Source organism: Balaenoptera physalus (genome assembly GCF_965194825.1).
Source record: "Balaenoptera physalus genome assembly, chromosome: 13".
NCBI lineage: Eukaryota > Metazoa > Chordata > Mammalia > Artiodactyla > Balaenopteridae > Balaenoptera > Balaenoptera physalus.
The window spans coordinates 101,483,380-101,555,468 of record NC_138892.1 but is presented as its reverse complement, the minus strand read 5'-3'; the positions used below and the strand labels follow the sequence as shown (position 1 = coordinate 101,555,468).

Genomic DNA, 72,089 nt, shown 5'->3' with positions numbered 1-72,089 from the left:
CCGTGTTCCCTGCATTGGCAGGCAGATTCTCAACCACTACGCCACCAGGGAGGCCCCATTTTAAAGGTTTTTAAGGGTATAATTCAGTGGCATTAAGAGCATTCACAGTTTTATGTAACCATCACCACTATCTAGTTCAAAAACTTTTTTATCATTCCAAACAGAAAACTCTGTGCTCTTTAAGCAATGGCTCCCCAGCTCCCCTTTGCCTCAGCTCCTTGTAATCTCTATTCTACTCTCTGTCTCTATAAATTTGCCTAGTCTAGGTCCCTCCCATAAGTAGAATCATACAGTATAGTCCATTTACATCTGGCTTGTATCACTTAGCATGACGTTTTCAAGGTTCATCCGTGTTACAGCCTGTATCACAACTTCATTCATTTTTATGGCTAAATAATATTCCATTGTATTTTTTAAATTAATTAATTTACTTCTTTATTTATTTTGGCTGCATTGGGTCTTCATTGCTGGGCGTGGGCTTTCTCCAGTTGCGGCGAGTGGGGGTCACTCTTCGTTGCGGTGCGCGGGCTTCTCATTGCGGTGGCTTCTATTGTTGCAGAGCACGGGCTCTAGGCACCTGGGCCTCAGTAGTTGCAGTATGTGGGCTCAGTAGTTGTGGCTCATGGGCTCCAGAGTGCAGGCTCAGTAGTTGTGGCGCACAGGCTTAGTTACCCCACAGCATGTGGGATCTTCCCGGACCAGGGCTTGAACCTGTGTGCCCTGCATTGGCAGGCAAACTCCCAACCACTGTGCCACCAGGGAAGCCCTCCATTGTATTTTTACTTTAGTATTTGGTTGAACAAAGTATATATTTGACTTTATTTCTTACTTTCTTAAGTTTTAAATCTATTTGATTTCTATTTTTATTGAGGTAATATTGTTTTATAACACTCCATATGTTTCATGTGTACAACATTATAATTTGACTTTTGTATACACTATAACTTGCTCACTCACCACCAGAAGTCTAGTTTCTATCCATCACTGTGAAATGGCAGCCTTTTTGGCTTGAAGACTATTTTGTCTAATATAAGTATGGTTACACACACTTTCTTTTGGCTGTCATTTGTTTGGAGTATTATCTTCCATCCCTTCACTTTGAGCCTGTGTCCATTTTTAGACTGAGATAAGTCTCTTAGAGATAGTGTATAGTTTTCTTTTTTCTTTGTCTGAAAATATCTTTATTTTGTCCTTCTTTATTTTTTTTTCACACACACACACTGTATTTTATTTTTACAAGAGATAAATAGGCTGACACCAAGCATTGTACATGGATGACCACAACAAAAGCAACGATTGCAATTACCAAACATGAAACACACTCATACTATGTCATAATATTGACATTCAGTCCAGTAATCCTCCACTGTAACAGCTCCTTTACTTTGCAGTGAAAATTGATTTGTATATTCTTTGCCTCTGAGTCCTTGTGGGATTTTTTTTTTTAATTCAAACAGAAAGTCAAAAAATTATACTCATCCTCATCAGTTCACTCAGTCCCATGTAATTAATTTTTTTTATCTTGATCTTTTGTTAGCACTTTTATGAGTTCATCAGTTTTTCATTAGAGTTCTGAAAATGCTTATTCATTCAGTTCAGCAGTATAGTCAGTTACCAGAAACCTGTACTTGTCAGAGTCGTTTCCATGAATTCCCTGAAGATGAAACCCTTTTATAGGAACATTTTTGCAAAAGCATCAGAGTACACCCAGAACTGTCTGTAAATGACAAAAGACTTAAAAATGACCACGGTTAAAGATTTGATGAAAGTTCATAATAATAAAGTTGACAAGAAAATTAGTTATTTCTGAGATATACGTTTTAAAGTAATAACTAGGGTTATGACTTATAACATTATACCAAAACATGTAAGATTTTCAGAAATTTCATGTAATGTCTGAAACATTTATATTAACATATTTCCATACAAATAACCCAATGAAAGTTTAGTATTAGTTGTTTTGTTTGTTGTTTTTTTATACTGCAGGTTCTTATTAGTCATCAATTTTATACACATCAGTGTATACATGTCAATCTCAATCGCTCAATTCAGCACACCACTGCAGTTTTCCCCCCTTGGTGTCCATATGTCTGTTCTCTACATCTGTGTCTCAACTTCTGCCCTGCAAACCGGCTCATCTGTACCATTTTTCTAGGTTCCTCATACATGCGTTAATATACGATATTTGTTTTTCTCTTTCTGACTTACTTCACTCTGTATGACAGTCTCTAGATCCATCCACGTCTCAACAAATGACTCAATTTCGTTCCTTTTTATGGCTGAGTAATATTCCATTGTATATATGTACCACATCTTCTTTATCCATTCGTCTGTTGATGGGCATTTAGGTTGCTTCCATGACCTGGCTATTGTAAATAGTGCTGCAATGAACATTCGGGTGCATGTGTCTTTTTGAATTACGGTTTTCTCTGGGTATATGCCCAGTAGTGGGATTGCTGGATCATATGGTAATTCTATTTTTAGTTTTTTAAGGAACCTCCATACTGTTCTCCATAGTGGCTGTATCAATTTACATTCCCACCAACAGTGCAAGAGGGTTCCCCTTTCTCCACACCCTTTCCAGCATTTGTTGTTTGTAGATTTTCTGATGATGCCCGTTCTAACTGGTGTGAGGTGATACCTCATTGTAGTTTTGATCTGCATTTCTCTAATAATTAGTGATGTTGAGCATCTTTTTATGTGCTTCATGGCCATCTGTATGTCTTCTTTAGAGAAATGTCTATTTAGGTCTTCTGCCCATTTTTGGATTAGGCTCTTTGTTTCTTTAATATTGAGCTGAATGAGCTGTTTATATATTTTGGAGATTAATCCTTTGTCCATTGATTCGTTTGCAAATATTTTCTCCCATTCTGAGGGTTGTCTTTTCGTCTTGTTTATGGTTTCCTTTGCTGTGCAAAAGCTTTGAAGTTTCATTAGGTCCCATTTGTTTATTTTTGTTTTTATTTCCATTACTCTAGGAGGTGGATCAAAAAAGATCTTGCTGTGATTTATGTCAAAGAGTGCTCTTCCTATGTTTTCCTCTAAGAGTTTTATAGTGTCCGGTCTTACATTTAGGTCTCGAATCCATTTTGAGTTTATTTTTGTGTATGGCATTAGGGAGTGTTCTAATTTCATTCTTTTACATGTAGCTGTCCAGTTTTCCCAGCACCACTTATTGAAGAGGCTGTCTTTCTCCACTGTATATTCTTGCCTCCTTTGTCATAGATTAATTGACCATAGGTGCGTGGGTTTATCTCTGGGCTTTCTATCTTGTTCCATTGATCTATGTTTCTGTTTTTGTGCCAGTACCATATTGTCTTGATTACTGTAGCTTTGTAGTACAGTGTGAAGTCAGGGAGCCTGATACCTCCAGCTCCATTTTTCGTTCTCAAGCTTGCTTTGGCTATTCAGGGTCTTTTGTGTTTCCAAACAAATTGTGAAATTTTTTGTTCTCGTTCTGTGAAAAATGCCAGTGGTAGCTTGATAGGGATTGCACTGAATCTGTAGATTGCTTTGGGTAGTATAGTCATTTTCACAATGTTGATTCTTCCAATCCAAGAACATGGTATATCTCTCCATCTGTTGGTATCATCTTTAATTTCTTTCATCAGTGTCTTATAGTTTTCTGCATACAGGTCTTTTGTCTCCCTAGGTAGATTTATTCCTAGGTATTTTATTCTTTTTGTTGCAATGGTAAATGGGAGTGTTTCCATAATTTCTCTTTCAGATTTTTCATCATTAGTGTATAGGAATGCAAGAGATTTCTGTGCATTAATTTTGTATCCTGCAATTTTACCATATTCATTAATTAGCTCTAGCAGTTTTCTGGTGGCAGTTTTAGGATTCTCTATGTATAGTATCATGTCATCTGCAAACAGTGACAGTTTTACTTCTTCTTTTCCAATTTGTATTCCTTTTATTTCTTTTTCTTCTCTGATTGCCGTGGCTAGGACTTCCAGAACTATGTTGAATAATAGTGGTGAGAGTGGACATCCTTGTCTCGTTCCTGATCTTAGAGGAAATGCTTTCAGTTTTTCACCATTGAGAATTATGTTTGCTGTGGGTTTGTCATATATGGCCTTTATTATGTTGAGGTAGGTTTCCTCTATGCCCACTTTCTGGAGAGTTTTTATCATAAATAGGTGTTGAATTTTGTCTAAAGCTTTTTCTGCATCTATTGAGATGATCATATGGTTTTTATTCTTCAATTTGTTAATATGGTGTATCACATTGATTGATTTGCATATTTTGAAGAATCCTTGCATCCCTGGGATAAATCTCACTTGATCGTGGTGTATGATCCTTTTAATGTGTTGTTGGATTCTGTTTGCTAGTATTTTGTTGAGGATTTTTGCATCTATATTCATCAGTGATATTGGTCTGTAATTTTCTTTTTTTGTAGCGTCTTTGTCTGGTTTTGGTATCAGGGTGATGGTGGCCTCATAGAATGAGTTTGGGAGTGTTCCTTCCTCTGCAATTTTTTGGAAGAGTTTGAGGAGGATGGGTGTTAGCTCTTCTCTAAATGTTTGATAGAATTCACCTGTGAAGCCATCTGGTCCTGGACTTTTGTTTGTTGGAAGATTTTTAATCACAGTTTCAATTTCATTACTTGTGATTGGTCTGTTCATATTTTCTGTTTCTTCCTGGTTCAGTCTTGGAAGGTTATACCTTTCTAAGAATTTGTCCATTTCTTCCAGGTTGTCCATTTTATTGGCATAGAGTTGCTTGTAGTAGTCTCTTAGGATGCTTTGTATTTCTGCAGTCTGTTGTAACTTCTCCTTTTTCATTTCTGATTTTACTGATTTGAGTCCTCTCCCTCTTTTTCTTGATGAGTCTGGCTAATGGCTTATCAATTTTGTTTATCTTCTCAAAGAACAAGCTTTTAGTTTTATTGATCTTTGATATTGTTTTCTTTGTTTCTATTTCATTTATTTCTTCTCTGATCTTTATGATTTCTTTCCTTCTGCTAACTTTGGGTTTTGTTTGTTCTTCTTTCTCTAGTTTCTTTAGGTGTAACGTTAGATTGTTTACTTGAGATTTTTCTTGCTTCTTTAGGTAGGCTTGTATAGCTACAAACTTCCCTCTTAGAACTGTTTTTGCTGCATCCCATAGGTTTTGGGTCATCGTGTTTTCATTGTCATTTGTCTCTAGGTATTTTTTGATTTCTTCAGTGATCTCTTGGTTATTTAGTAATGTATTGTTTAGCCTCCGTGTGTTTGTGTTTTTTTTTTTATTAATTAATTAATTTTTTATTTTATGGCTGTGTTGGGTCTTCGCTTCTGTGCGAGGGCTTCCTCTAGTTGTGGCAAGCGGGGGCCACTCTTCATCACGGTGCACGGGCCTCTCACTATTGCGGCCTCTCTTGCTGCGGAGCACAGGCTCCAGACACGCAGGCTCAGCAATTGTGGCTCATGGGCCCAGTTGCTCTGCGGCATGTGGATTCCTCCCAGACCAGGACTCGAACCCATGTTCCCTGCATCGGCAGGCAGACTCTCAACCACTGCGCCACCAGGGAAGCCCTGTTTGTGTTTTTTACGTTTTTTTCCCTGTAATTCATTTCTAATCTCATAGCGTTGTGGTCAGAAAAGATGCTTGATATGATTTCAATTTTCTTAAATTTACTGAGGCTTGATTTGGGACCCAAGATGTGATCTATCCTGGAGAATGTTCCATGCGCACTTGAGAAGAACGTGTAAACTGCTGTTTTTGGATGGAATTTCCTATAAATATCAATTAAATCTATCTGGTCTATTATGTCATTTAAAGCTTCTGTTTCCTTATTTATTTTCATTTTGGATGATCTGTCCATTGGTGTAAGTGAGGTGTTAAAGTCCCCCACTATTATTGTGTTACTGTCAATTTCCTCTTTTATAGCTGTTTGCAGTTGCCTTATGTATTGAGGTGCTCCTATGTTGGGTGCATATGTATTTATAATTGTTATATCTTCTTCTTGGATTGATCCCTTGATCATTATGTAGTGTCCTTCATTGTCTCTTGTAACATTCTTTATTTTAAAGTCTATTTTATCTGATATGAGTATAGCTACTCCAGCTTTCTTTTCATTTCCATTTGCATGGAATATCTTTTTCCATCCCCTCACTTTCAGTCTGTACGTGTCCCTAGGTCTAAACTGGGTCTCTTGTAGACGGCATATATATGGGTCTTGTTTTTGTATCCATTCAGCCAGCCTGTGTCTTTTGGTTGGAGCATTTAATCCATTCATGTTTATGGTAATTATCGATATGTATGTTCCTATGACCATTTTCTTAATTGTTTTGGGTTTGTTTTTGTAGGTCCTTTTCTTCTCTTGTGTTTCCCACTTAGAGAAGTTCCTTTAGCATTTGTTGTAGAGCTGGTTTGGTGGTGCTGAATTCTCTTAGCTTTTGCTTGTCTGTAAAGCTTTTGATTTCTCCATCGAATCTGAATAAGATCCTTGCTGGGTAGAGTAATCTTGGTTGTAGGTTCTTCCCTTTCATCACTTTAAGTATATCATGCCACTCCCTTCTGGCTTGTAGAGTTTCTGCTGAGAAATCAGCTGTTAACCTTATGGGAGTTCCCTTGTATGTTATTTCTTGTTTTTCCCTTGCTGTCTTTAATTTTTGCCACTTTGATTACTATGTGTCTTGGCGTGTTTCTCCTTGGGTTTATCCTGTATGGGACTCTCTGCGCTTCCTGGACTTGGGTGCCTATTTCCTTTCCCATGTTAGGGAAGTTTTCGACTATAATCTCTTCAAATATTTTCTCTGGCCCTTTCTCTCTCTCTTCTCCTTCTGGGACCCCCATAATGCGAATGTTGTTGTGTTTAATGTTTTCCCAGAGGTCTCTTAGGTTGTCTTCATTTCTTTTCATTCTTTTTTCTTTAGTCTGTTCCGCAGCAGTGAATTCCACCATTCTGTCTTCCAGGTCACTTATCCGTTCTTCTGCCTCAGTTATTCTGCTATTGATTCCTTCTAGTGTAGTTTTCATTTCAGTTATTGTATTGGTCATCTCTGTTGTTCTTTAATTCTTCTAGGTCTTTGTTAATCATTCCTTGCATCTTCTCAATCTTTGCCTCCATTCTTATTCCGAGGTCCTGGATCATCTTCAGTATCATTATTCTGAATTCTTTTTCTGGAAGGTTGCCTATCTCCACTTCATTTAGTTGTTTTTCTGGGGTTTTTTCTTGTTCCTTCATCTGGTATATAGCCCTCTGACTTTTCATCTTGTCTATCTTTCTGTAAATGTGGTTTTTGTTCCACAGGCTGCAGGATTGTAGTTTTTCTTGCTTCTGCTGTCTGCCCTCTGGTGGTTGAGGCTATCTAAGAGGCTCGATGGGAGGCTCTGGTGGTGAGTAAAGCTGACTGTTGCTGTGGCGGTCAGAGCTCCGTAAAACTTTAATCCACTTGACTGTTGATGGTTGGGGCTGGGTTCCCTCCCTGTTGATTGTTGTGCCTGAGGCAACCCAACACTGGAGCCTACCTGGGCTCTTTGGTGAGGCTAATGGCAGACTCTGGGAGGGCTCACGCCAAGGAGTACTTCCCAGAACCTCCGCTGCCAGTGTCCTTGTCCCCACGGTGAAACAGAGCCAGCCCCCGCCTCTGCAGGAGACCCTCCAACACTAGCAGGTAGGTCTGGTTCAGTCTCCCCCAGGGTCACTGCTCCTTCCCCTGGGTCCCGATGCACACACTATTCCATGTGCTCCCTCCAAGAGTGGGGTCTCTGTTTCCCCCACTCCTGTCGAAGTCCTGCAATCAATTCCCACTAGGCTTCAAAGTCTGATTCTCTATGAATTCCTCCTCCCGTTGCCAGAACCCCAGGTTGGGAAGCCTGACGTGGGGCTCAGAACCTTCACTCCAGTGGGTGGACTTCTGTGGTATAAGTGTTCGCCAGTCTGTGAGTCACCCACCCAGCAGTTATGGGATTTGATTTTACTCTGATTGCGCCCCTCCTACCGTCTCACTGTGGCTACTCCTTTGTCCTTGGACGTGGGGTATCCTCCTTGGTGAAGTCCAGTGTCTTCCTGTCGATGACTGTCCAGCAGCCAGTTGTGATTCTGGTGCTCTCGCAAGAGGGAGTGAGAGTACGTCCTTCTACACCGCCATCTTGGTTAATTTTTAGCGTATAGTTTTATCTTCTTTTTTAATCTACCTCACCACTGTGTGTCTTTCAACTGATGAATTCAATCCATTTACATTTAGACTGATTGTTGACAAATGAAGACTTTGTACTGCCATTTTATCTTTTGTTTTCTGGTTGTTCTATATCTCCATTGTTTCTTTTTCCTTGTGTTTCCGTTTGTCATTTTAGTTTGGTGGTTTTCTATGATGTGTTTCTCCACTTCCTTTTTTTTTATGTTTTGTGCTTCTGCACTAGGTTTTTTTATAGTTATCATGTGGTTTGTTTAAATGTCTTATAGATAAAATAGCCCTTTTTCTGCTGATAGCATCTTATCTTCATTTGCCTATACAGGTTCTATCCTTTTATTCTTCTCCTTTTATGTTTTTTTCTTGTCACAAGTTAACCTTTTTTATGTTGTCAGTTTGTTACAAATTAAAGTAGTTATTTATTTTTAATGTTCTATTCTCTTTTACCTTTACATATGACTTAGCAATTCTGTTATAACTCCTATTTTTTTACCTGAGATATGAAAACATATGTCCACACAAAAACTTGTACACAAACAATCATAGCAACATGTTTTTATGATAGCCCAGAATGTCTACCAACTGGATGTACAAAATGTGGTATATACATACAATAGAATATGATTTGGCAATAATAATAATAGATGAAGTACTGAATGAAGCACAACATTGATAAACCTTGAAAATATGCTAAGGAAAGAAGTCAGTCACAAAAGATGACATATTGTGTGATTACATTTATAGGAAATGTCCAAAATCAGCACATCCACAGATACAGTAAATAGATTATTGGTTTTATAGGACTGGAGGTGGGGGGGGGTGTATGGAGAGGGGAGACAGAAGGACTGCTAATGGGTATGGTATTTCTTTTGGGAGCAACTGAAATGTTCTGAGATAATGTGTGGTATGCTTGGACAACTCTATGAGTATACTAAAAACCATTGAATCGTATATTTTAAGTGAGTGAATTTTATGTTATATTAATTACATTTCAATAAGACTTTTTAAAAAAAAACAAGAGGAAGGAAAGATGGGGATACAGAAAGGACCATCACTGTTTATTTTTTAAGCTTTCGATGGTTCTACTAATATCTGCAATTACCCCCCTGCCTGCAAATATGGGATTGCTTCTGATTAACTATTTCTGGGTGATGGATGTGGAGATTCAGATGCAGATTCATTGATTTTCACTTGACTTTTTCTTCCATAACTGCTCTTATTCCACAGATCAGTCAACCAATGCAAGAGTTCTGCCTGCAGCTAAATATAGTTCATTTGAAAAAGAATTGAAAGAGCATATTACATATACTTGTGGTCACACTCATGGTCCTTCATCAAAGTACCCAGTCTCTCTTTAATAAATTGGCTCTAGTTATATTGATAGGTTTACATCTGAAAACTGTTCAAAGAATTGAGATTTCCCATCACAGCTTCTGATGTCTATTCTATTTCCCCCCTGGTTTTATAAATAAAGAAACACCTCATTGGATACACATCTATCTCTGCCCTGAGAACCGTATGATCTTTTAACCATTCACCATAAATTCTTGCTGCTAAAATAATTTTTTTTATCAATCAGCATAATTCATTCAATTCCCTCAGACTATTCGGTGATGCACTTTTTTTTTTTTTTAAAGTATTTGTTTATTTATTTATTTATGGCTGTGTTGGGTATTCGTTTCTGTGTGAGGGATTTCTCCAGTTGTGGCAAGCGGGGGCCACCCCTCATCGCGGTGCGCGGGCCTCTCACTATTGTGGCCTCTCTTCTTGCGGAGCACAGGCTCCAGACGCGCAGGCTCAGCAATTGCGGCTCACGGGCCCAAGCCGCTCCGTGGCATGTGGGATCTTCCCAGACCAGGGCACGAACCCGTGTCCCCTGCATTGGCAGGCAGACCCCCAACCACTGCGCCACCAGGGAAGCCCTCGGTGATGCACTTTTTAAATTCCTTCCCCCAAGTGTGGCTTGGACTTAGTGACTTACTTCTAACGTGTTGCATATAGCAAAAGTGATGGAATGTCACTTCCAAGATTAATTACAAAAAGGCTCTGACTTTCATTTTGCTCATACTCTCTTGCTCTCATACTCACTTACTCTAATGGGAATGAGCTGCCATGTTTTAGAGAGCCCTATATGAAGATTCACACGGCACAGAACTGGGAGGGGCATCTGGCCATTAGCCCTAAAGGAACTAAAGCCCTCATTCCAATAATCCACAAGTACTGAATCCCACAAGCAGCCATGTGAGTGAGCCTGGAAGTGGTTCTTTATCCAGTCAATCCTGCAGATGAAGTGACAGCCATAGTTACACCTTCATTGCAGGTTTTTGAGATATCCTGAGCCAGAGGACCCCTCTGAGTAATACTTCTATGTCTGACCCATAGGAAATGTGAGATAATAATGTTTGCTGTTTTAAGTAGCTAAGTTTAGCAATGATTTGTTACAGTACAATAGATAACTAATACAATCTTTTCTTAATTGATGGATGCTTATAAACTAATTATTGTATTAAAATATATTTTCTCTAAAATGTTGTTTCCTGCTTTAAAAGAGCTATTGCTCTTTTAATCAGCTTTTGTATTTATGTTATAGTTAATTTTCCTGAGGCAAATTTTCAATTTCATTTAAATTCTACTTTGGAAAGTTAACAGTCACCATAGTGGGCTAGATACATATGTATACAAGTTTGGCATTCCAAACTTAAACATATATGTTTATTGCATTCTAGGTAATTTAATATGCAAAAGGCACAAGGTTTTTTTGTGTGTTTTTTTTTAACATTTTTATTGAAGTATAATTGCTTTACAGTGGTGTGTTAGTTTCTGCTTTAGTTTCTGCTGTGTTGAATTTTGTCAAAAGCTTTCTCTGCATCTACTGAGATGATCATAAGGTTTTTCTCCTTCAATTTGTTAATATGGTGTATCACATTGATTTGTTTGCGTATATTGAAGAATTCTTGCATTGCTGGGATAAACCACACTTGATCATGGTGTATGATCCTTTTATGTGCTGTTGGATTCTGTTTGCTGGTATTTTGTTGAGGATTTTTGCAACTATGTTCATCAGTGATATTGGTCTGGTGTTTTCTTTTTTTGTGACATCTTTGTCTGGTTCTGATATCAGGGTGATGGTGGTCTTGTAGAATGAGTTTGGGAGTGTTCCTCCCTCTGCTATATTTTGGAAGGGTTTGAGAAGGATAGGTGTTAGCTCTTCTCTAAATGTTTGATAGAATTCGCCTGTGAAGCCTCTGGTCCTGGGCTTTTGTTTGTTGGAAGATTTTTAATCACAGTTTCAATTTCAGTGTTTGTGATTGGTCTGTTCATATTTTCTATTTCTTCCTGGTTCAGTCTCGGAAGGTTTTACCTTTCTAAGAATTTGTCCATTTTTTCCAGGTTGTCCATTTTATTGGCATATAGTTGCTTGTAGTAATCTCTCATGATCCTTTGTATTTCTGCAGTGTCAGTTGTTACTTCTCCTTTTTCATTTCTAATTCTATTGATTTGAGTCTTCTCCCTTTTTTTCTTGTTGAGTCTGGCTAATGATTTATCAATTTTGCTTATCTTCTCAAAGAACCAGCTTTTAGTTTTATTGATCTTTGCTAACGTTTCCTTCATTTCTTTTTCATTTATTTCTGCTCTGATCTTTATGATTTCTTTCCTTCTGCTAACTTTGGGATTTTTTTGTTCTTCTTTCTCTAATTGCTTTAGGTGTAAGGCTAGGTTGTTTATTTGAGATGTTTCTTGTTTCTTAAGGTAGGATTGTATTGCTATAAACTTTCCTCTTAGAACTGCTTTTGCTGCATCCCATTGGTTTTGGGTTGTCGTGTTTTCATTGTCATTTGTTTCTAGGTATTTTTTGATTTCCTCTTTGCTTTCTTCAGTGACCTCTTGGTTATTAAGTAGTGTGTTGTTTAGCCTCCATGTGTTTGTATTTCTTACAGATTTTTTCCTGTAATTGATATCTAGTCTCATAGCATTGTGGTCGGAAAAGATACTTGATACGATTTCAATTTTCTTAAATTTACCAAGGCTTGATTTGTGACCCAAAATATGATCTATCCTGGAGAATGTTCCATGAGCACTTGAGAAGAAAATGTATTCTGTTGTTGCAAAAAGCACAAGTTTTAATCATTATAACTCTTGCTCTTAAAACTGTTATTTTTCTTTCCTTCATCATACTTCCTTTATAACTGCACTGTCCAATATAGTAGTCACCAACCACCTATAGCTATAAGTCCTTGGAATATGGCTAGTCCATACTTATATGCTATATGCTATACGCTATACGCTATATGCTTATATGCTATAAGTATAAAGTACACTTCAGAATTCAAAGAGTTAAAAATTATTGGTTTGAGTGTGAACTGATGTCATCTTTTGAAGTATAAATTGGCAGTACCTATCAAAATTTAACTATGAATACCCTTGCCCAGAAATTCTGCTTCCAAATCTACCGTCAAGAGATACACAAATAAGTAAGCATATATTCATAAGAATACTTACTGCAACATTTATTAAGCAAGATTGTAATGAAAAAATGGAGATTCATGAAGTATTCATCAATAGGTGTCATTGGGGGACAATATAAAATCTCTGAAATTAGGTGTTAAGCTTTCATTCTCTAATATAGTTTGTGAAAAGCTTAAGAAACATAACCAATAGTTTTTTGAACACAGTTGATAAAAATAGAAGAATCAACTCTTCTTGGGTATGCTTGTACCTTTCCTTTTACAAAAAACCCTCTTTGTGCAAACATGCCTATTTTGAGTAAACCCCATTATAGAATGTACAACCATGAATTGTGAAGACCAGAATCTGAAGAGAAGAGGATGTATAAAATTAAGTTATCCCAAGCAAATTAGACTCTATTTTCTGTCCTATTTACTTGGAATAACTTAATCTTATACATATAAATTCTGACGTTTTCATTTTTTCTCTAACTGAGCTTTGTTGATTTCTGCAGCCAGCCTATTGTAGAAATAAGTCTATTAAGTTCGTTACTTAATACTAAGCTTAATTGACTATAGGGGCTTCCCTGGTGGCGCAGTGGTTGAGAGTCTGCCTGCTAATGCAGGGGACACGGGTTCGCGCCCTGGTCTGGGAAAATCCCACATGCCGTGGAGCAACTAGGCCCATGAGCCACAACTACTGAGCCTGTGCGTCTGGAGCCTGTGCTCCGCAGCAAGAGAGGCCGCGATAGTGAGGGGCCCACGCACCACGATGAAGAGTGGCCCCCGCTTGCCGCAACTAGAGAAAGCCCTCGCACAGAAACGAAGACCCAACATAGTAATCAATCAATCAATCAATCAATCTTTTAAAAAAAAATTGCCTATAAATTTTTTCTGTTTCCTGAGAAAATGAAAAAAGATATATATAGTTAGGGTTTTCATTTCTGCTTATTAGTTTATTGAAGAACTTCACCAAACATTTGTGAGTTTAACAGTCTGGGTGTTTGAAATTTACAATCATCTTAAAGAAATAAAGATTCCAGAGACAAATTTAAAGTACACGAAGGAAAAAGAAAAGGGTTTGAGATGAGAGTACAAAGAAACATTGGCTTAGTGATACAAATTCCCAGAATTAGGCAGTGATCAGTAATAGGGAAATTGGGATATAAAATTATCCTGCCAAAGTACAGGGATTGTCTCTTTGTTTTTCATTTGGAAACTTCTGTATAATGTCATTGTGGCAGATAAATATTTCTGGTTCCATTTTAAGATGATAAACTAAGTACACACTAAAGAATCTTCCCTTCTACATCAAGACCTTCAGAATGAAAAGGAAAGTATTTAAAGGAAATCTATAACCATGCTTAAATTCAGTAGGTGGAAACTCAATAGACCCAGATCTGTATACAATTCTTGGACAGAGACAACATATAGAATGATACTGAATAAAAAAATCAACCCCCTAAATGTATATTTAAAACCATATATAGGAACTACCCTGGTTGTGCAGTGGTTAAGAATCTGCCTGCCAATGCAGGGGACATGGGTTTTATCCCTGGTCTAGGAAGATCCCACATGCCGTGGAGCAACTAAGCCCATGCACCACAACTACTGAGCCTGCCCTCTAGAGCCCGTGAGCCACAACTACTGAGCCTGCATGCTGCAACTGCTGAAGCCCGTGTGCCTAGAACCCATGCTCCGCAACAAGAGAAGCCACCGCAATGAGAAGCCTGCACTCTGCAATGAAGAATAGACCCTGCTCACTGCAACCAGAGAAAACCCACACGCAGCAACAAAAATGCAACACAGCCAAAAAAAAAAAAAAGCCACATATATAATACTACTGAAACACAAAAATGGTAGTTCTAAAAGTGCTTCAGGGATTCCCTGGTGGCGCAGTGGTTAAGAATCCGCCTGCCAATGCAGGGGACACGGATTCAAGCCCTGGTCCTGGAAGATCCCACGTGCCGCAGAGCAACTAAGCCCGTGCGCCACAACTACTGAGCCTGCGCTCTAGAGCCCACGAACCACAACTACTGAGACTGTGTGTCACAACTACTGCAGCCCGCGTGCCTACAGCCCGTGCTCCGCAATAAGAGAAGCCACCGTGATGAGAAGCCTGCGCACTGCAACGAAGAGTAACCCCTGCTTGCCACAACTAGGAAAAAGCCCACATGCAGCAACAAAGACCCAACGCAGCCAAAAATAAATAAATTAATTAAATTTAACATTTTTATAAATAAATAAATAAATAAACATGCTTCAAATTTAGTGCAGAAAGAAATCCTAGGGTAATTGGCAGGGTAATTCCATTCCTACACTAAAGTCAGATTCACAACCAGAAAATCTAGGGAGTCAGAAAAAAGATTTCATCTTGAAAAATTCTTGTAGAGTCAAGAAGCACCAAACATCTGAAGAAAATAAACACTTTGAGAAAGAGATGATAAACACAACAAGGAAATATTTTAAGAAAACAGACAAGATACAGAAAATAAGCATAAGTAACATATTCAAAGAGACATTAGGGAATATTAAATTAATTAAAAACCCCATAGGTCATAAAAATGAAATTTTTCCTAGTCAGAACAGGAAAAAAACTCAAAATAATAACTGAAGTGCAGAATGGACACCTTGGAAGAAAAAATTCTTGACCTGGGAGACATAAATAAGTAATTCTCCCAAAATACATTACATGGAGAGATTAAGAAAAAAAGATTGAGCATATAGAAATAAAGGTGAGAGATATGAAGAAATTTCAACATTCATCTAATAGGAGTCATAGAAATATTAAATGAGAAAATAAAGGACAAGCAATAACAGTTATAATGAGAACAAAAGATGGGAAATTTCCAGAATTTAGCTAAAACATGAATTCTTATTTAGCCTTCAGAGCAAGAAAACAGATTATACTCAAAGGAAATAGAATCATGTTGATATCAGATTTCTCATCACCAACATTAGCAAGAAGAAAATTTAGGAAAAAATATTGTTTTAACCTTGAGTATACAGATTTCTTAGACATGACATCAAAAGCACAATTAATAATACTACAAATTGATAAGTTGGACCTTATAGAAATAAAACTTTTAGTTATTCAAAAGACATTGTTAAAAGATAGAAAAGATAAGCCACAGGTTGGAAGAAAATAATTGCACATCATATACCCAATAATAAACTTGTATCCAGAACATAAAGAACTCTCATAGCTCGATTTTAAAAAAGCAATTAAAAAGGGGCAAAAAGATTTTAACAGAAACTTCCCCAAAGAAGATTTACAAATGGAAAATAAGCACCTGAAAACATGTTCAACATTATTAGTCAGAGAAATGCAAACCACAGCTAGGTACCAATATACGCTGACGAGAGCAGCTAAAATAAAAAGACTTGACAATGCTGGGAAGGATGAAGAAAAACTAGAAATCTCATACATTGTTTAAACGCAAAATAGTACCACCATTTGGAAAACAATTTGGAAAACATTGTTTATAAACAATGTTTATAAACTTAAACATAAAAATTCCCCATGACCTAGAGATCCCACTCCTAGATATTTACTTGAATGAAATTAAAACCTATGTTTGCACAAAAAGCTGTACATGGTTGTTTATAGTGGCTTTATATGTAACTACCCCAAACTGGAAGTAACCCAAGTATCCCTCAACCGGCTAATGGACAAAAAAGTCGTGGTACATCCATGCGATGAAATACTATGTAGCAATAAAAAGGAACAACTACTTACATATGCTAAGATATGGATGAATCTCAAATGTATTATGCCAAGAGAAAGAGTGAGACTTAATTAGTTACCTACGGTATGAATCCACTGACATTTTCTGAAAAGACAAAACTATAGAGACAAGTGAGAGAACACAGCAGAGGAGGAGTTGATTGCAAAGGGGCACAGGGAAATTTTTGCTGTGATGAAAGAGCTCTATATATTGATTTTGGTGATGGTTACACAACTGTATGCCCTTATCAACACTTGTAGAACTATACACTAAAAAGGAAATTTTACTGTATTATAACTTAATACAAAATTTTTAAAAAGGAAAAGTAATAAAATTTTCAGAAGAAAACTTTATTACTTTATTACAATTTCTTCATGATATTGGAGTAAGTTGTTCTCCTAACTAAGACACAAAAACCACTAACTTGAAAAGAAATAAACACAAATCTCAACAATATTAAAATTAAGAATTTCTGTTTGTTAAAAGACGCTATTAAGAGAGTGGAAAGACATCCCTCAGAGTGGGAAAAGATATTTGCAATTCACGTGTCTATGGAGGACTCACATCTGGGATACATAAAGGACTCCTGCAATTCAATAAGAAAAAGATAAAAAACTTAGAAAAAAAAAAGGGCAAAGGACTTGAACAAGCACTTCACAAAGGACAATTTTCAAATGACCAATGAACATTTGAAAATTGCTCAACTTCATTTGTCATCAAGGAAATGAAAATTAACTCCATAATACAACAACATACCTACCAGAATAGCTAAAACAAAAAACACCTGACAATGGCAACCGTTGGTGAGGATGTGGAGCAAAGAGGTCTTTCATGCTTGGTGGAGTGTAATTAATATACCAAAAGACATGTACAAAGTACTTATGATGGCACCGTTCATAATAGTCCCAAACTGAAAGTCACCAACAGTAAATGGATAAATTTAATTTGGGTGGTATATTCACCCAATGGAACACTATACAGCAAAGAGAATGGAAGAACCACACTACGTTAAACAATATTATGGATGTACATCACAAACAATATATAAGACAAAAAATCCAAACACAAAAGATTATACACTTTATGATTTATTTATATACATTTCCAAAACAAGCAAACTATATTGTTAGATGTCCAGATATTGTTTACATGATAAAAGAATGGTAACTGAATGCATGTACAAATGGGGCTTTTGGGATGTTGGTAATATTCTTTTCTTGATCTGAATGACAATTAGTTGAGTGTGTTCATCCTATGAAATTTATGGAACTGAACAATGTGACTGTGTATTGTGTATACTTTTTTGTATGCATTTACACTTCAAAACAAAGTTCAGTGTCTTAAAAAAAAATCTGCTCATGAAACTAGAGAAATAATTTTAAGTAGCCTAAACATTTAGGAGGGGAGGCTGGGACTATTTCAGTCTGAAAGCATCCTTTCTCCTCTCCAATTTTAATTTCAGTGCATTCTCCTCTCCTAGGTTGAGCAGCAGCTAAAGTCACCAGTCCAGCAGGTCCTTGGCAGAACAAGTAAGGCTTCAGGCCCTGCAGGAATCTTCATAGAGAAAGTAGATGCAAGTCTGTCACTTCTCTGTGTCAAATGAGAGTTTATTTTCAGAGAGTTCCAAGGCAAAGATTAAGTATAATGTATTCTAGAGGCTTGGCTTTCCAGTAACTGTGACCCCAGGGGTAAAGGGAGAGCCCTTCTCTTCATATGGCTTGTCCCTCAGGCTTCCAAAGATCTGAAGAAGAGTGTTGCTGGTAGGCTTTTCCAGAAGCAGATATTGAGACAGAGTTGAGGTGCAAAATATTTATTAGGAATTAATACCTTTGAAAGGAAGCAGAGGGTCAGGGGTGTGGGAGAACAGGATGGAATAAAGGAAGAAGTTGAACTGTGATGCAGGCACCCAAAAGTCTCAGGCATCTTGGTAGGTAAGGCTTGAACAATTGTTGACCATCAGAGTATCGTAATAATAAATTGTTCCGACAATGTCTTTGTAATTCATAGGAAGGAAAGTGAATTACAGAAACCACAGAGGTCACAATAAATTTATTGGGGAAAAAAAGTACTTCACACCATCAGATCTGTAATTAAAAGCAAGAACTGCCTCATTCATTTTTCTATACTCAAAACCGTATTGATGCTCAAAATATCTGTAAGTCAATGAAAATTTCAAATTAACAATAGAATGTGATGGAAATAAGAAATTTCAGCTGGTCTCCCAGTAGGAGACAATTATGTACTGATCCATCCATCTTGACTGATTAATCAGTAACAGATTTTGAAATGGGTGATGGGCTTTGGAAAAGTTGGCTTCAGGAAGGGCCTAAAATGACATGGGTCAGTTCAGTTAACTCATCTCAGATAGATACATCTCAGAGAGAAGTGATGAAGACTTACCTTTAAGCACTTATATCCAGATTTCCATGGGAGTACTATGACAGTTGGAACTGTACTGTTGGCTGGAGCGGGTTGACGGACACAGGTTCCTATACAGATTATAAAAAGAAGTAAATGACACTGATAGTTTGTGATGAGAGCAAATGGGATAGATAGCTTTGCAGAAGGGTTGATAATAAACTGTAGGAAGAGGTTGGAGAGTGAAATGGGGTGAGGAGGAGAGACTGATAGGGAAAAATTAGAAGAAGGGGTTAGTAAATGAAAAAATAACAAATATTATTAAATGGGTGTATTGCTTTTGGACACTCACCTAAACTTTCTTTGGCACTCTACTCTCATCAAGACCACTGAGTATCCTCACAGCAAACACCTATTAAGAGAACAGCAGAGACTATATAAATGGGATAAAATACAGTTCATTCTTTCCTCCTGATGCCACTTTGCTTTTGTCTTCCTAGATTCCAAGATGGCTGACAATGGTGTATTTGATGCTATGACACCTACCATACTGGAGATGAACAAAGATCCCCCAAACTTCTACATAGGGCCACCACTGTGGTGTGTTACCTTTGTTTATATGTCAGTTGTGTGTGTGTAGTGCAAATAACCTGGCTTGATCTGGTCAAAGACTTCCAGTGCCACGGGAATATCTCTAAAACCTGTGTAGCAGAGTGTTATGAGAATCATTTCACTAGACCTGTCCTAGGAGTTTGGTATTCGGTTGGCTTTGCCTTTTCCTCCATCTCTTTTGGGATGGAGTTTTTTGTTTCGCAGACTGTGCATAAGGAAACCAAGGTGCTTAAGAAGCAGTCTTTAAAAGAGAGCTCCAGCAGCACTGACGACAAAGCAGACCACGTTAATATAAAAGAAGACGAAATTTTTTACTTATCTAGGGAAAAGCCCCTGCTAGCAATGTACCTTTGTCTACTTTTTTGTACGGTTTTCTGTACAGGTGATATTCTTGGTCATTCTTATTCACTATCACCTACCACTGATTAAAAATTCCATTTGGTGCAGTACCCACATGTGTCATGGACCTTATACATGCATGGTGATGGGGACACAGGAAAAGATAATGTCCATCGTACTTCTGGCTACAGTCTCAGTGGTTATGACTTTCTGTATTATGCTCTTCCTATACACCATTAATGCATATGTAACTCTGTCTAAGAAATACAGAGTCTCTATCAAATCCTGACCCTAGCCCTGATGATCATCACTGCTTATGAAATATGGAATGCATGCCAAAGAGGCCTAGAGTGGTCTTAAATTGAAGCAATACATTTTTTATCCTTATTTCATGTTCCCAGAATATGGGAACATAGATAATTTACACCTTAGAAAGATAAAACTTGGAATATGATAAGCCTGTTTTCTTCTCATATGGGTAAACACTTTATTTCCTAAAGAAAAAATTGAAATAGCTTTCAAAATATTTCTAAGGAATCTGAGGGCATTTCACCCTACCAGTTTTGTCATCCCAGCATAATGAAATTTTAAGGTCTATTCTTTTCCATTTAATTGATTGGTAATTTAAGATTAACATTGAGAGAATTTACATAATGAGAATTATAGAGGGAGGGGTACAGTGGAAAATTACAGATAATCAAACATTATAGCTTCTTTAGTGTATTAGTATAGTAGTTGCTACCACTTACATCGTTCTTAAAATAATACCTTCTAAAGTTTCCTTAATACTTACTTAAGTGAACCTCAGTGCAGATGTTTCAAAGAAGGTTAATTCCAAATACTTTGTATAAGTAGAGAAGATAAATGAATTAGAAAAATTGGAAATAGTATGTTCTTAGAGCTTCAGAGGAAATGATTGAGTTTCAGATATGCATTGAGAATAGGGAAATAAAAAAACAAAAGTAGCATATATGTTTCTGTACTTGAACTATATCTATTTCCCTTGGCACTTTTTAAAATTATTATCATCTTAGTTTCAGCAAGTTAAACTAATATTTGTAGAAGTGATTACAATTTGAGAAGCAAATTCTTTATAGAATGATTGAAGATTCTACATTGGTGAAAGACTTGAAATACAGTCACAGCTGCTATTAGTGGGGTATGAATACATTTGAGGGCCAGGGAAATATATCAATATTCAAAGAGCAACAGAAGTGGTTCCTTATGAACAAAGGTGGCTCATCACAAAATAAACAGCAACTTAGAACATGAGATTAGAAGATATTGTATGGATATATGTACTTATAGAGTCAGGCATTGACAAGTAGCACTTGAATGGCAGCCTGAGAATCCCTTTTAACATATGGGGTTGCTTTGAACTGTATCCAGAGTCAACAAAGTGAATTGGCGGATTAACTTCTGGTGATTGGTGTGCCCCTCCTCTTAAACTCCTCCTCTCATGCTAGCTATGGATTATGCTTTAAATGATCCCAGATGTTGTAACCGAGCAGGACCCTATGAGGCCTTTCCAGAATAGATCCCCCGCCCATGTCCTCTGCCTGTCTTTTCTTTGTAGCAAAACTTTAGTCAAGGAATAAATTTAATCAGAGAAGTGAGAAAATGCAAGAAGAAAGGAAATCAGTCAAACAAGCCGAAAATAGTAATACTTTAGCCATTCAACGAAGTCAAGGACCTTTAATTCTACCTTAAGTACTATAGATAACATTCTGAGCCATGTCCTTTGAGCTGTTTTGCAGATACCGAAACCCCTACCGGGTGGAAGAAGTTAACTGTATTCTGCCCACAAGCACATAGACCCCAGACCAGTTGGAACCAGAAGGTTGATGACACTGATTCCCAATTACCTCACCATCAACCAATCAGAAGACTGTCCATGAGTTGATCAGGCCCTGCTCCTTGAACCATTACTATAAAACTCCTCATTACCCCCTCCAGGGTGGGACACCCTGAGGTGCATTAGCCCACTGTGGCCCCCTTTGCCTGGCAAGGCAATAAAGCTATTCCTTTCTACTTCACCCAAAACTCTTTCCCAAAATTCAATTCGGTGTCAGTGCACAGAAGCCAGATTTCGGCATCAATGTCTATAATTTGTGACATAACAATACAAGACACAAACTAAATGATCTTCATTGCCTGTTTTGGAAATACCTAAATCATATCTTCTCCATAGAAATTAAATAACTATCATGTTATGAACTTGCCATGTGTAGGTAAATTCTCCTCAGGTCTAATATCTGTCCAATTTTCTCCATCATCACTCTCACTCCTATTACATGATCATATCTCACTCAGGTGTTGCCTAATATTATATTATATTATTATATCTCACAATATTAGTTGCCTAATATCAGCTCCCTCCCATTCTCCACACTGTGGCCACAGGCTTTCTGTGGCAAACTTTGTTTTTCCACTTCCATACTTTGATTCCTCATTTTTCTAAGAAAAAGCTTAAACTCTTTTAACACTATTTACAAAATCCTACTTTCCTAAGTCCCTGTTTAGCCATCTAATCTAATTTTATTGAAGTATAGTTGATTTACAGTGTTGTGTTAGTTTCTGCTGTACAGCAAAGTGATTCAGTTATACATATACATATTCTTTTGTGTGTGTGTTTTTAATAGGCTTTTTTAAAAGATAACTTTAGACTTATAAAAAAAATTGTGAAAATAGTAGAGTTCTCATATACCCTTGACCCAGCTTCTCCTAATGTTAATATCTTACATAACCATAAAATATTCATCAAAAGTAAGAAATTATGGTATATAACATGGTACTTAATAGTGTTAGTACAATACTATTAAATGAATACAGCACTTATTCCAATTTCACCAGATTTTCCATCGTTTTTCTGCTTCAGGATCCAATCTGAGATTGCACATTGGATGCAGTTTTGTCCTATCTCCTTAGTTTCTTCCAACCTATAACAGTTCCTCAGTTCTTCCTTGTCTTTATCACTTGACACTTTTGAAGTGTGCTTGTCAGTTATTTTGTAGACTGTGCCTCAGTGTGGGCTTCTCTGATGATTTCTCATTATGAGATCAGGACGATGTTCTGTTGGGAAGGATGCCAAAGCTGATGTGCACTTCTCAGTGCACCATATCAAGGAGTACTTGATGTAGGTATATATTACTTGGTGATATTAACCTTGACTGCTCTGCTAAGATCTTGATAGGCTTTTTATCATAATTTTTATAGGTGAGGAAAGAGTCTTAATGAGAAAAACAAGTTAGATTACATAGCCTAAATTCAGGATCTGAGTCCAAACTTTACAGACTTTCCAAAATTCACCATATTTTTTCTCTTTAGTGGAACTATAGTGAAACTCCATCTTTTTTTCTTTTTTTCATTGTACTTCTCTGCTAAGATCCCTAGGTGAGGAGAACAAACTAAAACTGTTGCCCATTATGTATTTCTATGTTCTTTCAGAGCTCTAGAAAAAAATGTGAATATAATTCAAATAAAAATGTTAGAAAATTAAAATTGTGGTCTCCCCATGAGAAAGGGTATTTAAAAACATCAGTCGTCCTACCCTTTCTCCTGAGCCAGATACATGTTTTCTGAAGATCCTGGATAAATGTAATTTTGCATATAGGGCAGCAAAAAAAAAAAAAAATTCTGTGAATGTAGATACTAATATTTTTATCCTGGAGAGATCTGAATATAGTCAGGCTGATAAACAAAATTAAACAGTTTTGAAGGAAATTTTCTCCAGAAAGTCATTAATAATAACCTTGAGAAAATGACTATGTTAGGCTCAAAAGCTGGAAAAATGAGAATAGATTCCACCCCCCCATTTCTATCTCACCCCCATTTCTCTCCCCATCAGTTCTATGCCAGAGATAATCACTGTACACGTCCTTAGAAATGTATCACACATAATAGACTTCATATTCTGTTAAAATAAGTCTAGTCAGTGACATTAAAATGTTATCCAAAAAGTTAACTAAACATTTTCTATAGGAAATATAAAATTGTTTTCAATTTATATCTGTTTTTTATATTTATCCATAGCCAGAAAATAGTTCTTGCATTAGAATAAATTAATGAGTCTATTACGGGTATACCATCACACACTATGCTCCCAGGTTTTTCTCTCATTTGTACAGAACTACCCATGAATCATTGTTATTCCATTCTTTATGGAAAAAAAAAACTGAATAATCTCTCTTTAGAGTGTCCTGATGGAGAGTACTTGAAACTACAGAAGATATCAGAGAGAGTGTGGACAGTTCATTCTTTTTTTTTTTTAATAAATTTATTTATTTACTTATTTTTGGCTGCATTGGGTCTTCGTTGCTGTGTGCGGTCTTTCTCTAGTCGTGGCGAATGGGGGCTACTCTTCATTGCGGTGCGCAGGCTTCTCGTTGCAGTGGCTTCTCTTTTTGTGGAGCACAGGCTCTAGGAGCGTGGGCTTCAGTAGTTGTGGCATGTGGGCTCAGTATTTGTGGCTCACGGGCTCTAGAGCGCAGGCTCAGTAGTTTTGGCTCACGGGCTTAGTTGCTCTGCAGCATGTGGGATCTCCCTGGACCAGGGCTCGAACCCGTGTCCCCTGCATTGACAGGTGATTCTTAACCACTGAGCCACCAGGGAAGCCCGACAGTTCATTCTTTAAGCCACAAATATTTTTCAAGTTAATATACCAGAGTGATCATGACCACTGAGGCCAGACTACCTGGGTTCAAATCCTGACTTTTCAATATACTTGTTGTGTGGCCTTAATTAAATTATTTAATCTTTCTATGCTATGGTTTCCTCATTGGTAAAATAGAGATAACAATGGTATCTATCTCATCTGTAAGATGGGTATAACAACAGTAACAATCTCAAGTGTTGTAATGAAAATTAAATGAGGAAATAATTGTAAAGCACAAATACAGTTTGTGTAGAACAGTTACACACAGAGCTTGCCTACGACACTTGATTATTCCTATTGTCCTTTCATAATTATTAAAAGGGCCTTCCTTTCAGCCTAAAAAGAGTCCCAGTTTGGAATATAAATTACATAGTCATCCTAGTTACAAAGCACATAGTAAATGCTATAAAACCATTAGTTATTATCATAACTTTGTTCTAAGCATTTGGAATACAGCAATAAGCAACAGCAACAAACTGTAACCTCTGTCCTTGTGGAATTTGTATCCTAGCTAGGAGAGATAACCAATAATCAAAATCAATTAGTAAAATATATATTATATTAGATGGTGATAAATATTATATAGAGTACAGATTGAGGAGCTTCAAGATGGCGGAAGAGTAAGACGTGGAGATCACCTTCCTCCCCACAAATACATCAGAAATACATCTACACGTGGAACAGCTCCTACAGAACACTTACTGAACACTGGCAGACCTCAGACTTCCCAAAAGGCAAGAAACTCCCCACGTACCTGGGTAGGGCAAAAGAAAAAAGAAACAACAGAGACAAAAGAATAGGGACGGGACCTGCACCCGTGGGAGGGAGCCGTGAAGGAGGAAAGGTTTCCACACACTAGGAAGCCCCTTCGCGGGCGGAGACTGCGGGTGGCGGAAGGGGGAAGCTTCAGAGCCACGGAGGAGAGCGCAGCCACAGGGGTGCGGAGGGCAAAGCGGAGAGATTCCCGCACAGAGGCTCGGCGCCGAGCAGCACTCACCAGCCCGAGAGGCTTGTCTGCTCCCCCGCCGGGGCGGGCGGGGCTGGGAGCTGAGGCTCCGGCTTCGGTCTGATCCCAGGGAGAGGACTGGGGTTGGCTGCGTGAACACAGCCTGAAGGGGCTAGTGTGCCACGGCTAGCCGGGAGGGAGTCCGGGAAAAAGTCTGGACCTACCAGAGAGGCAAGAGACCATTGTTTCTTGGTGCGCGAGGAGAGGGAATGCAGAGCACCGCCTAAACGAGCTCCAGAGACAGGCGCGAGCCGCGGCTAACAGCGCGGACCCCAGAGACGGGCAGGAGACGCTAAGGCTGCTGCTGCCGCCACCAAGAAGCCTGTGTGCGAGCGCAGGTCACTCTCCACACCGCCCCTCCCGGAGCCTGTGCAGCCTGCCACTGCCAGGGTCCCGTGATGCACGGACAACTTCCCCGGGAGAACACACGGCGCGCCTCAGGCTGGTGCTACGTCACGACGCCTCTGCCGCCGCAGGCTCGCCCCGCCTCCTCCGTACCGCTCCCTCCCCCGGCCTGAGTGAGCCAGAGCCCCCGAAGCAGCTGCTCCTTTAACCCTCTCCTGTCTGGGCGGGGGACAGACGCCCTCAGGTGACCTACACGCAGAGGTAGGGCCAAATCCAAAGCTGAACCCCGGGAGCTGTGCGAACAAAGAAGAGAAATGGAAATCTCTCCCAGCAGCCTCAGGAGCAGTGGATTAAACCTCCACAATCAACTTGATGTACCTGCATCTGTGGAATACCTGAATAGACAATGAATCATCCCAAATTGAGGCGGTGGACTTTGGGAGCAACGATATATTTTTTCTTTCCTTTTTCCCTTTTTGTGAGTGTGTATGTATATGCTTCTGTGTGTGATTTTGTCTGTATAGCTTTGCTTTTACCATTTGTCCTAGGGTTCTGTCTGTCCGTTGTTGTTGTGTGTTTTTTTTTTAGTATAGTTTTTAGCACTTGTTATCATTGGTGGATTCGTTGTTTTGTTTGGTTGCTCTCTTCTTTCTTCCTTTCTTTTTTTTATTACTTTTTAAATTTTTTTAATTTTTAATAATTTTTTAAATAACTATTTTACTTTATTTATTTATTTTTCTTTCTTTCTTTCTTTCTCCCTTTTATTCTGAGCCATGTGGATGACAGGGTCTTGACAGATAGATATTGATTAGAATAATCTTGTTTCAGAAATTTTTAAGGAGGAAAAAAATCCCTTCATAAAGACCTGTCAAGCTGAAGGATAGATCACAAATAAAATTTGTACATCTGGGAGAAATTGCAGCCTGTTGTTTTGGGTAATGTTTACCTTTGAGATTATATTTCTTAAATGATTTTGGATTTTCTAGATGTTTTGTGCAAACTGGAAGTTGGGTAATAAAATGGTAAAACAAACAAACAAAAACAACAACACAGTGGATTGGAAATTTTTTCCACATAAAACATTGAATTGTTGGGTGGAAGTTTGTTGGAACAAAAGATTGAAGCATTCAGGTTTTAGTTAAAGAACAAAAGTAGATATTTTGGTTTTGTATTAGAATTCTAAATAAGGGTTCTAGCTACCAGTATAATGATTCTTAACTATTTCTCAGCAATTTATCTTGCTTTGCTGAAACAAGCTTTTATTTCTCCCCTATCCTCTGTGCATCGTTTCTTTTTACACAATCTGTACCCATGAATGCATTGAAGACCATTTCAACTATTTCCAAGGGAGTTATTGGGTGTGCCAGAAATTTAAATTCATTACTAAGGTTGTAATTTTACTACTCAATGAAATATAAAAACTGAAAATAAGTAAAGTACCTTCTCGAGAGAATCAAGATGGCGGAGGAGCAGGTGGATGTGGAGTTCATCTCTCTCCATGGATGCATCAGGAATACATCTGTAGATGGAACAATTCTCACAGAACACCAGCTGAAAACTAGCAGAAGACCCTGGACACTGGAAAGGACTATAAAGATCCCTACATAACTGGGTAGGATGGAAAAAAGAAGAGAAAAAGAGAAGGAGAGGAAGTGGGATGGGACCGGCACCCCTGGGTGGGGGAGCTGAAGCAGAGGAGAGATACCCGAATTCAGGGAAACCCCTCTCTGATGCGGAAATCAACTGGGACAGAAGAGAAGCATTTGAGGCTGTTGGAAGAGGGTGAAGCATCCAATCTGTGGCAGACGGGACAGAGTGAGAAATACACAGATGGTCCATACCGTGGTCCTACGTGCCCCAGATTGGGACGTGTGTTCGCTGGTGTGCAAGGGGGCTGGGAGCTGGTGTGTGGGCACTGGAGAACAGGCCCAGAGCAAGAACTTCTGTTGACTGTGGGGAGATGGACTGAGGGGACAGGAGGGAGGAAATCCACAGCAGGGATGCCTATGGAGGAAGCCTGGACTGCCATGGAAGCAGGGTGCTATTGCTGAGTCACACACAGGGGGAGGAGCCACTATTGTAAGCTCTCTCTCCCCACATGCCAGCACCTGCTGATGACAGTAAAAGAAGCCCACTCAGGGCTGGCTCTTGTGCGCTGGCTGATGGGTGCCAGAAAAAGCCCAGCCAGGGCTGACCCTCATGTGCTTTACTCCAGGCGCCAGAAAAGGCCCTCACTAGGGCCATATCTCTTACACCCATGGCCTCCGGCTTCCCTGCACATTTGGCACTGCCGGGGGTCCCGCGATTCAAGCAGTCATACCACCTCTGTGCCTGGTCCTCACAGGGGCAGACCCAAGAGCTCCAAGGCAGCCTCAGGACCAGACTCCTGTGGGTGAACCACACACAGAAGTGGGGATAAAACCAAAGCTGAACCCCAGGGACAGGGTGACTAAGGAAGACGATTGAAAATCTTTCCATCAGCTGTACAAGCTGCTGATTAAATCCCTGAGATCAACTAGGTAGACCATGTGTCTATGGAATATCTGAGTAGACAGTGAGCCTTCCCACAAATGAAAATGGTCTAGCTCTGGCAACTATGGACTATGGGGGCAAACAAACACAGAAATTAGGCCAGATCAGAGTCTGAGTGGCCCGCACAGGGCCCACAGCAGGTCCAGAGACCAACCCAGAGGCAGAGGAGAGCCTCTTGGGGAGGTGGAGGTGAGCTGTGGCTCACAGTGTATGCAAGGACACTTAAAGAGGAGACTCCAGGGAAACATAATTTTTACTATTAATTTTATTATGTTTTGATTCTTTCTGTTATTGGTTCTGGCTTGCTTTTTTTGGTTTCTTTTTCTTCCCTTCTTTCTTTCTTTTTTTTTTTTGTTTGTTGTTTTATTTTATTTTATTTTAGTCTTTTGGGATTGCCATTTTTATGACTTTTTTTTAATATATATTTCTTTTTAACTTTGCTTTTCTGTTGTTCTGTGTTCTTTCCCCTTATTTTTTGTTCTTCTTTTTCTTTAATATATTTCTCTTTTTATATATATATTTCCATATTTCTACTTTGCTTTCCTGTTGTTCTGTTTTTTCCCTTTTTATTTTTATTATTATTTTTAAATCACTTTTATCAGTTTATTCTGTTTCCTTGCTGTATTCTTCAGTTGGCACACTGCTTTGGTTTTGCTTTTAGGTTATGTGTTTCTGTTAGTTTTAATCCTAATTGATTTTGTTTTTGAGTTCTTCTATTTGTCTGGTTGTTCTCTTGCTTTTTGTTTTATTTTGCTCTGTTTTTGTTTCTTTTATGTATGTGTGTGTTTCCTTGCTAATGTTTTTCTTTGTTTGATTGTACTTTTTACCATTTGTTGGGGTTTTGTTAGTCTTTTTTTTTTTTTAATCCCCTTTATTGCTGGGATGAGTGACTTGTGGGGTCTTGGTCCCTCGACCAGAAGTCGGGCCTGAGGCTCTGGGGTGAGAGCACTGAGTCCAGAAGCCTGGACCACTAGAGAATTCCTGGCCTCAGGGAAGCTTAATCGCTGAGAGCTCTCACAGAGCCCTCTATCTGAATCAAAGACCCGGCTCCACCCAACTGCCAGCAGCTCCCAGTGCTGGATGCCTCACAACAAAGAAGACAGGAACACAAACTCAGCCATAGGCACACAGAATACCTAAAGTCATACTATGCTCACAGACACCCCAAAACACACCACCTGACACGGCCCTGCTCATCAGAGGGAAAAGACTCAGCTCCACCCACCAGAATGCAGGCACCAGTCCCTCCCACCAGGAACCCTACACAAGCCACTGGACCAACCTCACCACTGGGGGCAGAGATCAGAAGCAAGAGGAAATACGACCCTGTGGAAAGGAGACCTCAAATACTGTAAATTAGACAAAATGAGAAGACAGAAAAATATCTTGCAGGCAAAGGAGCAAGATAAGAACCCACAAGACCAAATAAATGAAGAGGAAATAGGCAAACTACCTGAAAAAGAATTCAGAGTGATGATAGTAAAGGTGATCCAAAATCTTGGAACTAGAATGGAGAAAATACAAGAAACATTTAACAAGGACCTAGAAGAACTAAAGAGCAAACAAACAGTAATGAGCAACACAATAACTGAAATTTAAAACACTCGAGAAGGAATCAATGGCAGAATAACTGAGGCAGAAGAACAGATAAGTGAGCTGGAAGATAGAATGGTGGAAATAACTGCACAGAGCAGAGTAAAGAAAAAAGAATGAAAAGAACAGAGGACAGTCTCAGGGAGTTCTGGGACAATATTAAGCACACCAACATTCGAATTACAGGCGTCCCAGAAGAAGAAGAAGAAAAAAAGAACAGGTCTGAGAAAATATTTGAAGAGACTACAGTCAAAAACTTCCCCAACATGGGAAAGGAAATAGTCAATCAAGTCCAGGAAGCACAGAGAGTCTCATACAGGATAAACCCATGGAGAAACACATCAAGACACATGTTAATCACACTAACAAAAATTAAACACAAAGAAAAAATATTAAAAGCAGCAAGGGAAAAACAATAAATAATATCCAAGGGAATCCCCATAAGGTTAACAGCTGATCTTTCAGCAGAAGCTCTACAGGCCAGAAGAGAGTTGCAAGATATATTTAAAGTGACGAAAGGGAAAAACCTACAACCAAGATCACTCTACCCAGTAAGGATCTTATTCAGATTCAATGGAGAAATCAAAAGTTTTACAGACAAGCAAAAGTTGAGAGAATTCAGCACCACCAAACCAGCTTTACAAAAAATTCCTAAGGAACTTTTCTAGGCAGGACACACAAGAGAAGGAAAAGACTTACAAAAACAAACCCAAAACAATTAAGAAAATGGTAAAAAAACATAAATATCAATAATTACCTAAAATGTAAATGGATTAAATGCCCCAAACAAAAGACACAGACTGGCTGAATGGATATAAAAACAAGACCTGTATATATGCTGTCTACAAGAGCCCCACTTCAGACCTCGGGACACATACAGGCTGAAAGTGAGGGGATGGAAAAAAATATTCCATGCAAATGGAAATCAAAAGAAACCTGGAGTAGCAATACTCATATCAGACGAAATAGACTTTAAAATAAAGACTATTACAAGAGACAAGAAAGGACACTATATAATGATCAAAGGATCAATCCAAGAAGATATAACAATTGTAAATATCGATGCACCCAACATAGGAGCACCTCAATACATAGGCAAATGCTAACAGCCATAAAAGGGGAAATTGACACTAAAACAATAATAGTAGGTGACCTTAACACCCCACTTACACAAATGGACAGATCATCCAAACAGAAAATAAATAAGGAAACACAAGCTTAAATGACACATTAGACCAGATGGTGTTAATTGATATTTATAGGATATTCCATCCAAGAACAACAGAATACACTTTCTTCGAAAGTGCACATGGAACATTCTCCAGGATATATCACATCTTGGGTCACAAATCAAGCCTCAGTAAATTTAAGAAACGTGAAATTGTATCAAGCATCTTTTCTGACAGCAATGCTATAAGACTAAATATCAATTACAGGAAAAAAAACTGTAAAAAATACAAACACATGGAAGCTAAACAATACACTACTAAACAACAAAAAGATCACTGAAGAAAACAAAGAGGAAATCAAAAATTACCTAGAAATAAATGACAATGAAAACACAATGACCTCAATCCTATGGGATTCACCAAAAGCAGTTCTAAGCAGGAAGTTTACAGCAATACAGTCCTACCTCAAGAAACAAGAAAAATCTCAAATAAACAACCTAACCTTACACCTAAAGCAGTCAGAGAAAGAACAACAACAACAAAAAAAAACACCCCAAAGTTAGCAGAAGGAAAGAAATCATAAAGATCAGATCAGAAATAAATGAAAGAGAAATGAAGGAAATGATAGCAAAGATCAACAAAACTAAAAGCTGGTTTTTTGAGAAGATAAACATAATTGATAAACCATTAGCCAGACTCATCAGCAAAAAAAGGGAGAAGACTGAAATCAACCTCATTAGAATTGAAAAAAGAGAAGTAACAACTGACACTGCAGAAATACAAATGATCGTGAGAGACTACTAGAAGCAACTATATGCCAATAAAATGGACAACCTGGAAGAAATGGACAAATTCTTAGAAAAGTACAACCTTCCAAGACTGAACCAGAAAAAATAGAATACATGAACAGACCAATCACAAGCACTGAAATTGAGACTGTGATTAAAAATCTTCCGACAAACAAAAGCCCAGGGCCTGATGGCTTCACAGGCGAAGTTTATCAAAAATTTAGAGAAGAGCTAACACCTATCCTTCTCAAACTCTTCCAAAATATAGCAGAGGGAGGAACACTCCAGAGCTCATTCTATGAGGCCACCATCACCCTGATACCAAAACCAGACAAAGATACTACAAAAAAAAACTATTACAGGCCAATATCACTGATGAACATAGATGCAAAATTCCTCAACAAAATACTGGCAAACAGAATCCAACCACACATTAAAAGGATCATACACCATGATCAAGTGGGGTTTATCCCAGGAATGCAAGGATTCTTCAATATACACAAATCAATAAATGTGATACACCATATTAACAAATTGAAGGATAAAAACCATATGCTAATCTCAATATATGCAGAAAAAGATTTTAACAAAATTCAACACCCATTTATGATAAAAACTCTCCAGAAAGTGGGCATAGAGGGAACCTACCTCAACATAATAAAAGCCATATATGACAAACCCACAGCCAACATCATTCTCAATGTGAAAAACTGAAAGCATTTCCTCCAAGATCAGCAACAAGACAAGGTTGCCCACTCTCACCACTATTATTCAACATAGTTTTGGAAGTTTTAGCCACAGCAATCAGAGAAGAAAAAGAAATAAAAGGAATCCAAATTGGAAAAGAAGTAAAGCTGTCACTGTTGCAGATGACATGATACTATACACAGAGAACTGTAAAGATGCTACCAGAAAACTACTAGAGCTAATCAATGAATTTGGTAAAGTAGCAGGATACAAAATTAATGGACAGAAATATCTCGCCTTCCTATACAGTAACAATGAAAAATCAGAAAGAGAAGTTAAGGAAACACTTCCATTTACCATTGCAACAAAAGGAATAAAATACCTAGGAATAAACCTACCTAAGGAGGCAAAAGACCTGTATGCAGAAAACTATAAGACACTGATGAAAGAAATCAAAGACTATACAAACAGATGGAAAGATCTACCATGTTCTTGGATTGGAAGAATCAACATTGTGAAAATGACTATACTACCCAAAGCAATCTACAGATTCAGTGCAATCCCTATCAAATTATCAATGGCATTTTTCACAGAACTAGAACAAAAAAAGTTACAATTTGTATGGAAACACAAAGGACCCCGAATAGCCAAAGCAATCTTGAGAAAGAAAAACGGAACTGGAGGAATCAGGCTCCTGGACTTCAGACTATACTACAAAGCTACAGTAATCAAGACAGTATGGTACTGGCACAAAAACAGAAATATAAATCAATGGAACAGGATAAAAAGCCCAGAGATAAACCCACACACATATGGTCATCTTATCTTTGACAAAGGAGGCAAGAATATACAATGGAGAAAAGACAGACTCTTCAGTAAGTGGTGCTGGGAAAACTGGACGGCTACATGTAAAAGAATGAAGTTAGAACACTTCTCTATACACAAAAATAAACTTAAAATGGATCAAAGACCTAAATGTAAGGCAGACACTATAAAATTCTTAGAGGAAAACATAGGCAGAACACTTTATGACATAAATCACAGCAAGATCCTTTTGACCCACCTCCTAGAGTAATGGAAATAAAATTTAAAAAAACAAATTGGACCTAATGAAACTTAAAAGCTTTTGCACAGCAAAGGAAACCATAAACAAGACCAAAAGACAACCGTCAGAATGGAAGAAAATATTTGACAATGAAGCAACTGACAAAGCATTATTCTCCAATATATACAAACAGCTCATGGAGCACAGTATCAAAAAAACAAACAGTTCAATTTTAAAATGGGTGGAAGACCTAAATAAACATTTCACCAAACAAGACATACAGATGGCCAAGAGGCACATGAAAAGATGCTCAACATCACTAATCATTAGAGAAATGCAAATCAAAACTACAATGAGGTATCACCTCACACCAGTCAGAATGGCCATCATCAAAAAATCTACAAACAATATATACTAGAGAGGGTGTGGAGAAAAGGGAACCCTCCTGCACTGCTGGTGGGGATGTAAATTGATACAGCCACTATGGAAAACAGTATGGAGGTTCCTTAAAAAACTAAAAATAGAACTACCATATGACCCAACAATCCCACTACTGGGCATATACCCTGAGAAAACCATAATTCAAAAAGAGTCATGTACCACAATGTTCACTGCAGCTCTATGTACAATAGCCAGGACATGGAAGCAACCTAAGTGTCCATCAATAGATGAATGGATAAAGAAGATGTGGCACATTTATATATAATGGAATATTACTGAGCCATAAAAAAAGAATGAAATAATGCCATTTGCAGCAACATGGATGGACCTAGAGATTCTGATGCTAAGTGAAGTAAGTCAGACAGAGAAAGACAAACATCATGTGATATCACTCATATGTGGAATTTAATTTTAAAAAAGAGATACAAATGAACTTATTTATAAAACAGAAACAGACTTACAGGTATCCAAAACAAACTTATGGTTACCAAAGGGGTAACAGCGTTGGGGGGGGGGTGGATAATTCAGGCGCTTGGGATGAACACACACATATTACTATATATAAGATAGATAACCAGGATTCCCTGGTGGCGCAGCGGTTGAGAATCTGCCTGCCAATGCAGGAGACACGGGTTCGAGCCCTGGTCTGGGAGGATCCCACATGCCGCGGAGCAACTGGGCCCGTGAGCCACAATTACTGAGCCTGTGCATCTGGAACCTGTGCCCCGCAACAAGAGAGGCCACGACAGTGAGAGGCCCGCGCACCACGATGAAGAGTGGTCCCCACCTGCCACAACTAGAGAAAGCCCTCGCACAGAAATGAAGATCCAACACAGCCAAAAATAAATAAATTAATTAATTAATTAATTAAAAAAAAAAAAAAGTAAGATAGATAACCAACAAGGGCCTACTGTATAGCACAGGGAACTCTACTCAGTATTCTGTGATAACCTATATGAGAAAATAATCTTAAAAAAAATGAATATATGCATACATATAACTGAATCACTTTGCTATACACCTGAAACTAACACAACATTGTAAATTAAATCTACTCCAATAAAATTTAAAAATTTTAAATGTGCTGTTGCTTCTCATTCTTATTCTTATTTCTCCTTGTCTCCCTCCAGACTATTTTGAGTGACGTTTCTTGAAACTTAAGTCAGATTGTATCAGTCTTTTGCTCAAAACCATGTAATTGTTCTCCATTTCAGTCTGACAAAAAGCCAGTCTTTACAATGGCCTCAGTCTCCACATGATGTAGCCACCTAATTTCCCCCTCCTCCTCTCCCCCTTTCCCCCACTGTACTCCTCCTCTATGACCCTCTTTGGCATTATCCACGTCCTGCTTACTTCTGCCTAATTTTAACCACTTGTTAGCCCCTCTGCCTGCAATGCTGTTCCCAGTATATTCACATGGCTAACTCCCCAGCAACTTTCTCCCAATTACTGCAAAATCCACTGATGATTCCTGCCTGTAGCAATTATTAAAACTGGAGATTGATGCAAAACCACAATTTTCTAATTCTGTCATTCCTTGCATATTTATTATCTGGCATTCTTCCAAAAGGAAGAGCCCCCCTGCCCTTTTCCTCCTCTCCCTATACTCTGAGTAACATTATGGACTCATAGATTCTTTTTTAATTTAATATTTCATAATCCATTATGGGTTTTTTTATGCTTAACTTTTTTTTTTTTTTTGGCCGCACATCTTGGCAGATCTTAGTTCCCCAACCAGGGACTGAACCCACGCCCTCCACAGTGAAAGTGTGGAATCCTAACCACTGGACTGCCAGGGAATTCCCTTTATGCTTAAAATTTTCCAAATTTGGCCAACACACATCCCTTCAAGTTGGTTCTCTTGTCCTTTTAACGTCTCCATTGGTCTTTAAACACAATCTTGCTTTCTGGCACACACACACACAAAAGATGGACCAGGCACACCTTGTACCTTCCCTGTCTCAGGCCTAGACTCATCCATTTCTCCAAGAACATCTAGTTCATTTTAGTGAGAAATGATGCGTCTAAGGATTAAGTGTCCTTGCCATCTAGGGAAACACTATCTAGAGACTAAGTATCCTCACCATCAGGGTATCACTGGACTTATTTTCTTTAAGAACTCTTTATACTAGTTCTCTATGTATGGTATATTTTGCAAATATTTTTCTCTCATTTAGTTATTTGCCATTTATCACTAGTTATAGTGTTTTAATATGTGTTATGTAGTATATATTTTAAGTTGGAATTAGTCATAGCTAAGTTCTGACTTGGGATATATAAAACTTCACTTATGTTTTCTTCTTGTACTTGTATGGTTTTATTTTTTGTATTTCGATTTCTTACCTATTTGGAATTTATTCTGGTGTTTGACTTATGGATCCAATTTTACTATCTTTCCAAATGGCTACTTAGTTCTTCCAATTTCATTTATTGAAAACTCAATTTTGAGTTGGTGCTTTTATGTTTTTATGTACTTGTATTAATTTCTGAATTTTTGTTTATTCCATTCGTCTGTGTGTCTACTTTCGTGTCAGTATCACAGTGTTTAAAATACAAAGGTTTTATAATATGCTTTAATATCTGGAAGGACTATTTCCCATTCATGGCTCTTTTCTAAGTGTTCTTATGTATTCTAGCAAGTTTTTTACAATATAGACTGTAGAATCAATCTGTTTTGTTCAAGGGAAAAAAGTATGCTATTTGTGTTGAGATTGTGCTGAATTTCTACATTAATTTAAGGAGAATTGACATTCACAAACAAGGGATATCTTTCCATTTGTTCATGTCAACTTCCAAGAAAGTGCTAAAGTTTTTCTCATATTGGTTTTTCACGTATCTTGTTATTTTATTCTTAGGAATTACATCTTATTTATTGCTGTCATAAATAGTGCTTTCTCTTTCATTGTACTTCTAACTGGTTACTTGTATATGTATTGCTTTTGTATATTAATTTTCTATTCTACTATCTTACTAAACATTTTTATTATTTGCATCATTGGTTTTCTTAGATATTCCTGGTATATTACCACATTATCCACCAATAGAGATAGTTCTATACCTTCTTTTCCCAGTGTCATGTTTCTAGTTATTTTCTTTTTTAAAAAGTTGTGTTGGCCCATATTTCCAATACAGTGTTAAGTAGTAATGGAAATAGTGAGCATTCTTGACTTGTTCTTGACTTCAGTGGGAATTTCATAGCATTTCCCCTTTAAATTAGACGCTGGTTTCAGGAATTACCAATTCATATTTACTAAGGTTTTTATTAGGAATGAATATTGAATTTTGTCAAGAACTTTGAATGCTGAAGACATTTATGGAGATAAATATAATTTTTCCTTTTGATGAAAAACAGAAAATAGAGTTTGAGACATCAGATATATATAAAATAGAGTTTAAGAGGCATAGAATAAGACTATCTATTTTACAACCCCAAAAAGGGGAGATAGAGACTAAGGGGCAAAATATTTGAAACAATAATGTTTGAGAATTTTCCTGAAATAGTAAAACTTAATTCACATATTTAGGAAGGCCAGAATATCCTAGGCAGGATTTAAAAAAAAAGAAAAGAAAAGGAGATCCACATTTAGTCATATTGTTGTGAAATCACTGAACCAGAGAAAAAGAGAAGTAAAAATAGCAATTTCATTACAAATCAGGTAATTGCAAGTTAAAAAAAAATAATACCATTTCATAATCTCAAAGTGACAAAATTAAGAGCGTGACAATGACCAACTTTTGATAAAGATGTGGTGCAATGCAAAATTTTATAAATAACTATTGATAGTTCAAATTCTTACAAAAAGAATTTAGAAAACAAATTGATATTTCCTGGCAAAGAAATACCTTATGATACAGAAATTCCACCTCTAGAGAAATGATATATGTATGCACCAGGGGATTTATACAAGAATGGAAGAAACAGCAATCTTTGCAATAGGAAAAAAAAGAAACAGTCCAAATATCTGTTGCGAGGAGAATTCACTAGTTACTGCTATATTCTTACATAGTGAGATACAATATGTAACAATGAAAAAGGATGAAATACAACTATACTGTATCCAACTACATGTATAAATCCTTAAAATAGGCTTAGGAAATACAAGTCACATAAGAACACATACCATATAATACGTTTATATAAAATTGATAAACAGTCAAAATTTCAACGACATATTATTTGGGGATGGAGAACTACTTTAAAAACGAAATGATTAACACAAAATTTAGAGTAGAGCTTCCATCTAGAGAACTGCAGGGAGCAGAATGTTCATGGGAGAGAGCGTACAGGGAACTTCAAATCTATTGATATTTCTTAAGCGAAGTGGTCATATAAAGGTGTTTATATAATAAAAAGCTATATGGTATATGGACATTATTTATACTTTTATTATAATATGCTACAAAATAACAAATTAAGATGCTGTGTAAAGGATCACTGGATGATGGGTTATTCCCCATGAACCATGCATCAATTGCCATACAGCATACCCATTTACAATCCATTTCAACTTGCGAACAATTGGTTTGAAACATCTCTTTGATGAACATTCACTTAAACACTTGGTTGAGCTCCTGCAGGAAGGTTAAATTCATGTCATTTATTGGAAATATTTCTGAAAATATTCTATTCCTTCTGTCGATTCCATACATTACTACTATGTTGATATACAACCCCAACACAGAAAGATTTGCCCTAGAAAACATGACCTTACATTCATATACTAGTGCTGATCTTCCTCCCAGTTTTTTAAAACTAAGCTTCTCTCCCTTTTTAAGTGGTATGTTCTCGTGAACAAGTGAACAATATAGTTGTAGAAACTTTCCAACACAACTTCTACAACACAGTCATTTCCATTATCTTCAGGTCATAAACTGTGACTATAATTAATTTAGCTTATTTACATCAGAGCAGATTCCAGTGGAATATTTGCTCCTTTTTCTACCAATTTTATGGCCAAATAGAAGCAACTAAGTCCAACATAACCAAAGAGGTGAACTATATCTTATTTTTTAGTTAGAAATCTACTTTGCTAGGAAAAGAAAAACGATGGGTGATCACTGAGAATTGAGATAGGCTAAGAATATCTTTGATTCACTGTTCCCTAGTCTTGCAGTTGCACTGTGTTCGATATTATATGCAAACACAATTCCTCTCAAGATCCAGAAGTCTGAATGACATATAACTCCTGCCAGAATAAACAAACCAAAAATCAAGCAAACAGAAACATTTACCTAAAGGAGGGGGGAAGGGATAAATGGGGAACATGTGATTAACAGATGCACACTACCATATATAAAAGATAACAAGGATTTACTGTGTAGAGCAGGGAACTATATTCAATATCTTGTAATAAACTATAATGGAAAAGAATCAAAATAGAGAATATAGATATATACCTATATATGTATAAGCAAATCACTTTGTTGTACACCTGAAACTAACATAATATTGTAAATCAATGATACTTCAATTAAAAAAAAAAAAAAACATTTACCTGGTGTAGCAATTTCTGAACATCCGTTATTTCCAATGCCTCTATTATTTGGGGTATGGCCGCCATACCTCTGCAGGGACCATTACCACCGTGGCAAACTCCAATTTAAGCTCCAGAAATCAAGTTGGAGACACTTGCCCATGTGCACACTCAAATGATGAGCTGGCACTTGAGAAGAGCCAACAGAAAGGGCAGCCCGGTCTCTTCCTAGTATTCCCTTCCCAGTCCACCTGCCTTCTGCTTTTAAAGATTTATATGAGGGATTGGTTTATTGTTGGAAAATAAGAAATAACCTGTGCAAAGGAATTTACTGGCCAAAAAAAATAAATAAGTAACTGAAAAACTACATCTCCCAGAAGGAATCATTCTACAGTTACAGGTCCTTTAAATTACAACCGTTATCTTACTTTACTGGATTTAAACCTCATCTCCTGATTCACATCTAACCACGGTCACATTTCAATGCCATTGTAAGTGATATCAGATATCAGTGGGGAAGAGATGAAAGAGAAGATATTTGAATGTTATGACTATATTCAAAAGCAACCCTCTTCATGAAGGACGGTTCCTCTCTCTCAGTAGGTCAAGTTTCTCCAATTAGATGTTACCAGGATCTTTGATAAAGCATTGTCTTTTTCCCTGAATAGTTCCTTCTGTTTCCCTCTGGGTTTTGTTTAAGCTTTGATCCATGTTTCACTTGGGCCTATGGAAGCATAAAGAACGCTATTTAAATCATCCAAAGCTCCAATTTCATATTGGTTTGTGTCTACGAGTAGTGTAATGATGGACAATTAGACATCACTAGCTTTCTACTACCAGAACTTATAATTCCTTAAAATTCAATTTTTATTTAAATAAGAAGGGAAAAGACAGCTAGAGTAAGACTAACAGAAGGGAAGCATGTTCTTGAGCACCCACTATAGTTTCACATAAATGACTTAATTCTCACTCTAGCCCTTTCTAACTTGTTAACCTGCTACATGTTGTTTAAAGATGAGAAAACTGTGATTCAAAGAAATGTTAATTGGTTACACTGACAGAGTCAGTCAGTAGGGGTGTTGAATTTGAACATTGGTCTACCTGACCCCAGTGCTTTCTTCACTGTGACTTGCTGCCACAATGATAGTGCCACTTGATTAAGGAGCAATTGTTATTGTTTAAATGAAATGCATTTATTTCATACCACCCTTTGGAATATTTCCAAATAATATTTCCATAGTATTGTTCATTTCATATCAATGATGCCACTTTAACACTAATTCCTTTATCTTTTGCGAGGAATTTGTTGAGGTAATTTTTCCCTTGAATTCCTGTCTGATCTTAGTCGGATCACATAGCACTTGGGGAGAAATATACAACCCAATAAACCAGCACTGGAAGCCAAGATGGAAAATGTTTCCAAAGCCATGGTGGCCTTGCCTTTGGTGCTTATATATCTGGGTATGAAAGAAATCCACACACTACAGAAAACCAGCATGCTGAATGTGATTATTTTTGCCTCATTGAAATTGTCTGGTAGCTGTCTGGCCAGAAAAGCAATAGTCAAGCTCAGAAATGCTAGAAAGACCAAGTAACCCAGAACACAGTAGAAGGCAGTAGCGGATCCCTCGTTACATTGAAGGATGATTAGGTCCAACTCTGATTGTGTGTCAATGTCAGGGAAAGGGGGAGAAGTTCCCAACCAGATTGTGCAGATACATACTTGAATGAGGGAACCACTGTAGATGATAGTATTTGAGAATTGGGTCACCATCCATATTTGCAGCATGTTTCCTGGTTTCATGGCTTTGAAGGCTACAAGCACAATGAAGGTCTTTGCTAAAATAGCAGAAATAACCACAGGAAATATAACTCCAAAGAACGTTCGTCCTAGGATGCAGGTAACTAGGCTAGGACAACCAAGTAAAGTCAAAAAGCAGAGGAAGCAAAGTATTAAGGAAACGAGGAAGATATAACCGACATTTTGATTTTTGCTCTGACAGTGGGTATGTCTCAATACTGGATAAATAGTCCTAAAGTCAGAGCAGTAAGGACAGAGGAACTAATGGCCATAGAATCCAAAACAGCTCCTAGAAGATATTCACGGGACAAAAAAAGTTATAATTTGGAGGAGGCACTGATTGCTTATATGAATATTGGTCTTCAGGATATTAATACATTGATCCATATCTGAAAGGGATACAGCTTGATTTATTATAGTCCATCAGTCATTTCCCAAATATATGTATAAAGCAAATATATCTTGGACAGAAACATATTTGAATTCTGAGGTAAATGTACCTAATTACATTCATTAGATCATAACATTGAAAAATAAATAACCACCTCCATTCATGGGAGAGAAATCACCTATTATACATTTAAATCCAAAAATATACAGAAATAGTGAGTTGAATTGGACAATAAGAGAGCCAAGAATTTAGAAAGTAACAATGAAGGAAAAACACAGACTATATAAAATCGTATTTGATAATGTATGAAAGGAAGAGAGAAGACCTTCTGAGGCTTCTGGGCTTTAATTTAATTAACCTAGAAAATAGATAGTCCTAATGTTTATTGAGTATCTATGTTATAGTAAGTGCTTTCTTTACGGTTATAACTTGATTTTTTTTTTTTTAATTAATTTATTTATTTATGGCTGTGTTGGGTCTTCGTTTCTGTGCGAGGGCTTTCTCTAGTTGCGGCAAGTGGGGGCCGCTCTTCATCGCGGTGCGCGGGCCTCTCACTGTCGCGGCCTCTCCCGTTGCGGAGCACAGGCTCCAGACGCGCAGGCTCAGTAGTTGTGGCTCACGGGCTTAGTTGCTCCGCGGCATGTGGGATCTTCCCAGACCAGGGCTCGAACCCGTGTGCCCTGCATTGGCAGGCAGATTCTTAACCACTGCGCCACCAGGGAAGCCCTATAACTTGATTTTGATAGCAGTTTTACAAGGGATTTACCATTATTTAGTGCTTAAAGAATAACAATGAAAGGAAGAAATTTTAGAGGTAAATATTTTGAAGAAATTTCAAAACAAACAGTGAAGTGTTAAGTTTTGTGCATTAAGATCTGACCTCATTCAATCTGAAGGACAATTACATATGGTACATTTTAAATTAGAAAGACAATTACATATGCAAATGTGGGTTTACATTCTACAAAAATTTTACCAAAAATATTGAAAAAATATTGATCATTTCTATGCTGTTAATCTCCCTTCCAAAAGAGTGATATAAGTCAGTTTCTTTTAGGAACAATGACTTCTTCATAATCATTATCAAAACTTACTAGGTTTGGTGTCACTTCCACTCATTCTCCCTCTTGCTTTCTTATGTTTTCCTTTAACGTGAACCTCTAGGGACTGGAGAGTCCAAGAAGAAGAACACAGGAAACCTAACTTCAGGATAGGGGGATAGAGAAGCAGTATCGTTAAACAGACTACTACAATAGTATGTGGAAATGTTTTAATAAGTATATTGAGGATGATAAGCAGCTAATGAAAAGCCAATGGGCCATAATAACAAGATTGAAATTTATCTTAAAAGACTTTTTTACATATGCCTGTATTCTGCCTGGAACCATTTTCACTTTGCTCTTTAAAAGCTGGTTCCATTTCATCACTGAGATCGTAGCTTAAATATCAACCACATAGGGCTTCCCTGGTGGCGCAGTGGTTGAGAATCTGCCTGCTAATGCAGGGGACACGGGTTCGAGCCCTGGTCTGGGAGGATCCCACATGCCGCAGAGCAACTGGGCCCGTGAGCCACAACTACTGAGCCTGCGCGTCTGGAGCCTGTGCTCCGCAACAAGAGAGGCCGCGATAGTGAAGAGGCCCGCGCACCACGATGATGAGTGGCCCCCGCTTGCCGCAACTGGAGAAAGCCCTCGCACAGAAACGAGGACCCAACACAGCCAAAAATAAATATAAAAATAAATAAGTAAAAAAGACCCGGTGCAACCAAATAAATAAATAAATATTAAAAAAAAGAAATATCAACCACATAGAAACATCTTCCCTGACTACCCTGTCTACATCAGCTATCCCATGCTAATTCTCTATCATAAGACTCCATTTTTTCTTTTATACCACATAACACAATTTACAATAACATGTTTACTTTTTTGTTCATGTGTTAAATACGTACTCCCTTCAATAGGCCATAACCTACATGAAAGCAGAGGCATGCCTTTTGACAACCACTGTGTCCCCAGCACTCAGTAGAGTTACTGCAACTAGGAAATGCATAACAAATATTTGTAAATAAATAACTAGGCATATGTTATGGATTCAGTATCCACTGGGTCCCTGGGCTGGTAGGATTGCTAGTGGACTGTGGCTAGGACAGGCTGGAACCAAATATAAGTCTATTTCAGGATCTCTGGAGGCACAGACGGGCATGTCTGCCTCCAGATTGCTGGGCCCACAGGACTGCTTGGGGTCTATGGCTAGCAGGGTTTATGGCCCAGTTACAGGGCCATTTCAGAATCTACAGTTGGACTAAGTTTGGCAGACTTGTCTCCAGGGGCTCCCAGACCATGGCTGAGAGGGGCTGGAGCCAGGTCATGGGCCACTTCAGGGCCCATAGCCGTTACCGTCGTGTGGGCACAGATAGGTGTGACTCATCCCAAGCCCTTTAGTATATGGTGCCGGGGGAAGGACCAATGCCAAGTGATGCTATAGCCAAGTCCACAGGGATACAGAGCCCTTCTGGGTCATCCCACCTGGGCATGGGCCTGCATACTCAAAATGGCCCTCATCAGTCTTGACCAAGAAAACTGGGGCATCACAGTCTCCTACCTGGATACCAAAACATCCACAAAGGCACTTTTGTCTGTGGATGGCTGCCCAGTTATTGTTGCTGAGGGGGGGAAGGGGGTTCAAGAAGAAGAGCTCTTGTTCTGCCATCATGCTGACCTCACCTGCTTGCAGTACTATGTTAAATAGAAGTGATAGTGGGCAACCTAGCCTTGTTCTGGATCTCAGAGGGAAATCTTTCAGTTTTTCACTATGTTCACTTTTCATAAATGGCCTTTATAGTGTTGTGGTAAGTTCCTTCTATACATAATTGGCTGACAGTTTTTATCATGAAACAATGTTGTATTGTGTCAAATGCTTTTTCTACATCTATTGAAATGATCAGGTGATTTCTCTCCTTCATTCTGTTAATGTGGTGTATCACATTTATTGATTTGCGTTTGTTGAACCATCCTTGCATTCCAGGCATAAATTCTGCTTGATCATAGTGCATGATTCCTTTAATGTGATCTTAGAGGGAAAGCTTTCAGTTTTTAATCATTGAGTATGATGTTAGATATAGGCTTTCCATATATGACTTTTGTAAGAGTGAACTTGTCGATATGTAATTATATCTCAATAAAGCTGTGATTTAAATTTTAAATAAATAGCTTTCTGTAAGCATTAAAGAATCAATATTAAAGAATAAGATTAAAGAAGAATACTACCCCCAGGAAAAGATTTAAGAATACCGTATAATGGGGGAGTTCTCTAAGCCATATGTTTCTGCAATAATAAATCTGAAATACAAATGGGGCTATTTATTGTTGGAGGAAAGGATTAGAAATTTCAACTAAGATGCTTTAGAGTGAATCCGCTCTAAGAAAATGAAATGAGTCTTTGCATGCTATTGATGAGGCTTCAGATTTATTGCATGTCCATATTTCTTTTGCTCAGTTTATAATGAAAGATTATTTATGAAGTTTATGAACAAGAGTATAGTTAACATCAGAGTCATAGTTAAGTCTTCTGCATAAAAACTTATCCCAACAATCTAAGGACTAACTTGCCATAGTGTCATTTTATTCACATTGAAAAGCCCTCTGGGAAAAAGTTTAAAATGCCTATTTTAAACGTTTCATTTAACAATCAAACATCCATATTGTCTGTAAAAAATGTCCTGAAAAAACTGAGGTGATTCAAAAATTGAGAGACGTCTTTAAAAACAGGAATTTGTCTAGAAAACTGAAAATGACAATGCATCTTTTAAATAATTCAGTTTTGTTAGTTGAATAATTTGTTTTTTATAATTAAATAATTAATATATTAATCCAAGGTTTCTCAACTTTGACACTATTGGCATTTTGAATTGGATAATTCTTTGATTTGCTCCTTTGCATCATAAAATGTTTAGCATCATGCCTGGTCTCTACCCATTGGATGCCAGTAGCACCCCTCTCTGAGTTGTAATAACCAAAAATGTCTCCAGACATTACCAAATAACCTCAGTGGGAAGGGAGCCAAATGACCACCAGTTTAGAACCACAAGACTATAGGTTATTTGGTTAATTGAAACCTGATGTCATCCAACCTGTATTAAAGATTTTAAAAACAAATAAAATCTTGATACAATTTTATTTTTTTATTCTTTCAATAAAAAAATATTGAACACCTATGATGTCTGAACTGTTCTATGCTCTAGGAATACAGTGATGAACAACTAACTAGTTCTATGTCCTTGTGGAGCTTATATTCTAATGGAGGGTGGTGAAGTTGTTCTTGGGAAAGCTTGACACATTCTCTACAATTTGGTGATAACTTATAAAGAGAGCTTGTACCTTTTGAAGACAGGAAGCTGCTGGAACTGTCTATACCAGCAAGGGAAAGTGTTTCATTATGTAGCATGCCTGGAAAGAAGAGGAAGAAGAAGATTCCTGGTTTCCTTGACTCCATATGAAGGTCCTCAAGAGTGTAAACAAGAAGAAAGGAGCCACATGGCTGCTCAGACAGCTTCCCAGTGAGGAAATTTCTCACCTTGAGCTATGGGTGTAAAATTCATTTCTTTGAGGCAGTATTAGGTGACAGAGACAAAAACTGAAACATGCTTCCAAGAAAATTAGGTGCCAAAACTACACATTATACCACTAGGGTGCAGTGGAACCAAAATAAGCCTAAGCAAATGTTTCCTCACCAGGAATCATTGGCCAAAAGCATAAAAAGACCACTTTCCTCTCTGTTTCTCCTCCGTGTGCCCTAAATGCAGAAGCTGGAAGGAGGGGGCTACATATGCAAAGCTACAAGGATCACAAAGAATCAGAGAAACATGACACTACTAAAGAAACACAATAGGGGCTTCCCTGGTTGAGAATCCACTTGCCAATGCAGGGGACATGGGTTCAACCACTGGTCTGGGAAGATCCCACATGCTGCGGAGCAACCAAGCCCATGAACCACAACTATTGAGCCCGTGTGCCACAATTACTGAAACCCACACGCCTAGAGCCTATGCTCTGCAATAAGAGAAGCCACTGCAATGAGAAGCCCGCACACCACAACGAAGAGTAACCCCCTCTCACCGCAACTAGAGAAAGCCCACGTGCAGCAAAGAAGACCCAACACAGCCAAAAATAAATAAATAAAATAAATAAATTTATTAAATAAAAAGAAACACAATAAACTTCCAGTAACTGACCCCCAAAAATGAAGATACAGAAATAGCTCAACAAAGAATTCAAGATAATCCTTCTAAAGAAGCTCTGAAAGCTACAAGAGAGCACAGAAAAACAGTTTAGTGAAATCAGGAAAGCAACAAGAACAAAATAAGAAGCTCAACAAAGAGATAGAAGACATAAAAAAGAATTAAACAGAAATTTTGGAGCTGAAGAATACAATCACTGAACTGAAAATTCAATAGAGAGTTTCAACAGCAGACTGGACCAAGCAGAAGAAAGAATAAGTGAAGACAGATCATGTGAAATTATCCAGTCAGAGTTGCAAAAACAAAAAAGATGAAATGGAATAAATGAAGCCTATGGGACTGATAGGACAACAATAAGGGAAACAATATATGCAAAATTGGAGTCCCAGAAAGAGAAGAGAAAAAAGGGTAAAAAGCTATGTAAAGAAGTAATGGCTATGTAAAGAAGAACTTGCCAAACCTGGGGAGAGATTTGGACACGTAAATTCATGAGATTAATAGGTCATCCCAAAATTTCAATCTGAAATGATCTTCTCCAAAACACATTGTAATAAAATTGTCTAAAACCAAAGACAAAGAGAGAATTTTAAAAACAGCAAGAGAAAAAAAATTGGAAAATTTAGGAAAAGAATTCTCTCATACAAAGGAACCTTGATAAGGCTATCATGATATTTCAGAAGAAACTTTGCAGGCCAGGAGAGAATGGAATGATCTATTCAAAGTGTTGGGAAAAACCTGCCAACCAAGTATACTTTACCCAATAAGGTAGTCCTTAGGAAAAGAAGGTGAGGTAGACTTTGCATAAGAAACAAGAGCCGAGGGAGTTTATCACCACTAGACATGCCTTAAAAGAAACACTGACAGATGTTTTTCAAGATGAAATGAGAGTATGAAAATATACAAACACACCGATAAAGGTAAGTTTAGAGATTCATTCAGAATGCTCTAATTGTAATATGGTAGTGTGTTAACTACTTAACTCTACTATAAAGGTTAAGGGACAAGTGTATTTTAAAACAGTTATAGCTACAATAGCTTTTTAATGGATAGAAATATGTAAATTGTGACATCACAAAAATAAAATGTAGGTGAGAGAGTAAAAGGGTAGTTTTTGTATGCAATCAAAATTAAGTTGTTATCAATGTAAAGTACTGTTATATCTATAAGATATTTCAAATAAATCTCAGGTAACACACAACAAAAACCTATAATAGTACACACAAAATAAAGAGAAGGTAATCAAATTATACTACTATCTAAAACCATTCAATTCACAAAGGAAGACAGCAAGAGAAGAAGAAAGTAACAAAGGAACTACAAAACAGCCAGAAAACAATTAACAAGATAGCAATAGTAAGACCTTACATATTGATAATTACTTTAAATGTAATGGATTAAATTATCCAATTAAAAGGTGCAGAGTGGCTGATGGGGTTAAAAAAAAAACAAGACCCAACTACATGCTACTTAAAAAAACTCACTTCAGCTTTTAGGACACACATAAGCTCAAAGTGAAATAATAGAAAAACACATTCCATGTAAATAGAAACTAAAAAACATGTATTCTTATATCAAACAAAATAGACTTTCAGTCAAAAACTTCAATAGGAGACAAAGAAGGTCATAATATAATGATAAAGTGGTCGGTTTATCAAGAAGATAAAACAGTTATAAATATGTGTGCATCCAATATGCCTCATTTCCACAATACAAACCAACAGGTGCTCTCATAGGACTCGGAAATATAACTCACTGGCAAAAATCTAGCAAGCTTGCATTCATCCTGTCTATATTTGCCCAGCAAATTTAAAGTATTTTCTAATATTAGTTTCAAATTCAATCTCGTCATAGTTCAGTAGTGACTTCTGATACTCCACCTCATGCCTGCTTACCAGTTTTCTCATGGATTCTGGCTATCATCTTAAAATGACTTGTACTCAGTTCTCATCCAGGTTTTATAATCAGTCTCTGTTACAGAATGAGCTGTATGAAGAGTTCTTGAAATCCCAAATGTACTTGTGTCCATCAGAGTTCCTGCAGAAAGAGATGACATATTCAAAGGGGGTCAGTGACAAGAGTTTAATGAGAGGACTGTTTACAAGGTGTGGGCAGGGTTAAGGAAGCCGACAATGATGATGAAGCATCCGGGAGCTAGCAACAGCTAGAGAGGGATTATCCACACACCCTATGACCTGAAGAGCAAGGGCTGCCATCACTACTAAATCTGGAGAGAGGATTCAGAGCTATAGGCAAGAGACTTGGATAGGCTCTGTACCCTTCAGCAGAAGACTACAGCCCCCCTCCCATGCCCTGAAGGTGCTTCCCATGGTCAATCCTAACCAGGAAGCCAGAGAACAAGGGAACCCACTGATGTCCTCCACAACGGTCAGCCTCTCAGGGCACAGAACAAGGTGCAGAGGGTAGAGATTGGATCTGGAAGCAAATGGGCAATATTCACCACAGTTAGAATTGTATACTGTGAAAGTGTCATTTATTCCTAAATTAGTTTACAAATTCAATGTATTTCTATGTTAAAATATTATTTTTTGAAACATGACTTTAAATTTTTCTCATAAACCTGTGATGCAGAACAAAAGTGTGGAAACTAAAAGCACTGAAGGTGTATATGTCTTAGCAAATAGTTAAACACATTAACACACTACAATAATAACATAATTTTGAATCTAGTGAAGGAATAGTCCTGTAGTAATGTAAATATGTAAAAAGGGAATTTGATGTACAAAACAGATGTGTATTTCAGTTATATGTGTAAAAATAAATAACCACTTATAAAATATTAAAGCTGGATTCCTATGTCAATTCTTACATAAAATAAATTTCAATATTATTTTATAATACTGGTGAATAATTTATCATCTTGAAGTGCAGAAATCTTTTCTAAGCATAGCACAACATAAAGGAGTCATAAAGGAGATCTTAATAAATTTTACTATCTGAAAATGTAAAAGCTTCTATACCACCACTAAATAAATAAATAGATAGATAAAAAAATAAAGTCAAAGACAATAAACTGGGGGAAATATTTGCCACACATGTGAATAATATATGGATAATTCCTAAATATGTAAAGTACTTTTACAAATCAATAAGAAACAGATGAAATATACCCTCCCCAAAATTATCTATAGTTATGAAGAGTTTCTAAGAAAATAAAGACAAACAAATTGAACTAAAAGATTATTAACTTCATTTGTAATTAATGAAATGCAAAAAAAGATTGAGATAACATTTTCTGCCTCTCAGATTGGATATTTTAAAGTTTGATAGTGTCCAATGTTGGTAAGTGTTTAGAGAAACTTGTAAGTTATATACTATGAGGTAAGCATGTAATTTGGTACAGAATTTTTAGATGGAAATGTATTGTTGTCTATTATAAATTTTAAACATGTATACTTTTTAATAAGACAATTCTACCACTAGCAATTTATCCTGTGACTATAATCAAACAAGTATACAAAGGTAGGAGATGTGCCGTTGCCTCTAGGCTGCCTTATCAGCCAGAATCTGCATTTTCACGGAGGCCTTACCCTCTATCTTTGGAAGGCCAAACAGCTGAATGTCTACCTGTAGGTCATTTCTGGAGCCCCATGATTTGTGTGTCATCATTGTTCATGTAATCACATAGGTAATCATCTTATTTAACCAATGTCAATAATATAAACTTAGCATTTGTTTGGATTTATTGTTAATATTTGTACATTTGTTTAAATATAATCAAGCATTTGACCTGTAAATTGAATCAAAAAACTCTTTACATGATTTATATGTTGAAACTCTTTTCAGTGTGATGAAATATAAATCTATGTGTATTACCAATAATAAAATGCTACAGTAACGGTTTTGAAAAACCTGCTAAATTTATATACAAAGTTAAATATCAAGAACTTCATTTAATAATTAACTAATATTAAATAGAAACTTTTATTATAAAAGTTATTTTAAAATTATAAAGTTAATAAGGACATTGATAGTAGATACACTATTTAAAAAGTGAAATATCTTTAATAAAATCATTCATAAAAATTTAAATAATATACTAAACACACATTTATAAAATTTGAGAAAGTAATACAAATGTAATAGAAATTAATTGTATCATAATTCTAATCTTTGCAGAATACCTCTGTTAGACATAATAATCTTTAAAAATGAAAAAAATGATTTTTGACACTTAATTTCCATTTAGGTCTTTTAAGATGAATTCTGTTGGGGAATTTTTCACATTTTACAAAGATAAATTAGCAGCAGAATATCAATTTTGCCACCTCAAAATATCATAAGGGAGAAAAATTCATGAAAAATCATATTTAATAAGGAAGAATGTTTCACTATTGTTAAAGAATATGAATAAGAAGGGATTAAAGAAAAGTGAAGTATCCAAAAATATCTTGTTCTCTACTCCTCCACAAGGAAGAGGAAGTGTTTGTCTCGTACAGAAAATTTGCGGCATTATGGTCACAAGAGTAATATACCACCTGCCCTGTTGAGTAATTAATGTTCCTACACTATAATGTCCTTGTGTTATATTTACATAATAAGGTTTCAATATTAAATTATAATGAAAAGAATTGCCTTCAGACAAAATATAAGATTTATTTTTATATCCCAGAATGTTATTCTGTGAAAGCTCAAGCCAAGTATTGATTTTAACACTTGGCCATGAATCACTGAGCAGAAAATTGTGCACCTGCAAATATGTGTACAGTTGTTGTCGTCTCATTTGTTAGAGTGACAAAAAACTGGACATGATTTAAATGTCCTTCAAAAGTTCCTGGTCTATAAATTCTGGAAAAATTTAAACATTAGAAATAAGAAGATAAACTCCAAATACATTGATGAATATAAAAGTAATTTTCAAAGCATAAAAGCATGCATGGTATGATCTTATCTGCATAAAAATGAATAAATGAATAAATGAATACTGCATAAAAATGAATATACAATATATAGAAACTGCACTTATATATAAACTTAAAAAAATCTCTCAAAGTAGATACAAGAAATTGTTGACTGTGATTGACTTTACAAGCATGTACTAAGGATAGATGGGAGGTCTTTTACCTGTCATATTTTTCTCATATTATTAACCATAAAAATATTATTTTTATAATTTGGGGAAAAGTGATAAAACAAAGGATAAAATCATATACATATTTTGGCTGGTTAAAACATGATTATTAATTATTAATATCTAGTTAATTATATATTCATTAAATTATTAATGCATAATTGTTTATTAATATTGATTCCTGCTGATTGATAATAATTAATAAATAATGGACTGTGGTCAGTGTGATTTATCATTTAATAATTCATATAACTCACCCACTAGATAATTTCTCTCTTTTTACCAGTCAAAAGCCATTTGCTGATAGTACACATTAAATTGCATATGTTTACAATATAGCCGTGTATAATTTTAAAACATTCTCTAATTAATCTATGTAACTGTTAAATGGAGAATGCAGAGGGAATTGACCAATACACTGAAACAATAAAAAGTCCCTTTGAAAACAGGGATATTTTCAAACACATAGGAAATCTGTGAGTCATCGGGTGTGGGGATTACCAGGTTTTATATATTTTTATATATATATAAAACTAATGTGAATTTAAATATTATATAAATATGTATATATGAAACTAACATGAATTTAAATCAACTGAGACCAGTTGATCTTATTCTTAAGTATTTTATAGTAATGGGACATTACTATATCCAGCTAATCTTCCAGAAAGGCACTATATTCTAATATCTAATGGAAATTGCTTCTTCTGACATTCAAATTCATTTTTCCCATTAGGAAAAATAGGCTACAGTATAAAACAAAACCCCCCAAATAATCCAGAACAATAGAATTAAACTTCCTACTGAGCCTCCAAAGCCTCAGAAGCTGTGTTATGATGTAAGAAATTGAGCTGAGTTTCAAAGTATGTAGTCATGCTACATGAGGCTGTTCAACTGAGTTGGACCTGTAAAATAGCCTAGTGGTCATCACTTGATAAAAAGACATATAAATCCACAATAATAGACTGTTTAAGACCTGCAAATGAAAGAGGAAGGAAAAACATGACAGATGAAAAGAAATTCACCTCGCTAAGGTATAAATACATATACTATGTGCCCAGCTCTGTGCCAAATGGTGTGTCTCCTTCTCAGTTAATGAATGTGTAAAAGTAAAGATCAAAGTGAATAAAAAACTAAAAACAGAACTACCATATGACCCAGCAATCCCACTCCTGGGCATATACCCTGAGAAAACCATAATTCAAAAAGATACATGCACCCCAATGTTCATTGCAGCACTAATTACAATAGTCAGGACATGGAAGCAACCTAAATGTCCATCAGCAGAGGAATAGGTAAAGAGGATGTGGTACATATATACAATGGAGTATTACTCAGACATAAAAAAGAACAAAATAATACCATTTGCAGCAACCTGGATAGACGTAGAGATTGTTATACCGAGTGAAGTAAGTCAGACACAGAAAGACAAATATCATATGATATCACTTATATGCGGAATCTAAAAAAAAGGGTACAAACGAACTTATTTACAAAGCAGAAGTAGAGTCACAAATGTAGAAAACAAAGTTATGGTTATCAGGGGATAAGTGGGAAGAGAGATAAATTGGGAGATTGGGATTGACATATACACACTGTTATATATAAAATAGATAACGAATAAGAACCTGCTGTATAGCACAGGGAACTCTACTCAATACTCTGTAATGGCCTATATGGGAAAAGAATCTTAAAAAAAAAAAGAGTGGATATATGTATATGTATAACTGATTCACTTTGCCGTACACCTGAAATTAACACAACATTGTAAATCAACTAGACTCCAATAAAAATTAAAAAAAAAAAGATCAAAGTGAAATTGGGAGTGCAGAGGCAAGCTCCACAGGTGTCAAGGAAAAATTTAGGGATGAGTTAAGTCTGGAAGAAAGCAGAAAAATTTTATCAACCAAAATAAAACAATAGTTTTTAAGCCCCTCATATCTCCCCAAGGTCAGTCTGTTTTGTTGGTACTTAAAATGTTATCATTTCCCCATTTTGTTGTTTCCTGGAATGAGGAGACTGACTTGCTGCCCAATAAACTCCCTTGTCCTCCTTATGCAATAAAGGAAATCCTGACTTAAACACACAGCCACAGAGCAAGTTAATTTTCTTAAGTCTTAGGGTTGAGCTTCTTAAAACACAGTTAAAGTAATCATCCTTAAAGATTCTTTTTCTTTGAATCTTATCAACAAAACACTCTTATACTTAGAAACTGAGGCGAGAGACGGAGAGGAGGAGGGAGAGACAGAAAGAGAAAGAATGGATTCATCCAAATCATCTGCATCACAAAGCACAGGTAAAATTTGCAACTATCCCATTTCTTTCATAGATCTTTTTGTGGAAGAGATGTTAAATATGTTGGGGATAGGACAATAGAAAATATCCAGTAGAGTAAAAGAGGAGAGACAGAGAATGAAAGAAAGTAAAAGAGGATGGTTAGAAGACTAGACATTACATTGGATTGCTGGAGATTGAGTTTAGGGAGAGCTGCCCTTTCCATAGTTCATTGTGTCCCATTGGGCAAGTCACTTCACATCTCTGCAACTCCCTCTCCTTGTAGGTAAAATGTGTGTTGGGAGGGAGGAGGAGAGGAACTACTAGATCATCAATGTTTTATCTGACTGACTTACAAAGGACTTGGAAAAGGAGACACTGAAAAGAGGACAGCAGGAGAGAGACAAGAAAATCAGGGAAGAGTGAGAGGGAGAAAGAGAGAGAGAAAGATAGGGAAAGAAGAGGAGAAATCTGGGAGAGTTAGAAAGGAAAAATTGCACATCTATCCAAGTCTATGAGTCAGAGTCTTAAAGTTAGTAATGAATTACTCCAGTGGTTGTATAAGTGTGGTCCCCAGGCCAGCAGCATCCTCAGCTCCTGGGAACTTGTTGGTTCCATACCAGCTCTACTAAATTTTTAGCTCTGGAGGTGAAGCCCCACAATCTGTGTTTTAACAAGCCCTCCCAATGATTCTGATGCATGCTGAAGTTTGAGAATTACTCAATATAGACAATGCAATTGGAAGGAGATAAGCAGGGTAATAGGAATTTCTTATATCTCTTTTGTAGATTTTAAGGGAAGATTGACCATGTCTATGTCTTTCTCCAGAAAGAGAATGCTTCTCTTCCCAAGTGTTCTTATGGACTGTTGCTGGGCTCTGCATACTGCTACTGAGTGCCTGTTTTATCACCAGATGTGTTGGTGAGTTCTGAAGGTCAAATTCAAGCTCCCTGGTGCATATTAGGAGTGAATTCTTCCTTGCTGCCTGTGAGTTCTCTTCTCCCACAAAGGGTATCTCTATTCCAATTTTCCCCCTATTTATCTCAAGCCAGAAACCCCACCCAGTATAAAACTGTTACCAAAGTTCAGTGACCTGTGACACATTTTTCATGGTACACATATTTTATCTCCTTAGTGGCCCTGAGTCCCCCACCCACACCCCTGTACCCTTGTCATTAGTGTAACCCTGCTCTGAGCTCCTAGCCAGAGGCACAACAAATCAGTTCTTGGAAGGAAGGTTTGAGAGGTTAGACTTGGCATAAGAGAGAGGGCAAACACATTTGTTTTCTTTGGGTCTTTGGGCCTGAAAAAAATTACGTTTATTTTCATAAATCAGGAAAACCATGAAATGTGAATTCTCCCTTCTTTCTTTGAGTAAGTAAACCTCGGTTCCTCTCCATGCTGAAGGAAAAGTAGATAGTAAGGAAATATCATAATTATTGGTACTTTTATAACTACAGAGATGATAAAATATATTTTTATCAAGAGTAATGAACATTAACTGTGCCCCTTTCGTTACAGTGACATACCACACCTTTCAGCTCTGTGATGAGAAAAAGTTCCAGCCACCTGAGAATTTCACGGAGTTCTCCTGCTATAATGATGGATTAGGTATAATAGTCCTCAAATTTGAACAGCTAAATTTACACATCAACATTTTCTGGCTTCTAGATTGATTTGGGGATAAACAAAGTAGTCGAGTTAGGTCTGTTTTTTAAAAGTAAAACGCAAAATCTTGCCTGTACTCAGAGAAAAATGAGGAGTTGGTAAGAGGACAGGAATAAAACTTTGGAAGTGCAATTAGCATTGGGGCAGGACACTTTGCAGAGATTATAACAAACTTTTAGAATAAATTTGAGGTATACGTCTGAAGAGTCAATCTAGAAGTGGAAGGTGTTATTCTCAGAAGTGCACTTTTTGTTTTCATTCATCACCTGCTTCCAAAATGAGGTGAAGGAGAAAAAAATGCATGGAGTAGGAAATCTGGAAATATCCCAGAAGTATGCTGCCTATACTCTTCCATATATTCCTGATCCAAGTCTTAGCAAAATGCTACATGACAATAGAAAATGACTTCCTTCTCTGGGCTGTAATTTCCTCACCATTAAATTGAGAGAGACACTGTACTGTTTATTTATTTATTTATTTATTTATTTATTTTTAATTTTTTTTTACTAGATCTTTATTGGAGTATAATTACTTCACAATACTGTGTTAGTTTCTGTTGTACACCAAAGTGAATCAGCCAATGCATACGTATGTCTCCATATCCCCTCCCTCTTGAGAATCCCTCCCACCCTCCCTATCCCACCGCTCTAGGTCATCGGAAAGCACCTAGCTGATCTCCCTGTGCTATGCTGCTGCTTCCCCCTAGCTAACTAGTTTACATTCAGTAGTGTATATATGTCGATGTTACTCTCACTTCGCCCAGCTTCCCCCTCCCACCCCGTGTCCTCATAGGCCATTCTCCATGTCTACATCTTTATTCCTGCCCTGCAACTAGGTTCATCAGTACCTTTTTTTTTTTTTAGATTCCATATATATGCATTAGAATACAGTATTTGTTTTTCTCCTTCTGACTTACTTCACTCTGTATGACAGACTCTAGGTCCATCCATCTCACTACAAATAACTCAATTTCGTTTCCTTTTATGGCTGAGTAATATTCCATTGTATATATGTGCCACATCTTCTTTATTCATTCATCTGTCGATGGACACTTAGGTTGCTTCCATGTCCTGGCTATTGTAAATAGAGCTGCCATGAACATTGTGGTACATGACTCTTTTTGATTTATGGTTTTTTCAGGGTATATGCCCAGTAGTGGGATTGCTGGGTCATATGGTAGTTCTATTTTTAGCTTTTTAAGGAACCTCCATACTGTTTTCCATAGTGATTGTATCAATTTACATTCTCACCAACAGTGCAGGAGGGTTCCCTTAAACTTCAAAGACTTAAATTCTGTAAGTCTAAGAACTGTAGCCCATCTGGACAACCAGTTTGGAGATTCTGTGGAGGGTACATTGTTTGGGCAACATGAGAGGTGGTTGCTTAGAGGTCACTCAGATAAAATGCATAATTTTTCTCTGAACTTGAAAGTCTAAGAACAGATAACAGGGTTCCATGTCAGTAGCATAACTGAGGGGTTCCAAGGCTTCGGACAATAAATGAGGAACTTTATGGGCCCAGAGGAAGGTTTCTGTTATCTTACCCAGTTCTGTAACTTACCCAGTTCTGAGAGGACTCTCACAGAAACTTCTCTCCTTCTAGGTTCAGTCAAGAATTGCTGTCCATTGAACTGGGTACATTTTCAATCCAGCTGCTATTTCTTTTCTACTAACACCATGACCTGGTCAGCAAGCTCAAAAAACTGCTCGAGCATGGGAGCTCATCTGGTGGTTATCAACACGCAGGAGGAGCAGGTAGGTGGAATACACTTCCTCCAGTGCCAGTGAAACACCCTTCACGGGACACATCCCTTTTTCCATACCTGTGTACTGTATTTGGCCCACAGTTACTATTTGTTAAGTGAATTTACTGAAATATATGCTGTTCTTACCATTTCTGTAAGTCAATACCAACTTTATTTTCATTACTAGAAGAAACTAGAAAAAAAGGAACTTCCATGTTCAGTTCCTTGATTAGTAAGGCAGGAAAAAAGAGGGTTGGGACTTCATTTTAGAATGACCAGTATGTTTATAAACATGTGAAAGAGGGCAAGCAAAATATCCATTATCTTTAAGCTATGATTTGTAATGTTTTGTGCTACCAATAACAGTAGATAAATTTTGACTGTGTTACTGAGAACCTCCTTCTCTGTTGAAGGTTCTTTTTCATTGGTTTAATTTTATGTTATGTATGTTTTACCACAATAAACAAATCAGGAGGTAATCCTCTATGATCTTACCATTTCAGGCCCATGTTTCTGTCATCTCTAGTCTAGATCCTACTTTATTTCTTTTAATAACAATTATGTTCAACATTTGTTCAGAATTAGAATAATTGATCTCCTCATATTTTGTGTGTATCTTCCATAGGAATTCCTTTACAATATGAAACCTAAAAGCAAAGAGTTTTATATTGGACTGACGGACCAGGTGACTGAGGGTCAGTGGCAATGGGTAGATGGTACACCTTTCACAAAGTCTCTGAGGTAATTTCCTTCCTGTAGTAGAATTATAACACTAGCCCAAATTGTAAAGTTAGACCACCGTGGAGGAGAGTCTTCAGAACTTCCTTTTGGTCCAGAAGGTATATTCAAGTCCATTCTTGGTGATATTAGATGCAAGAAGGGAAAGAGCTGATGTAGAAGACAGAAAAGAGAAGTACAAGGATCTGAGTCTTATGCCCACAAACTGCAGTCAATGAGACAAAAACAGTGATTTGAGAAAGACAACAGATTCTTATGGAGTAAAAGTAGGATGCTCTGATCCTTTAAAACATTGTTTCACTATAGCACTGTAACATGACCGAAGTATGCCCCTCAGTTAATACAAACTCTGTAGAATAAAGGGAACAAACATGATATGAGATATGAGTATGAAGGAAATAAATCCATCAGGATATCAATCCTTCCCATAACATTTCATTCTGGGTCTAAAGCCATGAGAGATCATAGCAGAACAGAAAGTCAGAAAGATCCAGTTTAACTTCACTGTTCACAAACTCTGTGACTTAGAGAAATGGTTTAGCTTTTCTGAGATCCCTTTTCTTTATCAATAAGAGATTATAATCCCTGCCTCACAAAATTGTTGTGAAGTTAAATAACACAAATGTAATTTGCCTAGTTTACAGGTCACTTTACCTCTTGTAAATCTCCCATGTCTCTCTCTTTCAGCTTCTGGGATAAAGGAGAGCCCAACAACATAGTTACAGTGGAGGACTGTGCCACCATAAGAGACTCTTCAAATCCAAGGCAAAATTGGAATGATATGCCCTGTTTCTTCAATATGTTTCGGATTTGTGAAATGCCAGAAAGAAATAGTTGAATAGAGAAAAATCTCCAAGACAGAAGGCACAACGTAAACGTATAAATGAGAAGGAACAAGCGATAATCACAGCCGCACAACTCTAACATAAGAAAAGTGTGCATTGCACTTTATAAGGACTTCATAAGTGTTTGTTGCTTTGATGTAAATAAAAATACATCGTTTTGAATGTTATAATTCATGATATTGACAGAAGTGCATTTTTCTCTACATCAGTCTCGGGATTTCTCAGAATTTACCAAGCTTCTCTAGCAGTGTTGTGGGGGGGAAAAAAAAGGAGTATTCCTTTCTCCTTTTGGTACATTTGCTTCAGTTATGAGTATTTGTTAGAAAATACAGGGACACAGAACAAGCACTAAATCCAGCAAAGAAGAGGATTTTGGAAAGTGCCTTGAACAATTCGAAATCAGGCTTTGTGTCATGTCTTCTTTTTAGTTCCTGAAAAGTCTGTCTTCTCTTCTCAGTTTCATCCTGTTTTTCACTCCCTACCTAAGCATATCTCCTCCCTATGTTCTCCTATATAATAAGTAGGAAACTTCTTCAAGTCATGAAACGTATTCCTGCTTAAAAGACTGGTGTGGACTTTCCGGCCAAAGGCATTAGTGCACCTTCTTAGAAAGATCATGCTAACCTTCAGCTCCAAAGAGACTGTCATCCAGTCTACTCATCCCAGGAACTCCATTTCCTCTCTATTCTCTTCCATTGACTAACTGGATCGCACCCAAATTTGTATCTATTGCTCAGCCAGAACCAGAGTCCAATAGTCATATTATTCTAAGAGAACAGTCAACTTGACACTTTCCTGTCTCAAGCCTATCCATTTATTGCATAATATTCTATCAATACTGACAAGATTATTCAAGAATACATAAATAACATGGCAACTTTTATAACCATGTTTCTTGCACACAGCACCATAAAGAGACCCTTGAAATCATTGGAATTAATGCGTAATCATTGAATGGGAAAATTCAACTGAACAAGTGAATATAATATATTAGCTTTCTTTACAAACATTTATTTCTCTTAGGCATAAGTGACAATCTGTGGTTTTGAAATCAATATGCCTTTAAAACAAAAGTCATTCAACCTGAAAGTAATCCAATAAAAATATCTTCAACTTTCTAATTTCTTTTTTTCATCTCATAAACATCAATGAGGAAACACTGAAAAACATATGGAAATTTTTTTGTTCATTGTTGTACTTCAGGTGGCTATAATTATCTTACCTTTAATATCAATATTGAAAGACATATAAAAATATTAATATATATTATTTCACCATTTATAATTTAAGTTATACAACTAACTCTGTCTTCAAAGCTTGGCAAGAAAAGAAACCATTGTTAAGGGTTTATTTGCTAAAGTAAAGATCATTAGAACCTAAATTATATATAGGAAAATTCTTCTTTGAGAAGGAAATCATCCAATTGAAACTGTTTTTAAATATCGTACTTTATAGGACTACATAAATACTTAGGCACCAGAAAACCCAAAAAGTTGCAAAAAATAAAGAGTAATTAATCATTCATATTCCCAAGACCATATTCCCCAAATAAACAACTGTTACGACTTAAATACTATTGCCATTGGGGTCCCTAATTTTTTAAAAAAGAAAAATCACTGTACTACATCTTATAAAAATGATACATATTTATTATTAAAAATTCCTACAGAGCACAATTGTATAAAGTTGAAAGTGAAAAAAATTCAAATCCCAAGTTGATATAGATAGTTAGAAATCATACAACAGATGAGTCTTATAAAACATTAAATTTAATTTTACTTGAATTTAACGAATAAAAAAATTGAGGTGAAATTTAAGAATTCTTGAACTTAAAGAATTTTATAGGCCTTATAGATTACCACAAAAAATTTTTTCCTGAAGGATCCCTAAAAGAAAAATGATAAGGAATCAAGTAAAATGTTCTTCTTGCTCTCCTATTTCTTCCTCTTCCCACCCCCCTTTTCCTTTCTCAACAATACAGCCCTAAAATCATTCATTGGATGGGGCATAGCTAGGTAGCTTATGCATGTGCCTGTGTGGATGCATGGGTGGAGATATAAACATATGTAGATATACATATAATAAACTGATAATCATAGTTACTTTGAAGAGACATTTAGGGGTTCAGGGTGGAAGAGAGATTCACCTTATACTTTTATTAATGTTTTTTACTGTTTGCCTTTTTAATGCACACATACATTACATTTTCAAAGATAAAAAGTGTTTAGATTTTTTAAATGTTTCAAAGTTCTAGGACTATTGCAATGTCCTAAAGAAATAGGCAATTATTTTTATAAAATTACTATCAGCTGTCTTAAAGAAATTGTGAAGACTAGGAGAGGTGCCATGAGAGTTGAGAATAGACTGAAAGGGGCCAAGTGTGGAAACAGGGAGAATAATCAGAAGGCCATTGCAATAATCCAGGTAAGAGAGATGGTAACTTGGTCTGTGATGTTAGCCATGAAGGGAATGAAAAATGATCAGCATCGGGAGAAATAGATTAGAGGTACAGATGCAGACACAGATGTATAAAACCACAACCAGGTCATATTTTATTGACAACTGAATCTTTAAAAACAATTTTATACGAATGAAAAATGGATAATATTAACTATACAAGCCTATTATCATTTACATAAATTTACTTCAACAAGTTTTGTAGATTTGTGCTATGTAATTTATGGCTAACACAGTTAAAGTCACTTGGTGCTATTTCAGTTAAAAGTATCAGCTTTAAACACAGACGCACACAAACACACACACAATCAATCAATCAAACACTAATATTCCAAACTTACAAAATCACTAATTTACAGAATAAATACTGTTTTTAAAAATAGTGGTAAGGAAGTTAGGTTAAAAAGCTGTCGCTTGAAATTTTTTAGCTCGGATGCAGGAAACATCAGCAAAATGAAATTATGTAAGAAGACAGCCCTATTTTGTTGATGTTGGATATGACTGCTTCACAATTAAAACTACACACATCGTAAACGCATAACTTCAGGTGTTAAAGCCATGATTTCCTTGCTAGTTTGAACTGCAGATTTATAGCTCTAAAGAAGCATGCTAACAATTTACATAAATGGATTGAAAATATAATTTTTTTCTGATTCAAATTAAAAATACAGAAACACTAATGCAATGTTGCAAGAATAATTAAGAACTATTACCTTTTAGCCAAGAGGCCACAGAACCTCCAGTAACTCTCCCATAATACCAAAGGGAACACATTTCACTTGCTATGAAAGGTAGATCTGGGCCATAGTCCTGTTTCTGTCATACACTAGACATGTGAAGGTGAGCTCTTTGGCTTCCCAAGGGTTTTGTGTCCACAGCTATAGAAATAAAGGAGTTTGGTAAAGGTGGCCTGTAAGGGACTTTTCCACTCAAAAAGAAATTAAATCAGCTTGAGACTCCCCACTATGGGAAGACTTTTAAAGTGGAGTAAGAAGTAAATTTTTGAAGTGGTAAATAGACTTTTTTTCTACCTGGGTAATACCATAATTCTAACTATTCTATTCTGTTATTCAGAAAATATTTTGCTCATGGAATTTCAATCTAATGACATACTATTAAGAAGTCTGAAAATGAAGCATCAGACCATAAAAATGTTGCTTAAAAACTTTAAGGAGTTTGTGATATTTGGGTTAAAAACAATGATACACCACTACTGGTAGTAATATCCCACCTTTGAACTTTAAGAGCTAAGAATTGGAGCAGAGGAAACAATGACTTATAGATTTCACCATTCAAGCCACTCTTAGATATGTTAATCAATACACACTGACTGAAAAGTAAATACCTTGAAATACTATCAAGAAAGCAAAGTTAATGAAAATTGATTCTCACAGAAAAATATGATTTTTCCACCAAAACACTACACAAAAACACATTATCTTGAATGAATTAAACAAAAATAAGTAAGGCCATCATGACTGAAAATGTTCTATGACTGAGAGTGTTTTCTCTGTTCCCACGATGCATGTACATTCTTCCCTAGTCTAATTGGTTCTTCTTTTCTGTCCTCACAACAGGGACCCCTTCCTAGGCTTCTTGTTGAAGGTATCTTACAAATGTAAGATACCTTCAACAAGAATGTATCTTACAAATGTATCTTACAAATACAAAGGTATCTTATTAAGTAGTTAATCTTACCTTCTTGTTGAAGGTATCCAGGTATCTTACAAATCCTACTTGTCTTAAAGTCACAAGGAAAATCATTCCAGGACCATTTGTCTTTGTCATTAACAAAGACAACACATTTTTCTTTCTGATAATTGTTGGGTTCACCCTCGTGCCAGAATCTGAAATATGTGTGTGTGTGTGTGTGTGTGTGTGTGTGTGTGTGTGTGTGTGTGTCTATACATGTTGGGTGTGTATGGTAGAGGTCAGAGGACAAGGCAGAGAAAATGCTCCTAGTGAAACATTTACAGCTGCACTGTCCAACACAAGCATAGTAGTCTAGTAGTATAGAGGTTACTCAGCACACAATGCTCTATTCCGAGTAAGTTTTTTACATTGGTATACTCCACCCCAAAGTGAATTCTGCTTGCTGTCTTCTCACCTTTGCCTATAAAGCTCTTTTGCCCCAGTCAGTATACTCACACCATCTGTGGGTTAAATGGTGTCTTGTCCACCCAATGCCACTGGCCTTCAAGGTTCTCATCTGTAAGTCCCAGGAAATATGAAAATCGTCTATCCAAAAATTGAGGGATAACGTTCTGCATAAAAATGTGAATTTTTATAAGTATATTTGCCTTTATCAGGTGATAGCTGTTATGTTAGGAACAGAGGAAAGAAATCAAATAAATTACTAGTTAAGCACAAAAGCATTGGCATCAGATCTGTTTTCACCTCCTGCCTCTGGCATTTATTCCATAATGTTAGCAAGTGCATTAATTTCACCAAATCCCAGTTTTCTCAACTCCAAAAGGGACGACTCCACTATTTCATAGAGTCACTGTGAAGATTAAGTGAGATCAACTTGCAAATCACTTAGCACAGTGCTTAATAGGATTAGATTTCTAGGAACTTTTATTTTTAAAATTGCCTTCATTAATTGTTTGTGTATTTCATTAAACTCCATTTTATTCAGGAGTTGGTGAACCTATAGTTGCAAAGCCATGGAAACAGAATCCTCCAGGAAACCCTGCTAACCAAGAATAGAATCTGAGTCATGGTATCGCACATATATGGAAATATATCACGTGAGGAAATAAATTTCAGTTCAAATTGAATTTACCTTGAGATTTTTTTTTTTTTGGAATGACAATCATACTTCTGAATTATTTTTCCTGTGCTCTATTCTGAGAAGCTATTTCAATCCTGATTAACCCTTCATTTATTTACTTACTCATGCAATATTTATCAGGACCTATCTAGGTGTGCCTAGCACTGCACAGGCCATTGGAGATGCAAAGATGCTTAAGGTATGGCTCCAGCCCTCTACGAAGTAGGACTCATTGGAACACTGAAGTTAAGTGCCATGGTCACACGATGACAAAGTACCACGGAAGTATCTCCAAACTAGAATAGGAAGGATGGAGCAGAGAAGGTGGTCAGGGTAGTTTTCTGTAGAAAATAACACATGAATCAAATCTGGGAAGACCAGAAGAAGTTGGCCATGTGAAGAAAAATGAGAGAGGAAGAAAAGTCTTTCCAGGCAGTTGGAAAAGATGACGCAAAGGCACACAGGTATAGCAGAGCATAGAAATTCCTCTTTCTCTGCAAAGAGATTCAGACCAGCAGAGAAACTTACGTAAGCTTCTCAACATACCTGCTCAGCTTCTGTGCTGATGGTGGCCAGATGAGCCCCCATCCCCATACAGTGGCTTTCACTCTGAGCCCACGTCTTGTCGTCATTAAAAGGAAAATAGCAATTGGACTGGAACGCTCTCCAGCCCACAAGACAGCAATTCCAGGTGCCCCCTCGTGGGAAGATTAAAAGGAAAATTAGTTACAACATGCATGCCATCTGTAACAGATTGCATAACTATTTCACTACCTAATATCCAACTAACATTTATGAGAATAATACCAGGATTACCAAAGTCATTCTGTCCCTCCCTTTTTAAAAATCCTGAAAATTACATTTCTAATTACCTTCTAAACAAAAATATCTGAATTACATAATGACTATGAGAAAATTACAAGGTCTTCTCTTAGAAGACATGATCGTCTTTCAATATCCCTACATCTATTTACGACCATATTTAGAGTGTTTTCATAACAAAGGTTTTTGTAGGACATTTAATCTGAAGGAGGCAAAGAACCTGCTAAAACGCTCATGTATTTCCTCACTTTCACCCAAATGAGCCTTTACAAATTCCAGAATAAAAGAGACAAAGACCCTTTGGCAAAGCTATATATTCTAGGAGGAAACAGTCCTTATATGTCTGAATCAAAAGAAAATGTTAAGTTTTGAATGCCAAAAATGGCTCATAAATGTGTTGTTCATATTCTCTGGTTAGTTATTCAGTGGATTACAGTCATGAGAAATAATTCTATCTCAATTTACTGATGTTCACTCTTGTGCCAGATCCTCATCTTATGCTCTTTTAATCTCTCTATATCATAACGTATAAATGATATGCTTTAAATCAGGTTATGAATTTGAATGGAAATAAGAAGGAAATTGTCTTATGCTCTCTGCTATCCATACCTTTCCATTCTGGTTTCTCTCTGAAGCATGTCAGCTTTGGGTGGTGCTTTGGGAACCCTAACACCCCCATTCCTTTCTTACAGCATAGAAATTTGTGTTGAGTCACTGTGAAGGAGGAAAAACACTTAAGTTTCCTTTTCCTATATGACTACTTACTTACAGAAGTGGGAGCTGACTGCTCTAACCTTTCTCTTACCCTAATGGTTAAGAGCCCCACCTTCTCTATTCTTCCTATGCAGTTCCAGCTCCAGGTGAATTCGTTGAAAGGAATTGTTGAAAATTAATATTTTTATTATCATAGTGTCCATTTTGTGCTTTTGGGGGGTAGTTTTGCAAACCTTTATGTGCATGTGCTTTTAAGCATATTTTTCTATCAAGATTTGTGTTAGAGTGGAGATTTTTGGTGAATACTGGGATAGTTCTGCAAAATCCTATGAGCCTTACACATTAATCTTTTCAATATTTTCACTTTGAAATATAACCAAATCTAAAGAAGTGAAAAACATAAATGTGCAGTTTATCAAATTATTGTAAAGTGAACATTCCAGGACAGCTACCCAGCTCAAGAGACACAACATTACCAACACCCCAGGTGGCCTTCACATCCCAAACGCAGCTCCCTCCGTTTTTCCTAAAGGTAATCATGCAATGGTTTTTTCATACAATGGTTTTCTTTTTTTTTCACAGCTAAACTTCAAATACTTTTATTCTAGTTCATGTTTAAATTAAAATCTTCAAAAGGTATATTTCAGTTACCCCCTTCCAACATCTGTGTTCTTATTGTTATACATTTTTCATCTACGCATGTTATAAACCCTGAAATACATTTTTATTGTTTTTGTTTTAAATTGTCAATTAATTTTTAAAATTTTTAAATGAATAAAAATATCTTCTATGTTTGCCCACATATTTACCGTTTCTGACAATCTTTATTCCTTTCTTTAAAAGAATCAATTTTCCATCTGGTATTAATTTCCTTCCACATGAAGAGCTTTCTTTAATAGAACGCAGTTTTGCTGGTGAAGTCTCTCAGCTTTTTTTGGCCCGAAAATTATTTTGCTTACATTTTTGAAGGATATTTTCACTGGATATAGAATTGTAGACTTTCTTTCTTCGTACTTAAAAGTGTAATGCCTTTGTTATCTGGCTTGTTTTTGTTTGTTTGCCTGCTTTTTAAAAAAAATATCCAGACTAAAAATCTCCGTCTTATGACTGGATGTTTAATCTATTCACATTTAATGTTATTTTTATAGTTGGATTTATGTTTTTAAAGAAGGACACCAGGCACACAGAACACAAAAAGTAAAATGCCATGGCTTTTAAAGTAATCACTTTGTGCTTTGTTTCACAATTTTACCACTTAACAACATATCCCTAAACCATACAGGTCAGATTTGCCTGCTTTTGAACTTTATATAAATGAAACCATACAAAACGTATTGTTTTGGTTCTGTCTTCTGTTCAACATTGTTTCTGAAATTTACCTATGTTGTTTCATGCAACCATGATTCATCAGTTTTCATTGCTGTAAAGTGATCTATTATCTTAATGAACTAAAATGTATTTATCTATTCTTCTTCTGGTAGATATTTGCCTTGTTTCCAGTGTTTGACTAGCGTGAACTATGTTGCTCTGAGCATTTTTGACCATGCATCCTAGAGCACATAAGCATGCATTTCTGTTGGGTATACACCTAGGAGTGCAGTCGCTGGTAATAGGGTATATGTATTGCCAACTATGATAGCGGCAACCTTTTCCAAAGCAGTTATACTGCTGTACACTCCCACCGGCAGCAATTCATTGAAGGTCTAGGTCATCAATAATTGCTATTGCCAGACTTTATTTATTGCCATCCTCAAATGTTTGCAATGGTATCTCATTGTGAGTTGAATTTGCATTTCCCTGAAAACTAATGAAGTGAAACATATTTTTATATGTTTATTAGGCATTTCATTTTTTTCTTTTTTATAATGCCTATTTAAGACTTTGCCCATTTTTCTGTTGTATTGTCAGTATTCTCCTATTGATTGGAAAGAATTGTTTTTATATTCTGTACACTAATCCTTTATTAATTATAGGCATTACAAATATCATCCTGTGGCTTTGTTTTCACTCTTAGTGGTATTTTTGTTGTACGGTAATTCTTACTTTAATGTAGTATACTTTGTTGATACTCTGTTTAATGGCTAGCACATTTGGTGACTTGTTTAAGAAATCATTCCCTGTCTCAGAGACATGAATATAGTCTCCATGTATTTTCTAAAAAGTGTTTTTAATTTGCTTTTTACATTTTGGCCGATAATCCAACTTACATTGGTTTTTGTACGATATAAGGCAGGAGACCAATTTCGTTTTTAAAGTATGGATAATCAATGTTCTCTACCACATTAATTGAACAAAACTGTCCTTTCCCTACAACTCTGCACTATCCCCTCTGTTTTATATAAAAAGTTCATGGAAGATCTGTAACAAAGCTCTCTATTCTTTTCCTCTGGTCTATTTGTTTACACTTGTATCTATACTATATTACTTTAACTATAATAACTTTATACAATGTCTTGATATCAGAAAGAACAAGTCTTCCAGCTGTTCTTCTTTTCAAAGTCAGACTACAGTCCATCTGAAAATTGTTTTTTGCTGATTACTCTTTACTAGTAAGATGCAGTCCTTTGAAATCCTGGTCCAAAATGGGGAATGATTTACTACAGTCACCAACCTTCACATGTATAGAAATGGTCTAAATTCCATCTTTCATTCCCTGACACAAGGCAGCAGCATCAAAGAATATAAGGTCAAGTATGTAGCTCTGAATATTAAATCCAAGCCCCTGAAGGCATTCTGGATTGGTATGTTGGGGAAAATCATGATAACAAAAAGTTTAGAGTAACTTTATAAATGGTGTTTGGGTAAATAATTCAAGGAGAGTTCCACTTTGGCTAATAACTTACCCACACAACTTTCAGTAAAACAGGCACTTAGAAGTGACATGAAAAAAATAGCAATGGCCCAAGGTATCAGCTGGGAATGCTGGCTTCCTTCTACTAAAATAAAAAGAAGGATAAATAGGTCATCTTCTTCTCAGCCACAGGAACTAGGGAAGCTAATTCCACCAAGGAGAAAACTAAGGATGAGATCACCCAAAATATTTTAGATCTGGAAAAGAGCTTAAAGATTTTCCCTGAATAAATCAATTTTAGAGCTCACTGATAAATAAATAAATAAACAAAATGTAAACAATTTTTTTTTTTTGGATTAGGAAAAGGCTTTTTGTAAGCAAGACTCAAAACCCAAAAATCATTACAAATGGATAACTTGAGTACATAAAAATCAAAGCTTCTATACAACAAAAGTAATGTTAAAACACAAGGAACACGTGGAAGAAAAATCTTGTCACAAGGCTAATATCCAGACTATAGAAAGAATTTCAAAAATCAATTTGAAAACTGAGCAAAAATTTGAGCAGGAAATTTGCTGAAATTATCAAAAATCCATTAAACAAACTAACAAAAAGCATGCTCAGAGAAATGTAGACCAACATATTATGGCATTATTTTTCATATATCAGGTTTTAAAAAGTAAATTGAAAATATGTAGTGTAGCAAGGCTTAGGGGAAGTAAACATTCAGTGAGGAAATAAATGCTACTGCCAAACTGTAAAGTGGAAAGCCTTTTAGACAGATCAACTTAGGAACATTTATCAAATTTTAAATGCATTACATTTGCCACAATTTCAATTCTAGAGATCGAGCCTATAGAAGTAACAGGATATTCTTGCAGTAATTTTGGAAATAGAAAAAAAAAACAACACCTGGAACCTAATACTTGCATGTGTATCATCAGTAGCAGAGACTCTAAATCATGGTGAATTCATATGATGAAATTCTACATATCAATTAAAATAATCATGTATACATGTATGTATTGACAGAAAAAAATCCTCAAAACATATTATTACATAAAAATGTGATTTTCGGACTTCCCTGGGGGCGCAGTGGTTAAGAATCCACCTGCCAATGCAGGGGACATGGGTTCGAGCCCTGGTCCAGGAAGATCCCTTATGCCACAGAGCAACTAAGCCCGTGCGCCACAACTACTGACCCCGCATGCCACAACTACTGAAGCCTGAGCGCCTAGAGCCCGTGCTCTGCAACAGAAGCCACTGCAATGAGAAGCCGGTGGACCACAACGGAGAGTAGCCGGCGTTCACCGCAACTAGAGAAAGCCCGCACGCAGGAACGAAGACCCAACACAGCCATAAATAAATCAATAAATTTATTTTTTTTTAAAGTTTAAAAAAATGTGATTTTCAGGACCGTTGTACATCGTGATCCCACTGAAGTTTGGGTGGAGTGATAAACATTAATTTTAAAATTATATATTTCTGCATTCATTCTGTATATTTCTCAAAAGCATTTTTTAATATTCTTGTAATACAAGTCCATTTGTGTCACTTGAGTAGAACATAAAACGAGATAAAGTCAGAGCCTCAGGTACACTGTTTCCCCAGTGTTTTTTCTGTATCTTTCTTCTCTCTCTTCCCTTAAAAGAATCTTCCCAAATTACTCTCTTTCTTTTCATCTTACTTTTTATATACGTGGTGTCCTCTCTTGCCCCAGTTTACATTTCATAAAGAAGTTTCTACTACCGGAAATCTTTGAATTGATGTCCTTCCTCTTCACCAAAATCATGTTCACTTTCTTCAACCTCCTCCTCCCCATCACCATCCTCAATGTGCACAACTACAACTATCATCAATTCATATTTTAAAATCTTAGCCATAATTAAATATGCTTCTTCAAAACTAAAAGGAGAAAAAGTACTCACATTTATTTTGTGGTTCTTCTTGCCCCATTGTGTGTTAAGTCTCTTATGGTTCAGAGGTTGGGAGAACCAACAGCCTCAGCAGCCTCATATTTTTTCTGCAGGGTATATTTCTGTGGATAAAGAAATATATTCAGAAATTCTTTAAGAATTTCTATTAAATTCTTAAATTCTATTTAAGAATAAAAATAGACATCAGGTTCTGGTTCAGGATGGTGTCATAGGAGGCTCCTAAACACACTTCCTTCCATGGAGGCACCAAATCTACAGCTACACATGCAATAATTCCCTCTGAAAGAAATCCAGAAACTAGTTGAGTGACTCCTACGTATCAGGAAACATGAAAAACCCAACATCAAAATGGACAGGAAAGGCTGAGACACATTCTCAGAATAAACCCCACACCTGGCACAGCAATATACACAATTCCCAGCTTCTCTCTGAGCAGCAAAGGTTTTGAATCCAACATTTACTGTCCCAAATTTTAAGACTTCCATCTGAAGGATGTTGCCAAAAAAACCTTGGCTCCCTGTGCACCGATGGCGAATAGCAATACGGAGACAGAGATTTGGAGGAAAAGAAATAGAGAGGATTTTTATCTCTCTGCCAGGCAAAGGGGAAGACACAGCAGGCTAATGCCTCAAGAACTGTGCCTCCCTTCCCTGGGAACAAGGAAAGGTTATATAGCCAGGGGCTATATAGTGGTCTGTGGCTATATAGTGGTCTGTGTTACGTGATAAGACTCAAAGTAATTAAGGTCTTGCATTTTTTTTCTTCTGCAAATTCATGGCCAAAGCTGGCTCAGCAACCGGGTCCGGTGTCCCTGAAGTTATCAGCCAATGACCTTCTTTCTGAAATGAAGAGTACTACAAGGGAGTGTAGGGGGAGAAGAAATGCTGCATGCAAAGGATAATTCATATGGAGTCAGAGAGAAATCAGCTTGGTGAAGGACAAGTCTAGCTACAAGTGTTTGTTAGTAGTAACAGCTAAAGAATAACCAAGGTTGCTTAACTCTTTGAGGCCTGTTTATGTTGTTTCCCCAGCCTGTTCATTGTTTCCTTATTTTCCTCGTTTATCAGAAAAGAAAAGCCTCATTTCTATTTTTGTTGCAACAGGGACACACCTCTGGAAACACCTACCTCAGAAAGTGAGTGGGGCTTGAGTCCATGAGACCAACAAGACAATCGGAAACAAATCTCAACAAGCTCTTGAGGACCCTGTGGCTAACCCCTCAGGGCTCAGCACAGAGACAGCAGGCAGGAGTGCCGCCCCCAGTCTTTCCCTGAAACAGGCTTATTTGCCTATCTTAAAAGCTGCCCCCTGAGGATCAGGCTCCTAATTTAGCACATGTCGAGGGGCTGACTGTGATCCTCCCCAGAAACGAGGGAGGCTGGCAGAAGCCATCTCTACGTTCACCCTTTGCCCCAGTCCAGATTGCCAGTATCCCCTGAAAGGAGATCGTGCACACATCTGGATCCC

The 72,089-nt window shown here is 36.9% G+C and overlaps 3 protein-coding genes and 1 long non-coding RNA gene across 7 annotated transcripts; 1 reads left to right on the top strand and 3 right to left on the bottom strand.

Moving 5' to 3' along the window:
- Nucleotides 1-14,088: 14,088 nt before the first annotated feature.
- On the bottom strand, nucleotides 14,089-50,694 carry LOC309640942. Of its 4 annotated transcripts, XR_014252445.1 has the most exons (5): nucleotides 25,430-25,623; nucleotides 24,962-25,013; nucleotides 19,007-24,175; nucleotides 18,697-18,785; nucleotides 14,089-18,123 (listed from the first exon to the last, which is right to left on the bottom strand). It is a non-coding gene; the product is annotated as an uncharacterized lncRNA (long non-coding RNA). The 4 variants fall into 4 exon arrangements; XR_014252444.1 differs by lacking the exons at nucleotides 24,962-25,013; nucleotides 25,430-25,623 and adding an exon at nucleotides 48,663-50,694 and having other exon boundaries at nucleotides 19,007-19,066; XR_014252446.1 differs by lacking the exon at nucleotides 24,962-25,013 and having other exon boundaries at nucleotides 19,007-19,066.
- On the bottom strand, nucleotides 34,746-43,921 carry LOC309641298 (vomeronasal type-2 receptor 26-like; the record flags this gene model as incomplete). The annotated part of the gene is made up of 2 exons (XM_082421154.1): nucleotides 34,746-41,401; nucleotides 43,829-43,921. 2 exons carry the CDS (start codon nucleotides 43,919-43,921, stop codon nucleotides 40,625-40,627), a joined length of 870 nt encoding a protein of 289 aa, XP_082277280.1. The 3' UTR covers nucleotides 34,746-40,624.
- CLEC4E (C-type lectin domain family 4 member E) lies at nucleotides 50,690-60,492 on the top strand. The gene is made up of 6 exons (XM_082420381.1): nucleotides 50,690-54,155; nucleotides 54,962-55,054; nucleotides 55,655-55,744; nucleotides 57,404-57,555; nucleotides 58,171-58,286; nucleotides 58,971-60,492. The coding sequence occupies exons 1-6, from the start codon at nucleotides 54,119-54,121 to the stop codon at nucleotides 59,119-59,121; spliced, it is 639 nt and encodes a 212-aa protein (XP_082276507.1). The 5' UTR covers nucleotides 50,690-54,118; the 3' UTR covers nucleotides 59,122-60,492.
- A 1,167-nt stretch (nucleotides 60,493-61,659) lies between these two features.
- Nucleotides 61,660-70,692, bottom strand: CLEC4D (C-type lectin domain family 4 member D). The gene is made up of 6 exons (XM_082420430.1): nucleotides 70,614-70,692; nucleotides 68,738-68,830; nucleotides 65,790-65,894; nucleotides 64,905-65,059; nucleotides 63,734-63,849; nucleotides 61,660-63,432 (listed from the first exon to the last, which is right to left on the bottom strand). The coding sequence occupies exons 1-6, from the start codon at nucleotides 70,639-70,641 to the stop codon at nucleotides 63,231-63,233; spliced, it is 699 nt and encodes a 232-aa protein (XP_082276556.1). The 5' UTR covers nucleotides 70,642-70,692; the 3' UTR covers nucleotides 61,660-63,230.
- Nucleotides 70,693-72,089: the final 1,397 nt, after the last annotated feature.

What these genes read in the sequence shown, in the direction of transcription:
- CLEC4E (XM_082420381.1), top strand. Translation starts at nt 54,119, where the DNA reads ATGGATTCATCCAAATCATCTGCATCACAAAGCACAG. An exon ending in TCAACACGCAGGAGGAGCAG is followed by an intron (nt 57,556 to 58,170) that starts GTAGGTGGAATA and finishes TATCTTCCATAG; the next exon opens with GAATTCCTTTACAATATGAA. An exon ending in CCTTTCACAAAGTCTCTGAG is followed by an intron (nt 58,287 to 58,970) that starts GTAATTTCCTTC and finishes TCTCTCTTTCAG; the next exon opens with CTTCTGGGATAAAGGAGAGC.
- CLEC4D (XM_082420430.1), bottom strand. Translation starts at nt 70,641, where the DNA reads ATGGGGCAAGAAGAACCACAAAATAAAT. An exon ending in AGAAGAACCACAAAATAAAT is followed by an intron (nt 68,831 to 70,613) that starts GTGAGTACTTTT and finishes TTTTTATTTTAG; the next exon opens with TAGAAGGAAGCCAGCATTCC. An exon ending in TTTTACTGAAAGTTGTGTGG is followed by an intron (nt 65,895 to 68,737) that starts GTAAGTTATTAG and finishes CCTCCTTCACAG; the next exon opens with TGACTCAACACAAATTTCTA.